The sequence below is a fragment of the Cricetulus griseus genome, chromosome 7 (assembly GCF_003668045.3).
Source record: "Cricetulus griseus strain 17A/GY chromosome 7, alternate assembly CriGri-PICRH-1.0, whole genome shotgun sequence".
NCBI classification, from domain to species: domain Eukaryota; kingdom Metazoa; phylum Chordata; class Mammalia; order Rodentia; family Cricetidae; genus Cricetulus; species Cricetulus griseus.
The window spans coordinates 44,896,197-44,964,177 of NC_048600.1; the positions used below are offsets into that span (position 1 = coordinate 44,896,197).

General features: G+C 49.4%; 6 protein-coding genes, 1 non-coding gene and 1 pseudogene across 7 annotated transcripts in view; 7 read left to right on the forward strand and 1 right to left on the reverse strand.

Moving 5' to 3' along the window:
- The first annotated feature begins 3,781 nt into the window (after positions 1 to 3,781).
- Positions 3,782 to 5,389, forward strand: LOC100763957 (mastin). Its single transcript, XM_027424831.2, has 5 exons — positions 3,782 to 3,848; positions 4,007 to 4,187; positions 4,372 to 4,646; positions 4,739 to 4,902; positions 5,016 to 5,389. The coding sequence occupies exons 1-5, from the start codon at positions 3,788 to 3,790 to the stop codon at positions 5,277 to 5,279; spliced, it is 945 nt and encodes a 314-aa protein (XP_027280632.1). The 5' UTR covers positions 3,782 to 3,787; the 3' UTR covers positions 5,280 to 5,389.
- Positions 5,390 to 11,580: 6,191 nt separating this feature from the next.
- On the forward strand, positions 11,581 to 11,712 carry LOC113836663. The gene has a single exon (XR_003487070.1). It is a non-coding gene; the product is annotated as a small nucleolar RNA SNORA70 (small nucleolar RNA).
- Positions 11,713 to 15,902: 4,190 nt separating this feature from the next.
- On the forward strand, positions 15,903 to 18,347 carry LOC100763670 (annotated as a pseudogene).
- A 9,935-nt stretch (positions 18,348 to 28,282) lies between these two features.
- LOC100750768 (serine protease 29) lies at positions 28,283 to 30,065 on the forward strand. Its single transcript, XM_035447229.1, has 5 exons — positions 28,283 to 28,343; positions 28,495 to 28,675; positions 28,840 to 29,105; positions 29,653 to 29,819; positions 29,901 to 30,065. Exons 1-5 carry the CDS (start codon positions 28,283 to 28,285, stop codon positions 30,063 to 30,065), a joined length of 840 nt encoding a protein of 279 aa, XP_035303120.1.
- A 7,701-nt stretch (positions 30,066 to 37,766) lies between these two features.
- On the forward strand, positions 37,767 to 40,040 carry LOC100763389 (serine protease 29). The gene is made up of 5 exons (XM_035448095.1): positions 37,767 to 37,827; positions 37,979 to 38,159; positions 38,691 to 38,956; positions 39,629 to 39,795; positions 39,876 to 40,040. The coding sequence occupies exons 1-5, from the start codon at positions 37,767 to 37,769 to the stop codon at positions 40,038 to 40,040; spliced, it is 840 nt and encodes a 279-aa protein (XP_035303986.1).
- A 16,102-nt stretch (positions 40,041 to 56,142) lies between these two features.
- Positions 56,143 to 57,436, forward strand: LOC118239120 (tryptase beta-2-like). Its single transcript, XM_035447199.1, has 5 exons — positions 56,143 to 56,203; positions 56,330 to 56,495; positions 56,624 to 56,889; positions 57,027 to 57,190; positions 57,275 to 57,436. The coding sequence occupies exons 1-5, from the start codon at positions 56,143 to 56,145 to the stop codon at positions 57,434 to 57,436; spliced, it is 819 nt and encodes a 272-aa protein (XP_035303090.1).
- A 3,747-nt stretch (positions 57,437 to 61,183) lies between these two features.
- LOC113836642 (tryptase gamma-like) lies at positions 61,184 to 64,974 on the forward strand. The gene is made up of 5 exons (XM_027425051.2): positions 61,184 to 61,229; positions 63,192 to 63,363; positions 63,858 to 64,123; positions 64,418 to 64,563; positions 64,657 to 64,974. Exons 1-5 carry the CDS (start codon positions 61,184 to 61,186, stop codon positions 64,972 to 64,974), a joined length of 948 nt encoding a protein of 315 aa, XP_027280852.1.
- An 835-nt stretch (positions 64,975 to 65,809) lies between these two features.
- The window catches only part of Cacna1h (calcium voltage-gated channel subunit alpha1 H), a 57,421-nt gene continuing 55,249 nt past the window's right edge, over positions 65,810 to 67,981 (reverse strand). The window contains exons 32-34 of the mRNA XM_035447668.1: positions 67,889 to 67,981; positions 67,585 to 67,745; positions 65,810 to 66,859 (exon numbers count right to left, since the gene is read on the reverse strand). The exon at positions 67,889 to 67,981 is cut by the window's right edge and continues 76 nt beyond it. Coding sequence (XP_035303559.1) covers positions 65,810 to 66,859; positions 67,585 to 67,745; positions 67,889 to 67,981 — 1,304 coding nt within the window. The remainder of the gene's footprint in view (positions 66,860 to 67,584; positions 67,746 to 67,888) is intronic.

A 67,981-nucleotide genomic window follows, 5' to 3' on the forward strand; every position in this document is an offset into this window, starting at 1 on the left:
GATTTCTAACAAATATAGTAAGGGATTATGATAGAGGTTAGTTTAGTGGGAAAATTAATATAGATAAAGATAGGATATAGTGTTGCCCCCACCCCTGATAAAGCAGGAGCTACAGAGGATAAAAAATAGAAATAGGAACAAGGAAATGTCACACATCGAGGACTTATGAGAGTTTCTCTTGAGTAGTCATATAGACTATGGTTTAGGTTAATGATTAAAGAAAACAATCGAGTCCCAGGAGTTAAGCTAATTGAGTTCTCTTAATCTTGATGTTAGGAAATGTGTTCTTGGGTTTTGGTGTGCATCATAGCTAAAACAAAGATTTTTAATGACTTTATGCAACTAAAAAAAAAACAAAGAATTGGTTGGTTAGTTAAGATAATTAGGCAGAACTCTAAAATATAAAAAGTGAAACTAGAAACCTGTTTTCCTGGTATTTATTATAAACTACTGCCTATGGAAACAGTTATGGCTGAAAAGCCCCTGGTCTATGGGAAGTCCAAAAGTTAAATGTTTAACTGTGTGTGGCTTCTTGGGGGTAATTTGTTTTTCACCTGCAATATGTAAAATATTTACTCATGTAGGGAAATGGGAAACATGTTTTTTACTTGTATTCATTGTAATCATTCACTTAAGAAATAGAATGTAACCTTATTATAACTTTTATATTGCTTGGAAGATTCTGCTGGGATATATAAGCTAGAAGGGAAAAAATAAAGACACACAGAAAGAAAAAATCAGGGTAGAAGAACAGAACAGAAAAGGAATAGAGTAGAACAAGCAACAAAAAGAATAATAAAGCGAAGAACTAAGCTTCGGCCTTCAGAAAAGTCCTCATGCGTCTGTCTGTCCAGTAGTTCACCTGCTCTGCATCTCCTCTTCAGTTTCTCTGACCTGCTGAAGATTTGCCATCCATCAGCACTTTAGGTGAGATCCTGACATGTTGGAGCTGTGTGTGTGTGTGTGTGTGTGTGTGTGTGTGCATGCGCGTGCGCGCGTTTCCTTTTTTCGTCAGCCCCAGAGAATTAAGTTTTACTCTCTCAGATAGAATGGCAATTGAATGATTAGTTGCTTGAGTCCACGGCTCCCCTTTAATTCCTGAGCTGCTGAAGGCTGATCCTTCCAGCAGTACTACCTCCTATTTCTTTTTCCTTTCCTTTCCCATCTCTTTTCTTTCTTTCTGACAGGGTCATATGACACAACTCTGGCAGGCCTGGAGGTCACAGCCTGGGCTACAAAAAAAAAAAAAAAAAAAAAAAAAAGGAAAAAAGGAAAGATAAAGAAAGAAAGAAAGAAAAAAGAAAGGATGGAAGGAAGAAAGAAATCAAGCCCTCTCAGCCTCCCAAGTGCCAGCTTAGATAAATTCCTGTTCTAAACCTTATGAAAGAAGTACAAACACCAGCACTAGCACAAACCAGCAAGACACTGTGTCATGGATAGATTATGGAATCTTATTTTATTTTTTTAGATAAAATCTTATCATATAACCTTGGTTGGCCTGGAGCTCCTTGTATAGATCAGGTTGGCCTCTAATTCACAGAGACCTGCAGGACTCTGCTTCCTGAATGCTGAGATAAAAGATACCCACCACCATACCTGGCTGAACAGTGGAGTCCTACAACCATGAGATGATGGCTTAGTTTCCTTGACTTACAGGTTCTGTGGCAGGCACAGATACACACGGCAGTGTTGAGGAATATCCTCCCTGAGGGCTATGGTCAGTCCTTTACTGTCCAAGCTCTATTGAAAATATTGGCTGCCTCGGGTGGGTGATGTCTCTGGGTTCATCAGGGGTGACGTGGTGCCTCTGGGGAGCATGGTGTCCGGCATCATTATCTATTGTCACAGTGATTTATATGACAGGACAAGACCTACCTTAGCTGCAGCATTGAGGGGTGTCCCTGGAGGAGAGCTGGTGACTTTGTATGGCTTCAGTGGTCAGAAACAGGGACTAGGGTCACCTGTCAGCACATGGGAAGGTGTTCTAGGGGGTCTGGCTAACAAATGGCATCTATGGCCGGGCGTTGGTGGTGCACGCCTTTAATCCCAGCACTCGGGAGGCAGAGGCAGGTGGATCTCTGTGAGTTCGAGGCCAGCCTGGTCTCCAGAGCGAGTGCCAGGATAGGCTCCAAAGCTACAGAGAAACCCTGTCTCGAAAAACCAAAAAAAAAAAAAAATCTTAAAAAACAAACAAACATATGGCATCTATGTTCTTTTCAGCCCATCTCTCAGTATTATTCCCCAGCTATCTAAATAGCATTTGGCTGTCCAGCAGGGTAAGTGGTATTCTTTGGTTTAGCAGGGATGCAAACTGGACCTGTGGTCCAAGACAGAGGTTGGTAACTGCTCACTGTTGCTCTTGTCTAACTTCCTGTTGCAACACTGAGTATGGAGCAGAGGTAAATTTTGGTTAGGTCCTGGGGTCTTCAAGAGGGAATCCAGATGGGTGTGGAGGCACATGCCTATAATTCCAGCACCCAGGAAGCAAATAGGAGACCCTCTTGTCCAAATTTGGCCACCTTATGAAGTCCTGGGTGAATTTGGGGGCATAGTTTAAGCCACAGCAAGGTTCCCCTTCTCAATGAACACACAGAGCCCCTCAATGCCTATAGCATCAGAACACCTGCTGCTCTTTGCTCCTGCATCAGGATGCTATCTCTCATGTCACCTGCCCTGCCTCAGCACACACACACTCAGAAAAATATTCTGTCCTCTAAGCCTCAGATGTTTCTAACGCATCTTCAACCAGCATAGAAAAGGTTGCAGGACCAAGGTGAAACAAGGACAATTCACTCCAGGGACCCATCTGCTGCTTGTGGCTCCATAGATGCATCTGGGTTCAAAGGATCTTTGGAGTCCAAGGGCCTTAACAGAGGAGGCAGGCAGGCTCAGGGGATGTCTATCATGATTTGAGGGCACAGGCCTGAGCCCCTTCTGGCTTTGGGGGGTTCCTCTAAGGTCTTCCTAAGGCAGGGCTTCTCTGTTTCTTCTCCAAGCCTGAATGTGCTCATGAATTGCTTCAGCCACTGGCAAGGAACCAGCTGTTCTGGGAGCCAGAGACACTAGAAGTCTGCAGTGTTTAGGATCTTACAGCAGTAGGCAACTAGGATATGGACCTCCATGCCCAGCTAATCGGCTTCCAGAAAGTAACAGCAACAACTTGGCCTCTTTCTTCCACACTTCCATATGCATGTCACCACAGGGAGTGGCCATGTCCCCTGGGACCCAACTACTTGCTCTGACCCAACAATTGTGCAGGTGCTTGGAGCCTCCCCCCGCCCCCTGTGTCTGTCAGAATGACTCTGTAAGACCTCTGAGAGTGTAGCTCACATACTGGGGTATCAACAGCTCCAGGTGCCAGGTTTCAGTGGGTGGAGGGGTGGTTACTCTAGCCAAGGACAGAAGGAGATCATGCTAGAGTCTCTCCAGCAGACTAGTTTCTCCATCTTGTTTTTCTCTTTTCAAATATCCAGTTTGCAGCCTTACCTACTACAGGGCATCCTGTCAAGTTTGGCATACCCCCACAGCCCACCCTGCCTGTCTTGCACTGACTGGTCAATTCATATCAGCCCCAATGACATGCGTGTGTGGCCACAACATGCACCCCCTGGAGTACAGATGTTGCATTCTATGCCCACATCCTGTGGGAGAAAGATAAATGGGACCCTGGGAAGCCTCAAGGGAAGACAAAAGTGGAGCACACTGTTCCTATCTATCAGGACCTCTGCCCTCAGGTCTCCTGGTTCAGAAGCCGTTGTTTGGAACCAGCGATCTCTGTGATTCTGGGATGCTGTGGCTGCTGTTCCTCACCCTCCCCTGTCTGGGGAGCACAATGCCTGTGACTCCTGGTGAGTCCTAACCCCCAGCCCTTATGCTGTCCCAGGCTCAGATTCCTGCTCCAGATCCCCTGGGGTTATGTCAGACTGTCAATTTGCCAGGAATCTCAATGACTTCTGAGCCTTGGAAACCTCTGCCTGATATCTGATGCCCCTACTTGCTTTCCCAGACCTTGGCTCAGGAAAGGAGTTGGTAGGCATCGTCGGGGGCTGTCCTGTCCCAGTCAGCCGGTTCCCATGGCAGGTCAGCCTGAGGTTCTATGACATGAAGGGCAGAAAATGGGAACACATCTGTGGGGGCTCTCTCATCCACCCTCAGTGGGTGCTGACTGCTGCCCACTGCGTGCGGCCGTGAGTAGGGTTACCCATTCCCTTGTCTGGGAGCAGATGGACGTTGGGAGGTGGGTGGTACTTTGTTGGCAGGGTTCCCATTTGGAGGCAGGATTTCTGAGAACTTCCTGATCCCTATGTATGTTCTGAGATTAATTTCCTTACCCTTCAGCCTTTCTGAGGGGTTCATTGTCCTGTCTCCCAGGAAAGAACTGGAGGCTTGTGGCTTTCGGGTCCAAGTTGGACAGCTGAGGCTCTATGAAAACGACCAGCTGATAAAAGTGTCCAGGATCATCCGCCACCCCAAGTTCTATGAGAAGCTGTCTGCTCTGGGGGGTGCAGACATTGCTCTGCTGAAACTGGACACCCCAGTTGTGCTGTCAGAGCATGTCCACCCTGTCACCCTCCCTGCTGCTTCCCAGAAGGTCTCCCCAAGGAAGACCTGCTGGGTGGCTGGCTGGGGTGTCATCGAGGACAACAGTGGGTATCGGGAAGACCTAATGTCCATTGTCAACACTGTTGGGAAGAGGTGGAAGCCCTCAGCTTTGGTTCTCACTGGTTTTTCTCCTCAGTGCCACTGCCACCACCCTACCATCTACGGGAAGTAGCAGTCCCCATTGTGGGAAACAATGATTGTGAGCAGAAGTACCAGACCAATTCTTCCTTGAACAGCAAGACCAGGATCATCAAAGAGGACATGCTTTGTGCTGGGATGGAGGGCCGGGACTCCTGCCAGGTGACAGCCTGACTATCCTCTCTCCTCTGTCCCTTCCTGGCCCAGGACACTGGGACCCACCCACCCTGGCATCATGGAATGCCTGGAGTGCTGATTCCTGCCTTTTTCCACAGCGTGACTCTGGGGGCCCTTTGGTATGCAGGTGGAACTGCTCCTGGATCCAGGTGGGTGTGGTCAGCTGGGGCAGAGGCTGTGGACTTCCTGACTTCCCTGGTGTATACACTCGAGTGATGAACTACATATCCTGGATCAACCGCTATGTCCCTAAGTTCCCAGAACCCTCGATGGGGCCAGATGGGATTCATACAACGAAAGAGACCCTAACAACTCTTGTTGACCCCCTCACTCCTTCTTCTGGTCAAGCCTCACCCTATTAACCCTCCCTATCCCATGATAATGAAAATCCTTCTGCTCCTGGTCTAAAGTCTCTAGTGTACCTTACCTCTGGGAGGGTGGGGCTAAAGTCACATCTCTCAGAAGTAGCTGGGCAGCCCATATCTCCTCATTACCCTGTTTCCCATTAAATGGTGGATTGGCTAATTGATGTCTGTTTGAATTTTGGACCCAGAGCTTGGCCCTAAGAGTTGGGGTTGAGCAGGTAGAGTGGGACATTCCTCCATTAGTGGCTTCAAGCTCTTAGTGCTGTGAAGAGGAGATTCTCACAGTCACTAAGTTAGTCCACACTATTCTGTGGAGTCCAGACCTCCCAATGTGGATGGGCCTGGGCTGTTCCTACTTGCCTATTCAGACTCCAGGAATCCTAGGCAGAGCTCAGATCTGGGGGACTCTCCACCACTTCAGCCCTCATTTAGTGGTATCTAAATGCCCCTTTTTGAGCCCATGTGGCCATTCAGATTCTAAAGAATTGAGCCCCTTTCTTTCTTTCTTTCTTTCTTTCTTTCTTTCTTTCTTTTTTCTTTTTTCTCTCTCTTTCTCTCTTTCCTTCTTTCTTCCTCTCTTGCATTTTTGCTGTGCTTGTATGAACATATGTGCATGTTTATGTGTGTGTGTGCACACTCGTGTGCAAGCCAGAGGTTGACATTAGGTACTTTCCTCCATCACTTTCTACTTAATTTCCTAATGCTGGGTCTCTGACTGAGCCCAGATCTTGCCCATTCTGCTGGTTTAGCTAGCTCACTTGCCCCAAGAATCTCATCTCTTATCTCTTGAGTGGGTGGATTTTAATTGGACTGCCACATTCACCTGGTTTTTCTTATGGGTTCTGGGGATCTGAGCTCTAGTCCCAAAGCTTGCACAGGTGGTTTATGCACTGAACCATATCCCTAGCCCATTTTGTTTTTGAGAGAGGGTTACACGTATCCCAGACTAGCTTGGAACTTATAAAATAGCTGAAGATGACCTTGAACTTCTGATCCTGCTGCTTCCACCTCCCAAGTGCTGGAATTTACAGGTATACACTACCAGATGCCATTATGTGGCCCTGCGGCTCAAACCCAGGGCTTAGTGAATGCTAGGCAAGCACTCTACCAAAGGAGCTCCAGCTGTATCTCTCAAGTGTTTATTTCTACCCATGATGCTTTGAAATCTTCTGCAGGCACCTTGAAGCCATTATGCCTTCACCTTATCCCAGATGGATGCCACGAGAGGAGGCAGGTTCTTCAGGGGCCTACAAATGTGTCTCTCAACTTAGTGCCTAGGAAAGACTTCCCCTTCCTTAGCACTGTTGGTAGCCAAGCTCTGCTTCTTGAGGTTCTAGCCTCTACCTCGAAAACATTAGGAAATGATTATAACAGGGACCCCAGAGAACTTACTTGTCCATCTGACATGTGAGGGTACAGGGGAAGGTGTAGCCTGTGATCCAGTAGGTGGGCGCTCTCCAAAGTCTACCTGTGGACACCTAGCTCCAGACCAACAGATTGAAAGCCCTGGTGTGAGTAAGTCACCATATCCACAGTTCTGGGTGGAGCAGCCTCAGGGGACAGACCCACTAGGCAGTTAGGTAGTCTCTAAGCTACAAATTGAATCAGGGAGTCATCTGGCTACCTGGGGTAGGTAGGCACCAAGTGGGAAGGAGTTCTCTATTAGGTGACTAAGAAGCTGGTCACAAAGGACCACATGGTCTGATCTCCACAGAGAGTGGGCTGGTGGCCACTAGGGGTGAGGGAGGGGAACCAGGACAGGAGGTGAGAGCTAAAAGGCGCAAATGTCCTTCAGAGTGAGGAAAATGACGTAACACGGAGTGTTACCCCCAGGATGGCTTGCACCCCCAGGCATGAGTTGAAACCCACACAACTACACTCTTTGTGATTTGTTTTTGAGACAGTGTCTCACTTCATAGCCCATGCTAGCCTTGAACTTTAAGCAATCCTCCTGCCTTAGCCTGCCAAGTGTTAGGATTTCAGGCATGCACTATTATGATGAGGAGGACTAGACTCACTAAGTGGGCAAATTGTATGGTGTGTAAACCACATCTGAGCAAAGCTGCCAAAAATAATAAAGTGAAAAAATTGCATTTATCTATCTATCTATCTATCTATCTATCTATCTATCTATCTATCTATTTTTGAGACAGTCTCACTATGTAGTGGCCTGGAACTCACTATGTAGACCAGGCTGTTCTCAGACTTACAGAGACTTGCATGCCTTTGCCTCCCAAGTGCTGGGATTAAAGAAATGTACCACCCTCATATCAAGGCGGGCACGTTCGGTTGTTATCACTGGGAGCCCTGCTCTTTTCTGAAGGGAAATGGAGGAGCAGTGGATCTGGGGGTGGGGTGGGGCCAGGAGGAAGGGAAAGAGGGGAGGCTGTGGTTGGGATATATTATATTATACGAGAGAAGAACAAGACCTGATGCAGGGAGAGGAGCTTGGTCCTTCCTCCACTTGATATGCCATGCTTTGTTGACTTCCATTGGAGGCCTAACCCTTTCTTAAGTGAGGAGGAGTGGATGGGGGTGGGTAGATGGGAGATGGGGGGAGGGAACAGGAAGAGAGGAGGGAGGGGAAACTGTGGTTGGTATGTAAAAATAATGAAAACATTTTAATAATAAAAAAAGAAGTGCGCCACCATGCCCAGCCATTATGTTTTTATTATTTAGAGAAGAGTGTGTGTGTTCATGTATGTACGCACATGGGTCAGAAGATAGCTTACGGGAATTTGTTCTCTCCTCCCATTTTGAGGGTTCTAGGAATTGAACTCAGGTCTTCAGGATTGGTAGCAAGTGCCTTCACCCATCTAGCCTTCTTGCTGACCCTAAATAAACTTTTTTTTTTTAAGTCTGGAGTTTGAATTTCTCTGTAAACTGTAAAACCAGATGCAAGTCCCTAGAATGGCTACTGGGATACCTGTGTCCACAAAACCCACGGTGGATGGGGACTTCCTGGGCACCCCGTGGCACAGTGGACACTGGGGAGGTTGGGGCTTCCAGCAGGCTACACTGAATTTGAAGAATGGCCTCTTGGGAGTCCTGACAGGTTCAGCCTCTCAGGTTTGGCTAGGGTCACATGACCTGACTCAACAAATAGAAAGGCTTGGTGTTTAAAGGCTCTGGTCATGCCTTGAGGTAGCTATGGGACTCATGCTTGAAACTATCAGAGACACTCATAGGGAGAGGCAGGGACACTGTAGGGAGACCCTGGAACCGACCAGCATCCTTGTCCCTTACCTTCCCTATCAGCTCAGCAGGGGCCTAGTCCCAGAACTCTGGAACTCCCTGGGCCTATGACCTTGCTTCCTTTGTTGGGGGAAGCCTCACTCCTTAAACTATTAAAAAATCCCTTAGATTGCATGAGTTGGTGGTGCTTGGGCCCTGGGCTGATTGTCCAGGAGTCTAGGAAGCCCTCTCCTCCCAGATAGAGCTGGGTATGATGGTGTCATACAGAGAATGCAGCGGTTCCTCTTTAGTGCTGAGCACCAGGCCTTCCCTGCACTTGTGATCTGACTGTCCCCTGCTGAGGGTACCTGTGCCCATGCCCTACCCTGACTACTGACCCCACCTGATGTTCCCATGAACATGGAACCCAGTCCTCGACACCAGGCTTGACTTTGGGTAGGATAGCAGGGTGACCACCATACAGGCTGACTCATCTCACTCTGGGAAGAGCTTCCTAGGCCCTAGACTTTTCCTTGGTCTGCTTCTCACACCCCAGGCCAAGGGGCTGATAATGTGGACACCAGGGAGGTGTCCATGGCAGGTTGGCCAAAGGAGGCCCAACAAAGAACACGATCAGCAGGAATACACATTTAGGTGCCCCCATGGCCACCCACATCTGTTCTGGCTACTGCTTATACAGAGCTCTGAGATTTTACCCAACCACCCTCTTAGTGAGGAACAAGCAGAGGAGGCCAGCACCCAGTGGTTGGGCTGAAGACTAAGATCTGCTACCAAAATCAGGGTATTGGTACTCCTGTTCCTTCCCAGCTGGAGGCATCATGTGGTCATGCTACCTTCAGCTGAGCAGCTATAAACATCCCCTATAGCTTATACTTCTGGCCCTGGGTGGCCTGTTCCACTCACTACCTGCTATTAACTCTCATGGCTTCCAGATCTCCTCCTCAGTACTTCAGATGCATTAGGCGACTCCTCAGGCACCAGAGATAAAGAGCTGTGTGCCTGCAGCAGGTTGTCAGAGCAGACCCAGAGCAGAGAGGAGTCATCGCTCAACCAAGTCAGGGATGATGGTAGGCGATGGTAGCCTGGCCATATGCACACACACACACACACACACACACACACACACACACACACACACACACACACACTGAGCTGACAGTGTGACTGCCTGTGTCACCTGGAGGGAGCTTTGTGGTCAGCTCTGCTGGACTGTTGTGGAGATGGGATGGAGTGCCGGGTAGCCTTACTGGAGGCCCTGGGTGTTCCTTCTTTTTCTTCCTCTTGTAAACACAGCTGGGCCTTGGCCAACTGTGAGGTCCAGGGGCAGTTGTGTCCCTCTTGCTAAGGACAGTGGCATTGGTTAGGCACTTTCTTCTTAAATGGTCTCATTATGTAGATCTGACTGGTCAAATTCATAGTAAAGAGCAGAAAAAAGGAGGGTTATTAAATTGTGGCCATATTGGAAAGAAAGATAAAGTAACCAACCAGCCAATTCCTCAAGGCTACCATCTGGGTCTTGAAGAGAAGCTGAGGCTTAAGTAGTGGGCCAGAGTTACACATATCTAAATACTCCTAAGCAAGACGAGGTCCTGCCTGCTGTTGATCCAGCATTTGTTCAGTCTGTGAGGCAGGGTGGGGACAGCATAGCCCAGTTACAGAATGGGTTGCAACACTGCAGCTAGGGCTGGACCCAGGGGTTCTATGGGGAGCACTTCAGTGACAAGCAGTGAGAGAGTATCCTCAGAGTTCACACAGGTCACAACACAGGGCTCCAGCAGACCTGGAGTCCTGGGCCAGGGTCTGGGTGGAATCTGGAAGCCTACTCTACCTCAGTGGCTATGAACTTGTCATCTGAGGCCCAACACAGGGCCTCATGACGGTGACATCCACGGCTGACCACTTTGCTCCCACAGACCACTTTGCTCTGTATCGGGTACAGGCCCAGCAAGGAGCTCGTCACCCTCCTCTGTCCTCTAAGCATTTTGACACAGCCAAGCCCAACAACCTTTAGCCAGACAGACCATCACGTCTTGCTTCCTGCTCTGCTGGGTGCTCTCCATTTCCACCTCAGGTGCTCATGAGACTGAGGCACTCTCACTTGGTGCTGGGAACATGGCTGGAGGGATCACCATTCCCCATGCAGAGGCACCCCTGGATATGGTGTTTTAATTATGATGGGATCACACGAAGCCCTCACTGGCCTCCACCCAACTGCCTAGCTGATGATGACTTTGAATTTCTGGCCTTCCTGCCTTTGCCTCTATAGTGCTTGGGATCACAGATTTACACCATGCCCACATCATACAGGGCTAGGGGCAGGACCTAGGGCTTCATGCTTGCTAGACAGGTACTACTAATTGAGCTTCACCCCTGGCCATGTTTTCTTTGTAAGCATCTTATTTTTAAGATGAAGGAAACTGGGTTGCTTAAGAGACAAAAAGATGTCTCTGTCATAGCCAAAGAACAAAAATATTTTCAAAGTTTCGGTGTACACAGTTGCTTTGGAAAAAACCGAAAAATAGCCAGAAAAAAAACCAAAAACCAAACCAACCAAACAAACCCAAGCATCCATGACGATACATTCTCATTGCCAAGGTTACATTCCCTGACCTCAGGGCGGGGTGATTCTACTAAACATGCCATCAACAACTGTGTGTGTTCCAATATTTGTAAAGGGAAATTGCTTTCTTTCATTACAACTCATAAACATTAGCCATCAGCAGTCTGTCAACCGATTTATGCAAACCACCCTTCTGCCCCCATGGGGCCTGCAATGATCCGTCTCTGTAGGCATTGTCTTGTAAACTAGGAAACCTCAATCATTGGTTTAGTCTTGCTTTGTGCCTGTGTGGGAGACAAACAAATGGAGCATTTTGGCCATAGAGTCTCAGAAGGAAGAGCCAAGGCTTTCTGGAAGAAGGGGGTGCATCAGAAACTTTGATGAATTAAGTAATCTGTTCAGGACTTGAAAAATACCCCAATGAAGCCATGTATGGTGGCTCATGACTATAATCCTAGCATTCAAGAAATTCAGACAGGAAGGTTGTGGTGAGCTCAAGGCTAGCCTGGGCTACGGAATCCCTGCCCCAAAACACTAATGATCCTGAAGCCAATTAAACCAATTGTGTTCCTCTCCTCATGGGAAAGTAGAGTGAAATAATTGCAAACAGCAGCCTCTTTGGGAATGTGTGTAGGTTGCCTTTATGGTTTGCTCTAAGGGACCTTGGAGACAATTTTCTGGTGGTTATTAACATCTCTGCTCTCAATGTTGTAAGCTGGGCTCCAGGCAGGTGCCTTTGGGAAGCCCCAGGGCACGGTAGTCAGGGTTTGCATTGTCTAGCTCATCATGTCCACATGAACAAAACTGCAGCATAAGGAACAAGTGAGTGAGACCCTGATTGATCTGGGGTCAGGGTCCCTGGCCACTGGGAGGTACACCTCAAAGAAGTGGGGTTTTCACCAAGTTTAATGCAAACGAATTTGATGACAGCTCATTTCTGATGGCTGTGGGGTGAAATATATTCCCAATTGTGGTCTCCTGTACAAATGGCAGCCCATGCTCTCCTGAGGACTTCCACTGTACTGTCCTGCATCCCACCAAGTCATGTTCTGTGATAAATCTCATGTCCTGTGTGAGAAAACAAACAAACAAAAAACGATGACAACAACAAGACAAGCCCTATTGTAACAAGAGAGGCCTGGAGGCAAAACCCTGCCTGTGGCAGGTCCTCAAAGTGACATTAAAAACTGGAGAGAGCTGGAAAGATTTGTAGCCACTTGGGCAAAGCAAAATAAGCTCACAAACCTCTCACAACTCTAACACAAATTTAAGAAGCATTAAAAGGCTCTTCCTTGCTGGGTGATGGTGGTACACGTCTTTAATCCCAGCACTCCAGAGGCAGAGGCAGGTGGATCTCTGTGAGTTTGAGGCCAGCCTTGTCTACAGAGTGAGTTCCAGGACAGGCTACAGAGACACCCTGTCTCAAAAAACAAAACAAAGCAAAATTGCTCTTCTTTTTCTTTTTCAAACCCGGTCTGGGGTAGAACTTGCTCCCTGAAGTGCCATGACCCTGGGACACATCCGTTAACATAGGAGCACTGGAGAGCATCAGTGGATGACCAGGCCTAAGAATTCAGTTCCTAGCCCTCTGAGACTTCCTGCAGACTAGACTCCTGAAGTTCACATCCCCTCATGTAAGCTGAGTTTTAGGTAGGATTAAGACAACTCCAGGGCTGTGGAGAGAGCTCAGCTGTAGAGCGTTTGTTAAGGGTACTCAAGGCACTCAGGCAAACATAGCCCCCAAACCAGACAAATGATAGAAAACCCAAGGCTGGGCCCAGCTTTGTTCAAGTGGCCTCAGCAGCATCATTGGCCTTGACCCTGGGGCCTGGGTGGAGGCCACCTGTTAAGAGTGTCCCTTCCCCAGAGAGACTTAAACAATGTCTATCCCCTCAAAAGTATGATTCCACTAAAGTTTACCCTGGGGGAACCAGTTAGTTTATTGGGCTTACTTAGAAAGAGCACAAGTGAGGTGTTATTGAAGCATGGGTTACTCCAAATCAACTTCCCTGGAAAGTCTTCCCTCAGCACGGGATGTTGGTTCCACACAGATGGTGCCCTTATCTAGTTAACCTCCCTGAGTATATAGAGACTATATTCTATACCTCTCAGATCCAGAGGACATTTGCAATTAGAGCACAGTCAAGTTAAAATGGTTGTTTTACTTTCATTTCTGGTGCTATGATAAAATATCCTGGCAAGGCAACTTTGGGCAGACAGGGTTTGTGTGGCTCACAACTCCAGGTTACAATCTGTTATTGCAGGGAAGTGAAAGCAGGAAGGAGAATAAAAATATGGATAATTGTTCCATCCCTTGTTCTCAGCTAGCTTGCTCCTCTCTTATACAGTTCAGAACTCTCTTTCCGCCTAGGGAATAGTGTCACTCACAGTGGACTGGGTCTTCCTACATCAGTTAACAACCAAGACAGTACCATGCAGACATGCCCACTGGCCAATCTGAGATAGATTTTTTTTGTGTGTGTGATTCTATTCCCAGGTGACTCTGGGCTGTGTCACTGTAATAGTTTAAATAAGAATGGCCCCCATAGGCTCACAGATTTGAGGACTTGGTCACCAGGAAGTGGCACTGTTTGAAAAGATTAGGAGGTATTATTGGGGATGGACTTTGAGGTTTCAAAAAGCCTACTCCAAGCCCAAAGTCTCTTTCTTCCTGCTGCTTGTGGATCTGGATCTGGATATAAACCTCTCAACTACTTCTCCATCACCATGTCTGCCTGTGCCTTACCAGGCTCTCCACCATGGTGACAATAAACTAAACCTCTCAAACTATAAGCTAGCCCCAATTAAATGCTTTCCTTTATAAGAGTTGCCTCAGTCATGGTGTCTCTCTTCACAGTAATAGAACACTGACTAAGACAATTACATTGACAAAGCTACCAGCACAATTCACTCCTTGTCAGTTTGATACACAAATATGTCATTTAAGCCATAAGTTTCCACTCCTTGTCTCAAAAGTCTCATCTGTTGATATGCCATAAAGTAAGCCCAACTCCAAAAATCCCCCAAAGACTCTCAACTTTGAGATCCTATCAATTTTTTTAAAGCTATAGATTTAACTTTTCTTATCCCTAAAGAGAAGAACTAGCGCATAAAGGAAGTCACACCAAAGCAAAACTAAAATCCAGCAGCATAAATTCAAATCCCGTACTTCAGTGTCTGACATAGGGGACTCACGAACAATCTTCTAGGCTCCAAAGGGCTCATGAAGTCCCATTTCTCCTGCTCTGCCATCTTAAACACGGAGCTTCTCTCCTTGGCCAGCTCCACCCACACCTGTAGTGCCCCTTGACAAACAGCTCAGAGTCCTGGTATCTTCAGTGCGTGGGGTCTCTGCTAGAGCTGAGGCGGTACCATTACCGATGTCTTTTCTGCAGGGATTTGCCCCTGCCACAAATCGTCAAGCCTCAGCTGCTTTCCACGACCTCTTCAACTTTGTGTTTTTCAGCCTTCAACACCATTACCACCAGAACGATGCTTACCACATTGCCAAGTTTGACCAGCTCAATATGTAGCCTGGTTCCCTTGAATCAGCTTCTGTGTGCTGATCCTGAGGAAATAGGTTCCTATTGTCCCAATGAAATAAGGGAAATTTTACTTCAGTGGTGCTGCACTCTGTGACAATCAGCTGCTTCTTCAGCTCCAGAATGATCAGCACTATCAGGCAGGGATCCAAAGAACCTATCTGCTCCCTCTTTGAAGGAATGTCAACAGGCAACAATTGATAATAGTGACAGCCTCTTGCAATCAGTAGAGATAATCTGATGAAGGTGATTTGTTCAGAGGATCATGTTCCACCTCTAAAAAGGAGGCCTAGCTTTGCTTGACCATGTCCATGTTGGCTTTCACTTCCATCTTGTCAGGAGACACTGGCACCGGTGCCAACCCTGAAGCATAAACAAAGTCATTAAGATAGTCATCTAAGCATTTCCTGCTCCGTTCTGATTCTCAAGTTGTCTTTTTACTGACGTTGGACTTATTAATAGTGTTTGAGGAAGCCAGGATTTACTCCAGGTAGCTGTGGGTCACCTTTGTCCAGTTTAGCATATAAACCCATCTTCTTACCTAGAAGTGTGGGAATTGTCTGTCTTGTTTCCACCTGACATTTACTTCTGTCACTGAGTCTCCAAAAAGACTGTACCATAGACAATCTGAGCCCACCCACCTGTTTTTTGGAGGGGTCTCACAAAGACTTTGTAAGTGGTTCTCATATGAGAAGACCTGGTGTTTCCGGGGCCAAGGTGAGTCGCCAACCACCCTGGCTCTGAACTACTTCTGACGGTCCCTATGGAGGGAACAGTGGGTGTCCTGATTATCCTTTGTGGACAGTAGGGACACTGAAGGGAGACAGTTACTGACAAATTCTCAGCTGAGGTCTAGAAGCTTCTTTGGCATCCTTGTTTTGGCTAAAAGATGGGTGGGATGGGATGTGTCTATGACAGAACCAGGATCATTTTAATGGGACACTGTAGATATGTGATGAAGAGCTCCAGAGTTTGGCAGCACCCCTGGCTTCTACCTAGTGTGTGCCAGTGGCATCTTCACAGGCTCCAAACCAGAAATGCCCTCAGATGCTGGCAGATGTGTCCTTGGGGCCCACTCCCGTGGCTGTGAAGTGCTGGGCTGGGCATGGGATCCTGCCAGGAGCACTGTGGGCCCAGAGCAGGGAGGTACAGAGGCCCATATTCTGAGTGCCATCTCAGTTGCAGGAAGGCTCCACCAAGCCCAATGGATTCTTTCATGAGGACAGAGGGGTTCTGAGGGGGGCATCCAGGGAGGTGAGCTGTAGTACCTGGTTCCTGTGGTGGCTGAGGCCTTGCACTCTCAGCACTCCATTCCCCCTGCATATGTTCTTACTATTGCTCCTGGCTCTCTCCTGCCTGGGAAGCCCTGTGCTCACGGCCTCTGGTAAGTCCCGACACACCTCAAAAACTGCTTTGTATCAGTGACACTATCCTGGACCCAACTGTTCACTCCTATGGTTTACCTGAACATCAGGTGACAACATTTGGTCCAGGATGGGGTGGCAGGAGGCTTGTCCTTGTTCTCTGACTTGTTCACATTGTTTTTAGTATCTGTCTCCAAAAGCAAGCCAGTGGGCATTGTGGGAGGCCACCATAGCCAACGGGAGAAGTGGCCATGGCAGGTCAGCCTGAGAACTTACAGTTACAAGACAGGCTGCTGGGAACACATCTGTGGGGGCTCCATCATCCATCGACAGTGGATACTAACTGCTGCTCACTGCATCCAAAGGTGAGACACTGCTGGGTGTAGGATGTAGATGGTGGGCTACCCCAGACCAGCTGCCTCTGAGCCACCCAAGGTCTGTTCTCCCCCAGCCAGGATGCTGACCCAGCCTTATACGGGATCCAGGTGGGGGAAATATACCTCTACAAGGAACAGGAGCTTCTGAACACTACTGAGATATTCATTCACCCCAACTACAACAATTTAAATAAGAGGTTTGACTTGGCCTTGCTGAAGCTGACTACTGTCCTGAATTATGTCTGGCCAGTCTCTCTGCCAGAATACAACTTGACCTTCAACTCAAATGACTGGTGCTGGTTGGCTGGCTGGGGTTCTTGATAAAGGTAAGCATAGCTGGGGTTGAAAGGTGGAGAGACAGAGGGGGCATTGCACAATCTCGTTCCCCGTTCCTTCCCAGAGGGCTAGCTGGCAGTGTGGAAATGAATGGTAGAAGCAAGACTCTTCTATGGCTCAGCTGCTGCATTGGGTAGGCTTCTTGGCCTCCAATGAAATGCCCACAGGGGCATTTTCAGATCTCCTGGTCAGCAAGTAGCCAAGGCAGAATCAGCTGGGTTGCCCTGGCTTGAAGCTGCTGCTGCTTTTCAGGCTCTATCCATGCAGAAGGGAGTCTGATTAGATCCCCACTTAGAGGAACATCACTTCTTCGGGTGATCTGGGTATGTTTTGGGAACCAGAGGCTCTAGGTGCACACATACCTTTCTCTTGTATATGTTGTAGCCATGCACCATAGACCCAGGGTGCAAGCCATGGTAATGAGCTTTCATCTTGGAGTAACTGAGGCCAAGTTTTCACCACTGGTTTCAGGGCACAGTCCTTGTCCCTTCCAGTTTCTCCAGGTCCACATGCTGTCATTTGTGGCTTTATCACTAAACACTGCAGTGTTTCCACGTGGCTGTCCCCTCTGTGTTCTCTTCTGTCTCCTAGAAGAACTCTTACAATGGAAGTTAGGGCCCACCCAAAATCCAGGATAAGCTCACTCACTAGGAAGCCTAGGCTGCCTCAAATTTATGATCCTTCTGCCTCAGGCTCAAGAGCTAGTATTATAATAAACCTGTGCCACCATGCCTGCCTCAGAATGGCCTCATTTTTTAAAACTTAATAACATATGTAAATAATTTATCTCTAAGTAAAGTCATATTCTGAAGTTCTAGGTGGACATGAATTCAGAGGGTCACTAACCCTATTTATTTATTTATCTATTTATTTATGTATTTATTTTGTTTTTGTTTGAGACAGGGTTTCTCTGTGCAGAACTGGCTGTCCTGGAACTCACTCTGTAGAACAGGCTGGCCTTGAAGTCATAGAGATTTTTCTGCCTCTACCTCCTAAGTGCTGGGAATAAAGGTGAGGACTACCACCTCCCAGTTCTAACCTCTTTTATAGACTGTAAACCCATTTAAAATAGAAAGATATGTCTGTAAATATAGCTTGAGATCATGGTTCCACCCAGGACACATGGGCGAAAGGAGGCTCTGACTCAATCCAGGCCAAGCAGTGAGGGCCAGCGTGACTGACATGAAGTGCATCTGTTAGGACAGGGGGCGGGGCATGGCCCCTCACTCCTGCTTCCTGCCTCCCACCCCTCCTCCAGTGCCTCTGCAGCCTCCCTATCAGCTGTATGAGGTGGAGATCCCGATTCAGGATGACAAGACCTGTGAGTAGGCTTCCAGGAAGGAAATGCGTGGCAGCGACAAAACTAAGGTCATCTTTGAGGACATGCTGTGTGCTGGCACCCTAGGGCCCTGTTTTGTAAGTCATCCAGGCTCAGCTGTGACCCTCCTACTCTTGATCCAGATGCTTTACCCTTCAAGGGGGGATGGATTCAGGCACTTCCTTGTGCTTTGCCTCTGATGGTACTGCCTCTCTTCCCACAGGGTGACTCTGGGGGGCCCTTGTTCTGCTGGAAGAGCAAAAAGTGGATGCAGGTGGGAGTGGTCAGCTGGGGAGGGGTTGCAGCACCAAGCTGCCAGCAGTCTTCTCCAGATTAGAGTTCCTTATTCTGGATACAAAGGCACATCCAGTAGATGCGTTCACCGGCTGCTGCCAAGCAACAGAGACAGCTTGCTGATGCCTCTGTTCTGGCTTTCCTAGGCCCTGCTTTGCCCTGCAGCCCATCCCTTTCTCCCTGGCCCGTCCTTCCCTGCTGACAGGAATGCCCAGGTTCCTGTGGGGTGGGCTGCTGCGTGGCTGTATTTGTCTCATTAAACTGACTGAATAAGTGAAGGTGGTCAGAGTGGTCTTTGAGGTGAGGGCATGGCTGTGGAGGGGGTGCACTCAGAGAGTCCAGGGTCAGTTATGATTCCCCACTTTCTTTTGGAGCACCCCAATCTTGAGGTGGAATATGTCGATGAAACAAATATAATAAACAAAATGCAAGTAGGACCAAGATTAGGATGCATTTATTTAGTGTGTGGTAGCACATATAAGAGCTATTTTTTTTTCATAACCTCTTGACTTTTAGTTCTTTTGGAAGGGCTGGCCCAAGCAGCTAACTCCATCTCATTAGTTTGAGACAGGATCTCATCATGAAGCCTAGGCTGGCCTCAAACTTACAACCGACTGTTTCAGCTTCCCAAGTGCTGAGATTACAGGAGAGTACTGCCAGGTCCAGTGTGACTTAATTTCAGTTCTAACAACTTCTCCCTTGTGTCTGAACAGCAATGTCTTTAAAGACATTCTCCATCTGGTAGTTTGTTTGTCATTGTCCTATGATTGCTAATAGATTCTTGTCCTGGTTTGATCTGAGTCACACGTTGGTGGCGGTGGGGTAAGTGACAAGTGTCAAGGAGCCAGGGCCAATAAACTCTTTAGGACCAATTTAAGCAACAGAGGTATAGAAGGAATGACTCTTAGGTCAGCCATACCCGATATACCACAGTTTACAAATAACCCAAACCTGTCAATCTTTAGAAGGCTTACATAGTATGAGAGGTATCTATCCACAGAGCCAACAATTAGCATTGAGACACAGAAGAACTATATAGAAGCTACTTCTAAAGCAAAAACTAGAATTTTTTGGCTTGGTAGAATAAGCCATAAAGGCAACTACATTTATTATTTATTTTATTTTATACATGTAACCTGCATGTATATTGATACACTTACATTCAGGCCTGATTGCCAAGGAGGTTAGAAGAAGGCATCAGATCCTCTGGAATTGGAGTTACTGCTGGTTGTAAGCCCCATGTGGGTTCTGGGAATCAAACCTACATTCTCTCAAAAGGTAGCCAGTGTTTTGTTTTGTTTTGTTTTGTTTTTTTGTTTTCTTGTTTTTCGAGACAGGGTTTCTCTGTGTAGCTTTGGAGCCTATCCTGACACTCACTCTGGAGACCAGGTTGGCCTCGAACGCATAGAGATCCACCCGCCTCTGCCTCCCGAGTGCTGGGATTAAAGGCGTGCGCCACCAATGCCTGGAGGCATCCAGTGTTTTTAAGCACTGTGCCATCCAGATCCTAGAATGACAATTTAAAAATGTCTTTTATTCCAAGTCTAAGACACAAAGTGGTCAGCATTATATTATACACACTATGAAACCTTTTTAAAGATGGTGGGAGGGTCCCTGATTCCTATCATTATTCATTTTAAGCAAGAGCCCGTTGGTTTCAGGAGCCAGTAGCTGGAAGATGGTCCAATGCAGCATGAAAAGATACTATTTTTATCAGTTGTTCCTTTAAAAGTGAGGCCAGCTTGGTGGACCAGAAGACTTTCCTTGTTGGTGCTCTGTAATCCATAGTCTCCTTGAGTTGCCTTTCTCATCTAGGTACAATCATGTGGTTTTCTTTCTTTTTTATCCTTAGCAGTCTTAGTTTATACTAGTGAGCTTGACACACGATCAAATATGTAGGAAACATTAAATGTTCATCTTTTTAAATCAAATACCACAAAACTTGTGCTTATGATAAGGAACTAAAATCTCATTATTTCTCCCCCTTATAAAATCCTTATGTAAATGTTTTGATTCCCCATCTTTTTTTTTTCAAAGATTTATTTATTTATTTATTTATCTTGTTTATAGTGCATGCCAGAAGAGGGCACCAGATCATATTACAGATGGTTGTGAGCCACCATGTGGTTGCTGGGAATTGAACTCAGAACCTCTGGAAGAACAGTCAGTGCTCTTAATCCCTGAGCCATCTCTTCAGCCCCTGACTCCCCATCTTAGTAAAACCTTTGTTTACATTAAAGCTCTAAAGGGGCCAATCTCTTCCCCCTTTCCTTTATTTCCTTTGTGTTTGAAAGACCCCCGAAGAGGTACTTTTGTAGAAGGAGACCCGCACCCAGGAATCAGAGAGACCACGAGCTTGGATGCAAAACCACAAGAGGCTTTATTGGAGATACGGGTACCCGGGCGACTTAGCTTCTGTGAGGCCAAGCGCCCCGAGCCAAGGGAAAGGGGTCCTTATATAGGGAAAAAGGCGCAAGCTAGAAGCAGGGATTCTATTGGATAATTCTAATGAGGCATTGTACAGAGCTATTCCCATTGGTCAATGTAAATGAGGCGCTATACAGGGTTATTCAAATGAGGCAAAGTACAGAGTTATTCAAATGAGGTGAAACACAGAGTCTTTCAAATGAGGCGAAATACAGAATCATTTCTATTGGATGGTTCAAATGAGACACAGAGCCATTCCAGATCAGCATATTCTCAAGGTCTGGTGTCTGGTACAACAGACTCAATTCCCCCTCCCTCCGCGTCCAGATGGCTGACCTTGGGGGCGGAGACCTTGGGACGGAGTGTTTCTCATCGGGCGGGGGCTCAGGGGCAGGGCTCCAGGCCGGCTCACTTGGTGTTCGTTCTCGTGCCGGCCCACCTGGTGCTCGCCCTCGTGCCGGCCCACCTGGTGCTCGTTCTCGGGCCGGGCGTGCGGCGGGTGGCGGGGGAAGTGGAAGCCGCCGGGGGTGGGGATCGGGGAAGCCGCCGACAGGAGGAAGAGGAGACAAACTTGAGAAAGAAAGGGCTAAGGGGCAGGGGTCTTTCATGTTGATTCTTTTAAAACTAGCCAATCATGGAAGACTGTGAGTTAGGACCTCAGCCAATGGGAAAAAGACACAGTCACCATGTGGACTAGACTAAAAACTAAGTGTACTTCTTGTCCTATGTGCTCATACCATTTGGCACAATGGTTTCTGTGTCCTGAATTTCTTTCTAACAGAGGGAAGCAGGGCATGTTCTGGCCTACTGTGCCCACTGCTCAGGCTGGCTCTGAGCTGTTGCAGCCTCTTCCCTGAACAACAGCATAAAATTTACAACTCTGTAAATTTTGCATAACATATAAAGTTTAGGAATAACCAAACTGTTTCCAGTCAGATACATAAGCTATTATTAAATGTACTAAAACCACTTGAAAATAGTTGTTAATGCCAGGTGTTGGTGGCACACGCCTTTAATTCCAGTGCTCAGGAGGCAGAGGCAGGTGGATTTCTGTGAGTTCAAGACCAGCCTGGTCTACAAGAGTTAGTTCCAGGACAGCCTCCAAAGCCACAGAGAAACCCTGTCTCGAAAAACCAAAAAAAAAAAAAAAAAAAAAAAAAAGTTGTTAACAAAGCATTTAAAGATGTCACCACAGACCTATCCTTAAACAAACCTTGACTTTAAGAAGACATTTCCTCGGTCTGGAGAGATGGCTCAGAGGTTAAGAGCACTGACTGTTCTTCCAGAGGTCCTGAGTAGTTCAATTTCCAGCCACCACATGGTGGCTTACAACCACCTTGAATCTGGTGCCCTCTGCCTGCATGCAGGCAGAAGACTGCATACATAATAAATAAATAAAATCTTTAAAAAAAAAAAAGACATTTCCTCAGTAGCCAAAAGTCTGAAACACAGACATCAGAAAACAACACAACTTTTTCGGATGAAACATACAATCTTGTCTTAAGTTGACAATATAGCACACTAAATGATTTCTTTAGGAGCATCTAGTAGGAGCTGTGGAGATAGCTCAGTGATTGGGAGCACTGACTGCTCTTCTAGAGATGCTTGCTTGGTTCCTAGCACTCAACATGGAAGCTCGCCACTGTAACCAAGGGTGCAAAGAAACTGCTGAACCAGACCACTCCCTGGGTAGAAAGTTAAGTTTATTTGGGAAATCAAATGGCTGGCCGGGTTGCCTCTCAGGGGGCAGAGGGCAGCAGCCTTGTCAATTTGAAGAGGATGGGTAGTGTTGAGAGGAGAGGCACAGGCCAGAGCGGCCTGGGAGGCAGCATGGGGGTTTTGATCTGTGGCAGGTGTTTCTGTTAATCAGGAACGAGGCACCCTTGCCCTCATGGATGAGGGAGGAGTGACTTTCCTGGTAGCAGGAACCCTCCTTATGAGGGATGCTGTTTACCTGAGCAATGTCCTTCTGTTCAGGACATTGTCACCAGCACTGCCACTTTGGAGGCCTGTCTTGGACCTAAAAAAACATTGACAGACCCAGTTCCAGGGGATCTGACATCCTTTTCTGGTCTCTAGGGGTACTGCAAAAACATGGTACACTTACATACAAGTGTAGCACTCATATGCATAAAAGTAAATAAAATATTAAAAGTAAATAAAATGTTAAAAACAAAACCAAGCCAAAAACTATCTTGTAGCTTGCGTGGTACACACACTTAATTCCAGAACGTGGGAGGCAGAGGCAAGTGGATCTCCATGAGTTTGGGATGGGCCTGGTCTGCATAGTGACTTCAAGGCCAGCCAAGGCTACATAGTGAGATCTCCCTCCTCCAACAAAACAATACAACACCCCTGCTCCCCCCAAAAAACCCAAAACCAAAAAACCAGTCTATCTTGTTGCTTTAGACATAGGGATTAGGTTACCCTGTATCACCTAATGCATATTTACATTGTAGATGAGAACATGACATATAAGCATAGTTACATTTTAAAACCATAACAAGTACTTTACTAGTGATGGTGGCAAACACCTTTAATAATTCCAGCACTGGGGAGACAGAGATGGGCGAATCTCTGTGAGTTCAAGGCCAGCCTAGACTACAGAGTGAGTTCCAGGACAGGCTCCAAAGCTACACAGAGAAACTCTGTCTTGAAAAACAAAAACAAGACAAATAAACAAAAAGCAAAAAAAAAAAAAACAAAGAACCTCAATGCTAGCTAGTCTCCGGGAAGAGCAGCCATTAAAACTACAAAGAACAAACCAGAGAGAAACTGGATTAGCATCTTATATTAAATTTGAATTAGGATATCCAGGCCATGCTTTCTTGGAAGATTCTCTCTCTTTCTATAATAAATGTCAAAGAAGACAAAGGCACTCAACTGAGATTCTGCCTGTGAGTGTTAGACTTTTATTTTCCAAGTGCAGTATTCTGAAACCATAAGCAAGCAATTCCATGTGATGGTCTTGTATTAGCCTGTCACTGTTTCTCTTTTAATAAACTCACATGCACTCATTTGACTGACATCTTAACAAACACAGAGACACAGCAGAAGAAGACATGCATTAGATTTAGTTATTTATTGTTTTCCAAAATAGGATTTCTCTGTTTAGCCCTAGTTGTCCTGGAACTCACTCTGTAGACCAGGCTGGCCTCAAACTCAGAGATCCACTTGCCTCTGCCTCCCAAGTTTTGGGATAAAAGATGTATGCCACAGTGCCTGGCTTTTACACTTTTTGTTTTAACTGACCTACTCTCAGCTATGATCATGTCAGTTATGAGAGCAGCTTCTATTCTTGCTATTTAGTTTCAGGGTTAGGGTTAGGGTGCAGTCCCAAAAGGCTGGATTAAAGACTTTCAGTTGTCTATAAACTGTCTGAGTGATCATCTCTGGTGGACTCCCCATAACAATCCTCTCAGAGGTAAAGTCTAGAAAAAATTGCTTTTTTCTTAAATTTATTTATTTTTTAATCTTTGGACATTAGGTTTAAAAAATAGACAAACAGAGCTGGAGAGATGGCTCAGAGGTTAAGAGCACTGACTACTCTTCCAGAGGTCCTGAGTTCCCAGCAACCACATGGTGGCTCACAACCATCCGTTATGAGATCTGATGCCCTCTTCTGGTGTTCAGATATACATGGAAGCAGAATATTGTATACATAATAAATAAATAAATAAATAAAATCTTTTAAAAAATTAGACAAACAATGGAAAATGACCCTAAACACATTCACACACATTCAAACATTTAAAACAGGCATTCCAATTGTGATTATCATCTTAAAATAAATTTAAAAAAATAAACAAAGGGCTGGAGAGTTGACTCAGCAATTAAGAGCATTAGCTGCTCTTCCAGAGGACCAGAATTTGATTCTCATATGACAGCTCATAACTATCTATAACTCCAGTTCTAGAGGATCTCATGCCCTCTTCTGGTTCCAAGGGCATCCGGCATGCAAGTGGTGCACAGATAATGACGAATGGAAAAAAGAAATAACAAGGAAATAAAAGGAAATAAAAAGGAAAGGAAAGGACATGACTGCTCCTACGTATGGAGGAGGAGAAAGTTTATTGTAGATGTGTGGGAGAGCATAGGCAGAGGCAGGGACATCTGGGAGAGTCCAGAGTGGACATGACCTTGAGCCAGTGAGGAGAGGGGGAGGGAAAAGGAGAGGGAAGATAGGGGACCAGGTGCAGCAGCTAAGAGGGCAAAGACAGGTTGGATTATACAGGGAAGAGCAGCTGGGGGAAGGGTAGCCCTTCAGGCTTCAGAGTAGGTCCACTTTGATATGTTAAATAGGCACTTCAGTCACTCCTCCCAGGTTTGAAACCTAACACATACATGCAGGCAAAACATTCATAAACAATCAATCAATCACTAAATAACTTTTAAAATTCAAGAGTCAGGCATGGTTCCTGTTAGAAATAAGTTTCAGGGGCTGGAGAGATGGCTCAGTAGCTAAGAGCACTGCCTGCTCTTCCAGAGGACCTGGTACAATTTCCAGCACCCACATGGTAGCTCAGAACCATCCGTATGAGATCGTGTGCCCTTTTCTGGCCAGCAGGCCCACATAATAAATAAGCAAATCTTTCAAAAACAAAACAAAATTCTGCTTTAAAGAAGGAAAAAGAAAAGAAATAAGTTCCAGGTCGCAAAGAAAGAGACCACCACTCCAACTGAAGTGTCTGGACAAGGCAAACTTCACTCTTGATTGACGGGGTGTGTCCAGAAGAGCAAACACGTGGAGATAGGAAGTAAGTACATTTGTGGTCTTTAAGCTAATAGATTCCAAAGATTGTTATCTATTAAGTCACAGGATGCTAACTCTGACATAGAGGTGGGCAAGGAGGATGCTCTGGGAGCTAGAGCCAACCCAAGATAAAACAATTAGCTTCTTGGACCTGCAACATTCTCAACCCTCCGTGTCTTAGTTGTCGTCAGTTGGTCAGACTTTGCAGAACCATCTTCCTTCCAGGTTCTCATTAACAATGTCTTGATCAGACAGACAGACCTTCAACTTGTCAGGACAGGAGCCCTCCTGGCAGAAGAAAAAGGCCCTGTCAGGCCTTTGTTTTAAGCTGCCAGGCTTTTGTCTCAGGGCAGGGGCAGGGTGCCGGGGGTGGCGGGGGAGGGTGCTGGTCTTTGCCATCTTAGAAGTTTGCTTTTTTTTTAAGATTTATTTTTATTTTTATTATTTTAGGTTTTGTGTGTGTATGGGTTGTGTATAGATTTATACATGTGCAGGGACTGAAAGGGTTGGAAACCCTGGGAGCTGGAGTTACAGGTGATTCTGAGCTGTGCACATGGATGCTGGAACTGAACTCAGGTCCTCTGTGAGAGCAGCCAGTACTCTTAACAACTGAGCCATCTCTGCAGTCCCCTTGCTATCTTATTCCCAGGGGTGCTCCCCTCCCTATCTGTCATCCTGTCAGGGATCTATCTAACTGCTAATCCCTCAGTTTGACATTTCCCATCTTTCAGAAGCACTTCGCCCAGTGCTAAGGTTATCACTAATACATTCTCCTCGTCCCTAGGGCTGGGATGCAGTGCAGCACTCAGTTTTGCCTTCCATTACTCCTGGGTAGACCCTGTGCTCTGAGACTCTGGTGCCCCAGTGCTGCTGCCCAACATCCCTTCTTGCAACAGAGCCCCGGGTAGCCACATCCTTCTAACGGCATCCCTGACACCAGAACCTGGCCATTGGCCAGTCTGTGGCCCCTTGTTAACTGCTGTACCCCATGACCATATGGCTCCTGGTTCTTTCTGATCCTATCACTGGGTGTGACAATGGCGGCCCGACTGTTGTTATGATAGTCACCCAAGCATTTCCCATCAGGCTCTGATGCCCATATTGACTTTTTACTGACATTGGACATGTTAATAGTGTTTGAGGAAGCCAGGGTTCAGGGCTTAGGTTTGAGGTACCTGTGGGTCTCCTTTGTCCAGTTTAGCATATAAACCCTTCTTCCTGCCCGAGGGTGTGGGAATTGTCTGCCTTGCTTCCACCTGAGAAATACTTCTGCAACTGAGTTCCCAAGAACCTGTGTCTCTTTTGGGGGCCTCACACCTGTGGCTAATTCTTTCACAGGGGGACCTGATATTTCTGGAACCAAGGTGAGTCCCCATCCTGGCTCTGAGCTGCCTCTGAAAGCCCCTATGGAGGGAACAGTGGGTGTCCTGATTATCCTTTGTGGACAGTAGGGACACTGAAGGGAGACAGTTACTGACAAATTCTCAGCTGAGGTCTAAAAGCTTCTTTGGCATCCTTGTTTTGGCTACAAGATGGGTGGGATGGGATGTGTCTATGACAGAACCAGGATCATTTTAATGGGACACTGTAGATATGTGATGTAGAGCTCCAGAGTTTGGCAGCATCCCTGGCTTCTACCTAGTGTGTGCCAGTGGCATCTTCTCAGGCTCCAAACCAGAAATGCCCTCAGATGCTGGCAGATGTGTCCTTGGGGCCCACTCCCGTGGCTGTGAAGTGCTGGGCTGGGGATGGGATCCAGGTGATCTGTGGGTTCCTGCCAGGAGCACAGAGCTTCCAAAGCCAGGCTAGCTAGGTGTCCCTTTGACTCAAGAAGGGCAAATTCCATTGTAGAGCTAGGAATGAGGCAGGCATATGGCCTGTCCTTAGTGTAGAAGCCCCTTGGGACTCCTGCAAACACTCCAGTGGCAAGAAAAAGACTTCAGGCAAGAATTGTCCACAAACGGGAGAACTTGGCTTGGCCCACTGTAGGCTCCAGGCAGCATCTGTTCAAAGATTTAACAGTCAAGTTAGTCACAGCAGAGCAGCCACAGACCTGGGTTGTGGGTGTCCCTGATCAGCACTGGGCTCTTAAGCCTCAGCTGCCCACTGAAGCAGCAAGGACACCCTTGCAGAGTGCCCTGGTGCAGTTTCTGCAGGATGCACTGTGTGGTGTTGGACACTGCAGGTCCAGCAGAGGAGCCCCAACCTGAAGCTCCCCGTGACAATGTATTATGTATGGCTGCGTGTTCCCAGCATGGGGAAGTTGCTCCACTGGAGTCTCAGAGTTAACGAGACAGATGGGGGACTGTCTCACCCATAAAACCCAGGCTGCTTCAGGGATACCTGGCACTTCTGAGCCACCAGCCTGAGATACAACTCTTATCTTTCTAACATTCCTGGTGATGCTACTGCAAGCAGGTAGTGACACCCATGTAATGTTAGTGGCAAAGGACTTCAGGTCCTTGAGCATGGGTCATCAGCCCCCTCCCATCCTTCCTGAGGTCAAATGCTATTTCCTCCCAGCTCTTCCTCCAAGCAGAGGCCTGGCCAAGCCACCTGCCCACTTCCTGGAGCTTGAGGATAAAGGGGCTGAGAGGTTCAAGCAGGAGGAAGCTGTGGAGACCTGGCACGGTAAGGGCACCACCCCCTCCTTTCCCAGGTGTCTCCACTGACTTTGGATTTCAATGTTCTCCATCCCAAACCAGGCAAGCCCAGTCCCCTCCACGCCTCTCCATGCTCCTATCCTTGCCCAGAATCGTGCTCCAGTCCTCTCCATCCTGAGCCCGGATACTCCCAGGCCCCTCCAACTCCCTGCCCTGTGCTTCTCTCCACAGATGCTGAGCCTGTTGTGTCTGACCCTCTTCTTTGTTGGGTGCTCCACGGCTGGAACCCCAGGTGAGTCTTCAGCCCATGCCATCCTTCCCTTCTACACTGGTTCCATGAAGCCCTGTCCCCAGGACTCTGGGGACACATGTATGACCTGTTCTACCTTAGTGTGGGTGGCAGGCTGAGCACTGGCCTCCTGACCTTCTACTTTTTCTTGCAGCACCCGTGTCTGAGGATGTGCTGGTGGGCATTGTGGGGGGCCACAATGCTCGGCAGGGGAAGTGGCCATGGCAGGTCAGCCTGAGGATCTACAGCTACTACATGACCTCGTGGGTGCACATCTGTGGGGGCTCCATCATTCACCCCCAGTGGGTGCTGACTGCTGCCCACTGCATTCGCAAGTGAGTTCCTTTGTCATCCAGTGCTGGGTAGGTTGAGGGGTAAATCAGAAAGGCCAGGCCAAAACCTGGGTCTGGAGGCTGGATTCTAGTTGATTCTGTCCAGGATTGTGGAGAACTTTCCCAAAGGACTAGAATATGTCATCACAACTTCTTTCTGACCTCAGGAGAAACGCTGACCCATCATCCTTCCGGATCCATGCTGGGGATGTGTACCTCTATGGGGGCAAGGGGCTGCTGAAAGTGAGCCGGATCATCATCCACCCAGACTATGTGCATCCTGGCCTGGGTTCTGATGTGGCCCTGCTCAGGCTGGCAAAACCTGTGCAATCTTATGCTAATGTCCGGGCTGTCAAGCTGTCCTCTGGGTCTCTTAATGTCACCCCAAAGGACGTGTGCTGGGTGACTGGCTGGGGAGCAGTGAGCATGTGGGGTAAGTATTGGGGAAGGATTTGAGATGTGAGAACAAACTTACCATCTGAGGATTCCTGGTGGGTGGTACCCAGGTCCTGGGAGCAGGATTCAAAGAGGAAAGATGGAGTGGCTGACAAACATGAACTAATGTAGATGCATCTCCAAGCTACTCTAGACACCCATCAGAATCTCTGTACCTGAGGCCAATGACACTGTTGAGCCCAGAATCCAAGACTCTAAGGTGGAATGGTTGCTTATTTTCCAACCAATAATAAAATATCTTGGAGAAAATGCCAGAAAACAAACCCATTTGTTTGGCCCTTAACAGACAAGCAGACAGAATCCATGTGTAGAAGTCCTAGAAGTTAGAGGTTAACATGGACCCTTCAGGCTGACATCCTCACATTCTTTTCCAGAAGGGGATACTGAAGCTCAGAGGGGGGCTGGACTTGGACTGGGATGGAGCTATGCTGGAGACAGACCTCTCTACCCCCAAGTAGAGCAGTAAGATCGTGGGATGGGCAGGGGATCTATGTGCCAACCAGTCCCATCTCTCTTCTCCATAGGATCACTGCCTCCCCCCTACCGCCTGCAGCAGGTGCAAGTGCAGATAGTGGACAATGACCTTTGTGAGGAGATGTACCATAATGCCTCCAGGCACTACTATCGTGGTCAGAGACTGATCCTACAGGACATGTTATGTGCAGGCAGTGAAGGCCGAGACTCCTGCTATGTGAGTCTCACCCACCTCCCCCTCTCTGTTCCCCATTCCCATGCCAGGGCCAGTAACCAGCAATGCTGCTTTTTCTCCCAGGGTGACTCAGGCGGCCCTCTGGTCTGCAATGTGGCAGGCTCCTGGAACTTGGTGGGAGTGGTGAGCTGGGGCTATGGCTGTGCCCTGAGGAAAATCCCTGGGGTCTACGCACGCGTGCAGTCCTTCCTGCCCTGGATCGCTCGGCAGATAAAGCTGTTCTCCTGAGCCTCGCTGCTGGTCAGGCGAGGATGGATCTGCTTTGATCACAATTCCAGAATGCATGGGCAGGGTTTAGGCTCTGGAGTGTTGGTGCCCAGTTCGCTGAGCACTAGCTACTAAACATGGCTCTGTTTCCCAGCTTCCTAAATAAAGATGTGTTGCTCACTCATGTTCAAGTTTTTGTGTGAATACAAATCTATTGTTTTTTTCTTGTGGAAACACCTATGGACACTGTTTTAATAGTTTTCTAGACAAGGAAACCAAGGCCTGAACTCAGCAAAGGTGGAGCTTAGGCAGGTCTGCATGTGTTCCCCAGGCACCCTTAACACTTATCAGGCTGATTCTTGTCTCTCCAGCACCTAGTATCCCTATATTATCCTGGAACCTGGATATGGTGACATTATGCAATGATAGGAAAGGCGACAATCTCAGGTACCCAGCCTTGGGACAATGAAACTCTGACCTTCATCAGTCTCACCATGGGGTCAGGAAGCTGCTGCAATGTTGATGTCCTTCCTGTACCTCATTTTTTTTAAACCCTAGGATCCTGAAGACTCAGTTACCCAGTGTGGCTAAGGTTATCTTCATGGCTTAGGCTATTGTCCTGAACTACACACAATGACAGGCGTTTATGCCCAGGGTGAGGATGAGGGCCAACAGCTACCCAGCTTCCCTCACAGAGCAGTTCTGACCCTGGGTGCATGGTGGAGAGGGGCTGTTTAACTCTTTTCACTGGGAGCAGCCGGAGAAGGAGGGTGGATTGGGCCGGAAACATCTACTCCAGACTCAGACATGACTGTTCTTTCATCCAGAGGCTCCACCTAGAAGCTGGTAGTCTGCAGAGGTCATCAGGTGCATAGGACAGACAGTTGCACTGGCCTTTGTGGCTTCTCGGAGATGGGAGGGGACTGGTGAGTGCTAAACTCAGATGAGATTTATCTCAAGGGGTCAGGAGTCAAGAAGGGACAGCAGAGGCTCTTCTGAGTCTGGAGGGGGAGTCAGGATTGCAGAGGAGATCTTAGGTCCTGTGGGGGTCCCTCTGATCTTCTGAAAGGAAGCAGGTGCCTTTAAGTTGGTTTCTTTCCCTTTCTTGCCTATAACTGGGCAGAGCAATGAGAGAGAGGTGGTCACTCCAAGGAAACTGTTAGTCACCTGATTCCCATGTCTCCCACAGACATCTGGACAGTGCCACTGTCCTCAAAGGTACCATCTGCTTTCTAAACCTCTAAACACGCGCACACACACACACACACACACACACACACACACACACACCCCATTCCCTATCCCAGAAGGTATCTTCAATTGATAGCCTCTAACAAATAAAAAAAAAAAAACAGTTTTCCCCAAGGAAGAGTCACTGGGTAAACAAACCACACTGAAAGATAGGCCTCATACCCATCAAGAGCAAGACCTGCCCCGTGCTCCCACATCTCCCTAGGGCAGGAAGGGTGGAAGAAAAAGGCTTTCTGTAGCACACAACTCTGGTGTCATTGCTTCAGGGTCAGTTGGAAGGGGTGGGAGATCCAGGAGTATCTGGACTATGGCTATCCAGTGGCTCCCAGAGTGATGGAGCTGTGTTGACTCAGCCCTTTCTCTTATAATTCCCCCTTCCTGGGGGTAAGGAGAAGGTCCTCAGGCCCTGGGAGGATAGGGTGGCCGGGGTGCTGGAGCAATGGGCACTGCTCCTCTAGCTGGTGCAGTCTGGTTCCCACAGCCTGTGCTTGAGACCCTTCCTGTGCTGCCCCAATGACCTTTTCTTTTCTGCCCGTGACACACTGGAAGCCAGGGCTAGGGAAGTGTGGTCAGTGGACTCTTTGAGCCCAAGGTCTGTGCCCAACTATGCTCCATGTGGCACTGGATGCCCCATGCCTGCTGTGAAGTATTTCTGTGTGGCTCACAAAGACACCAAGGTCTGGAACAAGGAGTCAATACTTGTCAACACTTCTGGGTGCCAGAAACTATACTAAATGTGTCTTTCTGCCCTTCAGAAGAACATATGTGCCCCTAGTCTACCTATCAGGGTACAGAAATATTTTCTCAGTTTCTGCTAGTGGTCACAGTGTGTGTGTGTGTGTGTGTGTGTGTGTGTGTGTGTGTGTGTGTGTGTGGTGTAGCAGGGAGAAGGGTGCATATGTGGAGGTCAGAGGACAACTTGCAGGTGTCAGATTCCTCCTTCTACCATGTGAGTCTCAAGGATGGAGCTCAGGTTGACAGGCTTAGCAACCAGCTCTTGTACCTGCTGAGTGCCATCACATCTGGCTCCCACTCCCCCCAGACAAGACCTTTTTGTTTCTCTATTTGTTTTTGTTTTGTTTTTCAAGACAGGGTTTCTCTGTGTTACCCTGGCTGTCCTGAAACTCACTTTGTAGACCAGGCTGGCTTAAAACTCAGAGATTTGCCTGCCTCTGCCACCCGAGTGCTGGGATTAAAGGTGTGCGCCTCCATGCTTGGCTCTGAGACAGGGTCTTGCTATGTTTGTAGCCTTGGCTGGTCTGAAACTCACTGTGTAGGCCAGCCTTTCAGTAGCTACCATGGTACCTGGTACAGAGTATACATTTCACTAAGTTTCACTGAGTAGCATTTGCCTGGAGGCCTAGAAAGTTAATCATACTTGATAGACTCTGGAGGTAGAGGGGGAGGTGGAGAGGGAAATCCATCCCTGCCTTCTTAATAGGATGACAATGGCTTCCAGAGATGGTACCCTGGTGATATTCCTGATGTAACCACACTCTTACCCCTAGGAAGTCACTTTGTCTCCACAGCCCTTACTGATGACAATATAGTAGCTTCCCCTTGCAAGACCTGGCAGTCATCCTCAGAAAATGGGGGTAGCAGGTATTTGGAGGGACCCTCACCAGCCTTGGTAGGTGCCATGCCTTCTTCTACATGCCCAACTGAGTTATTTTTCTTATAACCCAGGAAGGCCCAGGAGTAGTGTCCTCTGTAGGGCATCTGGGAGTGAAGGGAATTGGTGCCTGTAGGGCAGTGCCTTAGAAGGTAGCTCTGACAGCTGGAGTTGTTCCACACCCGCCCACCATTCTCATGAATGGTTCAGGCCCTGTCCTTGTCTACAAGAAAGTGGATGAGTTTTCTTTAGTGGACCCCATTGCTTGGGTGTTTGTTTGTTTTATTTTTCTGTTACAGTGCTGGCGGTTAAAACCAGAGTCTTGTGCACAGTGGACAAGTACTCTGCCATTGAGTGATGTCCACAGTCTTGACAACACTGCTTTTTTAAATAGCAAACTGCCCTGTAAAAGATGAGACAATGAAATGTAAAAGACAAGAAAATTAAATGGAGAAAATCCTAATTGAATGCTGCTGCAGTCTGCACAGAGATGTTTCAGCCAAGTCTGGTCATCCTCAGGGCTGAGCCACCATGTCCTGATGCCCTTGACAGGTGCTATTATGAATACACAACTGGCTGGTCCCTAATGAAATCTTGGGTAAATAAACCTTTTAGGATTCTATTAGTGTCAGAGCCTTTTCTGGAATGCTCTTGGTAAACTCATCTTCAGAAAATAAAGACCAATAATAACTCCTGGATGTTTCCTAGGGACACTCGCTGTTTCACACTCATGGGGAACAGCTCTTTTCTCCCAATGCAGGTGAGACTGAACTGCATTCAGGATTTGGAATGGAAAAGATAGTGGTTTCCGCCAGGCATTGGTGGCGCATGCCTTTAATCCCAGCACTCGGGAGGTAGAGGCAGGCGGATCTCTGTGAGTTCGAGGCCAGCCTGGTCTCCAGAGTGAGTGCCAGGATAGGCTCCAAAGCTACACAGAGAAACCCTGTCTCGAAAAACCAAAAATAAATAAATAAATAAATAAATAAATAAATAAATAAATAAATATAGTGGTTCCTTAAGGCCACAGGTTGGGGACCAAGCACTGAACATGTCAACCCTGACCTTTTCCCCTGCTCGCCTCTGAGCCTGATGCCATGAGAAGAGAACAGGACAAGTGTGGCCCTGAACAAGTCAATACAGTGAGACTGGCTTTTTGAGGCAGGCTGTCAAGACAGAATGGCCTAAGCATCTAGCATCTTTCCTAGGCCCAGTTCATCTCAATCCCAGGGACATCCTGCTCTGTCCCTGACTCCTAGGCTAACTTCCCATCTGCTCAAGGCTCAGCCTGAATACCCATCAAGGCATCCTTCAATGCTAGTCATGGGTATCCCATGTTGCTTGTATACTGCAGTTCCATCACCAGGGACCAAAATTGATCCTACTCCTTCAACGTTGACCTGAGAATGCTGGGAGCCAGCCAACATCATATGTGACTAAGCAAATCTGATCATGTGGAGAATGGGTCCCCCTGGACACCCAGAACTCAAGAGGAGGATTTTTCAGATCGTGCAAATGTAATGTGCTTAACCCAGGAGCTGGCTCGTCAATTATCCATTTTTCCTTCGAGCACAGGCTGGGATAGACTGACGACTCTGGTCATTTTAGTCTAAGACAATGGTGCCCCAGTGCTAGTCCCTTGTCCTAACTCTCCTCTTGCAACACCAGCCCTGAGCAACCACATCCTTCACCTAACTCTAACGGCATCCCTGAACCCAGAACTTGGACTGGACCTCTCACTGGCTAGGTTGTAGCTCCTGGGCTAATGTGTAACTGACCCAACTCCTGTGGTCCCTAGTTCTCTCTGATCCTATCACTGGATGTGCTCATTCATGGTGGTCTTGCTTCTATCAGGGTGGCCAGGTATCCTGTCTCTAGGTCTTGTGGCCTAACAGCAACAGCAGGACCACCAATGGGGGCCTCAGGTGATCTCACACAGATAAGGCACTCTGGGCCTGCAATGGCCACAGGAAGCAGGAAATGATTTCCCTTGAGTGAACCCTTGGGTTTTGATAGGTTCCCTGGAAGATGTAAAGGGCTCAACCTGAACTCACCTTCTGTCTGAACTCTTGTGTAAACTGCCCAGATGGGCATCCCTTGTCTAAGAGGACCTATTTCTCTTTCTTTTGCCATGCCAGTCTTATTTTGTTTTGTTACTTGAGACAGGATCTCACTAGCCTAGAGTTCACTATTTAGACTAGACTGGCCTTAAACTCAGAGAGCCACATGACCCTGCTTTCTGCTGGGATTAAAGCTGTGTGCCACCACACCTGGCCTGCTGTTCCCAGTCTTGATGGTCTATGCAGGTCTTTCTTTCTTTCTTTCTTTCTTTCTTTCTTTCTTTCTTTCTTTCTTTCTTTCTTTTTTTCCCAAGTTTTCGTGACAGGGTTTCTTTGTGGCTTTGGAGGCTGTCCTGGAACTAGCTCTTGTAGACCAGGCTGGTCTCGAACTCACAGAACTCCCCCTGCCTCTGCCTCCCGAGTGCTGGGATTAAAGGCGCACACCACCAACGCCCGGCAAAGATTTTTTTTTTGCCATTTTTTTTAATTTTAGATTTTATTTATTTATTATGTATACAGTCTTCTGCCTGCATGCCAGCAGAGGGCACCAGATCTGATTCAAGGTGGTTGTGAGCCACCATGTGGTTGCCTGGAATTGAGCTCAGGACCTCTGGAAGAACAGTCAGTGCTCTTAAGTGCTGAGCCATCTCTCCAGCCCCCACCCCCATGCAGGTTTTGAAGCTACTCCACAGCTAGGCTTCCATTCAGGCTGAGATTCCCACATCACAGTACCCCCTTGCTTCTTTGCCACAACCCAAGGGGTCCATAGCCAAGAATCCCATGCCCTGATGCTAGGCTTACATTATTCTCCCAAAGTACCCCATCCTGGGGCTGCTGGACTCACACTGCCCCCATGCACAGAAGCCCTGTACACTTAGCTCAAGCACTCAGGACTTGTCTCACTGTGTGAGGACCTGGTCCAGATATGCATCTCCCTTACTTCATCCAGATTCCCCAGACACAGTCAGCCCTGAGGGACTGGGTGTGCTGTTCCACCAGCACTGCCCGAAGCCCTAAAGCCTACTCTGGCCTTAGAGCTTGGAGACATCAAGTCCTGAGTGGGAATGGTCATTTCTTTCTGGGTCACCTTGGGGAAAGAGCAGGAACAAACGTGTTTCCAATGACTGATAGGACCCTTTCCGAAAGATGGTATCATGGCAGCTGAAAAAGAGGAGGTTGGCCTGGTTCCCATGGGGCTGGTGCACCCAAAAAGGAGCCTCATTCTTTTGTCTAGTGCAGGTGAAGGGGCTGATGAATGGAAAACCTAGGAATCTGACCCTCAGTATGGGGATAGACCCCTTAGGTCTTGAACTTTCCAATGTTCCAAAGCTAACACTATACTGTAGGTAAAAGAAAGGTCCAGAGGGGCTAGGTGGTGGTGGCACATGCCTTTAATCTCAGCACTGGGGAGGCAGAGGCAGGTAGATCTCTGTGAGTTCCAGGACAGCCTGGTCTACAGAGTGAGTTCCAGGACAGCCAGGGCTGTTACACAGAGAAAATCTGTTTCAAAAAACAAACCAAAAAAAAAAAGAAAGAAAGAAAGAAAGAAAGAAAAAGGCTGGTCAGAGGGTCAGGAGTCAGGAGGTAGTGGTGTACACCTTTAGTCCCAGCACTCAGGAAGCAGAGGCAGGCAGATCTCTGAGTTTGAGGCCAGCCTGATCTACAGAATAAGTTCCAGCACAGCCAGGAATACACAGAGAAACCCTGTCTCACCTGCTCCCTTTCAAAAGAAAAGAACTGCCAGAGGCTGGGAGTGGGTAGATTACTTGGCAAAAATGCTCAGGGCCCCAGCAATGAATAAAAACCAGTCCTGGTGGTGCACACCTTGGGAGATAGAGAGGTAGAGGTAAGAGAATCAGAAGTTCGAGGTTATTCTAGGCTACATACTGAACTCAAGGCCATCTGATCCCTCCAAACCACATACCCCGCTCCCCTCCACAATTACTGGCCACAAATGGGGGGAGAGTTCCACCAGAGCCCATGGACACATCTGATACTAAGATTTGTGGAGGAGAAACACAAGACTGAGTTACTGTGGGCAGGGATGTGTAGCATGGGAATTGTTGGCAAGCTTTGGGACCGTGGGGCTTGATACTCCCACAGATGCTGCAAAGAATGGGTCCTGGCTTCAGTGCCATAAGCTCTGCCTCAGTAGCAAGGTTCTTAGCCATTCAGGGCAGTTTTTGAGAAGTGTATTTGGGGCCTGTGTTCGAGACACTGTAGGCCCCAGTGGAGCCCTGTGCAGAAGATTCCCTATGATGTCAATAGCATGGCTATGTGTACCTGGCTTCAGGGAGCTGGGTAACCTGGGTTTGTGTGTCACCTACATAGCTGGAGAAGGTATCTTCCCTGACCCTCATGGTGCTAGGCTGCAGCCCTCCTCCTCCAAACTTCCCCATGATGCTACTTTGAGAAGACAGTGACACTCCTATGACAGTTACTCGGGGTACCTGGACCCAAGGAAGGACATAGTTCCCCACAGTCCCTGCCTGAGGTTAAATGCCACTTCCTTCCAGCCCTTCCTTGAAATAGAGGTCTGGCCAGTCCTCCTGCCCACTTCCTGGGGCTCAAGGATAAAGGGGCTGAGAGACTCTGGCAGGAGGGAGCTACAGAGACCTGGCACGGTAAAGGTATCATCCTCTTCCCTGCCAGATGCCCTCAATGAGCTCTGGTTCCAGTCTTCTCCCTCCCAGGCAAGCCTGGCTTCCTCCATGCCCTTCCATGCTTGGCTCCAGTCCTCTCCATCCTGATAGACACCAGTCCATCCCCCTTCCTTTACACACTCTCTGTGTCTCTCCACAGATGCTGAGCCTGCTGTGTCTGACCCTCTTCTTTGTTGGGTGCTCCACGGCTGGAACCCCAGGTGAGTCTTCAGCCCATGCCATCCTTCCCTTCTACACTGGTTCCATGAAGACCTGTCCCCAGGACTCTGGGGACACATGTATGACCTGTTCTACCTTAGTGTGGGTGGCAGGCTGAGCACTGGCCTCCTGACCTTCTACTTTTTCTTGCAGCACCCGTGTCTGAGGATGTGCTGGTGGGCATTGTGGGGGGCCACAATGCTCGGCAGGGGAAGTGGCCATGGCAGGTCAGCCTGAGGATCTACAGCTACTACATGACCTCGTGGGTGCACATCTGTGGGGGCTCCATCATTCACCCCCAGTGGGTGCTGACTGCTGCCCACTGCATTCACAAGTGAGTTTCTTTTTTTGTTTGTTTTTGTTTTTTGAGAGCCACCATATGGTAGTTTTGGTTTTTTGTTTTTTTTCTAGATTTATTTGTTTATTATGTATACAGTGTTCTGCCTGCATGTGTCCCTGCAGGCCAGAAGAGGGCACCAGACTACATTGCAGATGGTTGGGAGCCACCATATGGTTGCTGGGAATTGAACTCAGGACCTCTGGTAGAACAGGCAGTGCTCTTAACACCTGAGGCATCTCTCCAGCCCTGCTTTTGTTTTTTTGAGACAGGGTTTCTCTGTGTAGCTTTGTAGACTAGGCTGGCCTCAAACTCATAGAGATCCACCTGCTTCTGCCTCCCAAGTGCTGGGATTAAAGGTGTGCACCACCACTGCCTGGCAACAAGTGAGTTCCTTTGTCATCTCGTGCTGGATAGGATGAGGGGTAAATCAGAAAGGTGGGGCCAGGATGGGGGTTCAGTTGACTCTGTCCAGGACAACCTCCCCACAGTACTAGAATATGTCATCACAACTTCTTTCTACCTCAGGAGAAACGCTGACCCATCATCCTTCCGGATCCATGCTGGGGATGTGTACCTCTATGGGGGCAAGGAACTGCTGAAAGTGAGCCAGATCATCATCCACCCGGACTATGTGAATGGTGTCCTGGGTTCTGATGTGGCCCTGCTCAGGCTGGAGAAATCCCTGGGCTGCTCTGCAAACATCAATCCTGTCAAGTTGACCTCTGGGTCTCTTGAGGTTACCTCAAGGTACCCATGCTGGGTGACTGGCTGGGGCATGACCCACGTGTATGGTATGTATCAAGGAAAGGTTTGGGCTGTGGGAACAAACTTGTCATCTGAGGCTCCCTGGTGGGTGGCACTGAGGTCGCAGGGAACAGGATCCAGGAGGGAAGAGAGGAGGACTGACAATACAGAGTGCCTCAGCTGTTTCCCCCAGATACTTCAGACATTCGTTAGAGTTCTGTACCTGAGAACAATGGCATGGCTGGGCCCAGAACACAAGACACAAGGGAAAGGCCATCCTCCCTCCTCTTCCCCATTCTTCTTCCTCTCCCTCCTCCTCTTCTGGGAACATGGGGCTCAACTCTTTGGTTCTTGAACTACAGGCAGATAGATTTTTTCTTACATTATGTATTTCTTTGGGGGGCATTGTGTCATGGCATCCATGTGGGGGTCAGGACACAACTTGCAGGAATGTTCTCTCTTTTTCTGAGTTCCTGGGGTTGAACTCAGGTCTTCAGGACTGGAAGCAAGTACTTCTACCTGCTGATCCATCTCTCCAGCCCCTATAAATAGACAGAATCCATCAGTGTTAGACATGGATCCTGCAGATTGGTGTCTCCCACACACACTGTTCCAGGGATGGATTTGGATAGGGATGGAGCTGCTTTCAGCTCCCAGGATGAGGGGGGTAGTAGACAGGTAGGGCTCTTCACCACCAGCCCTGCTTCCTCTCTCGCCAGAATCGCTGCCACCTCCCTACCGCCTGCAGCAGGTTCGGGTGAAGATAGTGGACAATGCCATCTGTGAGCAGATATACCACAATGCCACCAGGCACTACTACCAGGGCCGCAAACTCATCCAGGATGACATGCTGTGTGCTGGAAGTGAAGGCCGTGGAGCCTGCTATGTGAGTTCCGTTGACCTTCTCCTCCCTGTCCCCATCCCCACATCAAGGCTAATACCTACCGATGCTTCTTCCTCTTCTAGGGTGACTCAGGCGGCCCCCTGGTCTGCAGGGTGGCAGGCTCCTGGAACTTGGTGGGAGTGGTGAGCTGGGGCTATCGCTGTAGCATGAGGAACACCCCTGGGGTCTACGCACGCGTGCAGTCCTTCCTGCCCTGGATCACTCAGCAGATGAAGCTGTTCCCCTGAGCCCTGCTGCTGACCTCGTGCTGGTCAGCAGATGAGTTGGCTAACCTCTTCCAGCACCCACTGCTTCAGCCTTTTCATGGTCTCCTGAACCATGAAGTCCTCTGGCCTTCTGGGAGTCTGGACATTCCTGACCCAGAGAAGAAAGCAGGGAGGATGGCCAGCAGGGGTGGGTGCTCTCAGCTCAAAGGGGTTGGCGGGGGGTGGGGGTGGGGGAGTAGGGATTTGCATGCAGCTGTTGAAGTTTTGGCTGGTCTTAATAAAGGTCTTGTGCACATTCAAGTTCAGAGTTTTGTGTGAGTTTACATCTCCTTTTCTTTGGAAAGGATGCCTGCAGGTGTTGTCAACCATATGTTGGCAGAAAGATCTGCCCATGCTGCTAAACCTGTTAGTTCTCTGTGTCCTTGTCCTGGATGGTTATCTAGATAGTCACTTTTGGGCTTCAATATTTTGGCATCCAAAGTGTACTTGGAGTCTACATGTGGCTACACTGTGCACAAAGAATTTGGGGTCATAGCAGACCTTCAGCAGGACAAAAGACTTTAGCCATCGCCAGTGGCACAATGTGCTTGGGATCAGGTGACTCACTCCTCATCCTTCACCCCCAAGTTCATTCTATGCTGGGACTCTGGAGACCCGGGTACTCAGATAAGGATAAGGTCACCCAAAGAAGAAGGGACTGGAAAACAAGTACCTGCCTCAACACCCCTCTGCCAGAGCCCTAGCCCCAGCAAGTACATGTCTAACTGGCCTGATAAGAGGTCAGAAGCCCAGGATGGGGCTGGCAGCACTTGTCTTATCTAGACAAGATTCTGGTTTACAGAGTGAGTTACAAGACAGGCTCCAAAGCTACAGGGAAACCCTGTCTCAAACCCTTTCCCCCCAAAAAAGGTGACTGGTAATCGGTCAGTTCTATGGCCAGCTGCAGGCCCCTAATATCACCAAACAACCACCTGCCTGTTCTGTAACAGAAGCCCTCCCCAGGATCATGGTACCTTCTATGCCCCACACTTTAGGACCTCCACGACTGGGACAGAGGGAGGTCAATGGGGAGAGTGAACTCTGCCACCCCTGCACATCTGTCTCTGCCATGTGTGGTCTGGAGATGGATTTAAGAGGAAGAACAGTAAAAAGAAAGGAGTCGGGCATTTGCTGAAAGTAAAGAGCTGGACAGAGGGCAGCAAAGAGGAAAATGCTCTTTGCTGTTCACTAGAGAGCCTCCAGGTGGTGCTGCAGGATGTGAGGAGGACACCATGGTTCCGGTGCCTGCCCATTAGGTGTGCAAGGCAGAAGCTCAGCACCCCCTGGCAATGCCTGTTTGTGCTCAGCAGGTAGGGAGCAGCCTTTCCCAGGCCTTTCAGGGTCGTTTGGTTTTTAAATTTATTTCTCTTGGAGAAGGAAGATCTATGTGGCCCAGGCTGGCCTCAACTGCCCATGCCAAAGCTCTTGCAGGACGGTGTCCACTCTTTTCATTGGCTTTATTTGCTATTCGATGTGTGGCTGGCAGAATGAAGGTGGATGGCTCGGCATGTACTCCGATTGCACCAGGTCTGGGATGGGAAAAGGAGGGCAGTGGTGGGAAGCAGGGTTTGGGGACCTGGGACCTTTCTACATGACAACAGGGTATGGCACCCACCATGTCCACACAGACTCCCAGCACACCTCCTACCTCCCATGGGACCACATAGGCTAGGAGTTTAGTAATGTATGTGCACCCATAAAGCCCCAGGATCCCACTGGAAGTGGATCCTACCAATTTCAGGTTGCTCTCAGCCTGACATACACTCTGTGGCTCCTAATTGGCAGGAGAGGCAAGATTGCTTACTAGGGAGTGACCATCTTTCTCAGCCTGTGGATGCCCTAGGCCTGCCCAGCATGATACAATCCACTGTCTATCCTAGGGTCTCATTTGTATTGCACAAACACTCTACCACTAGGCTACATTCCCAGTGTTTTTTGATATTTTGAGGCAGTCTTGTTAAGTTGGCCAGGCTGCCTTTGAACTCACACAAGCAATCCTCCTGCCTCAGCCTCCAGAGTGCTAGGCTTACAAACGTTAAGTCACCTTGGCTAGCTCTGTGTTCTCTCTTTTTTGGGCACAGAGCCTCATGAAACCCAGGTTGGCCTTTAACCCCTGACCCTCCTGCCTTCATCTTCTGGGAGCTAGGATTACAGATTGGTACCATCAAGCAGGGGTCTTAGTTTCATTTTTACTGTCTTTGATACAAAAAAACAAAACAACCCCCCCCTCCAAAACCCACCTTAACAAGACCAACTTAGGGGTGGAAGTGTTTGTTCTGGTTCCCAGATATACTCCATCACTGTGGAGAAGGCATGGAGGCAGGGGCATGAGGCAAAGTAATCATGTGATGGTCACAGTGCAGGAGCAGAGCAACAAACGCATGCTGATCAGCTCTCTCCATTCATATAGTCAGGAGCCCAGCCAGGGAACAGTGCTGCCTCCATTCACCAGGTCATCCCACCTAAGCCACTGTAACAGGATCATTCCCTACTGGAGGTCCTTCTCTCCGGTGATTCAGTCAAACTGAAAATCAACATTTTCACAATCAGTTTATCCTGGACTGGGGAATCCAATCCAATCCTTCCAGCATGTTAGACAAGCGCTCTCCCAACTGTGCCCCCTCCCAGCTCGGTTCTCCCGGCTTCTAATTAGCATTTTTGTCAGGGCTAGCAGTGTACATTTCACCACATGTCCATATTTTCTATTTGCATATCCGTTTTGGTGAATGTGCAAATGTTTTTTTTTATTTTGTTGTTTTAATTACTTCCTAAGTTCTACATAATATATGTCTCGAATCAAAGGCTTTTAAGCATTTAAATATTCTACGGAGAACTGATTCCGCTGCACAGAATGGGAGGATGGAGGTAAACAGAACAAGTGGAAGGAGTAGAAGGGAGCTGAAAGTTCTGAAGGATCTAGGCACAAAGTCGTGGAGCCAGCCCCGGGCCCTGTATCTGATGTAAGTTGGAGGAAGGAGGCGGTGAGGTCCACTGGTGGCTTTCCCCAGTCCTGCTGCATAAGGCAGCGAAGACCTGCTATCCCTGCACTGCGGGGTGTGGTGCACACCTGCTATCCCTGCACTGTGGGGTGTGGGGCACTCCTGCTATCCCTGCACTGCTGGGTGTGGGGCACTCCTGCTATCCCTGCACTGTGGGGTGTGGGGCACTCCTGCTATCCCTGCACTGCTGGGTGTGGGGCACACCTGCTATCCCTGCACTGCTGGGTGTGGGGCACACCTGCTATCCCTGCACTGCTGGGTGTGGTGCACACCTGCCATCCCTGCACTGCTGGGTGTGGGGCACACTTGCCATTCCTGAACTCAGGAAGCTGAAGCAGAATGATTCTGGGTTGGTTGTCAGCTTGGGCTACATAGTAAGATTGGATCTTAAAAACAAATCTAGAAGAACTGTTGGGAGACAAGGGACAACTGTACATGTGTGATAGGAGATGAGACAAGCATGAGGACATGGTCCTGTGGGTATCAAGTTCAGGCAGCAGAGTGGCACTCTTCTAGTCAGGGCACATGTGTTATTTGTGACATTTACTCAGTGTCATTGAAAGTCTCTATAGGACCACAGCCAGGCCTGGGGAGACGGCTCAGTTGGCAAAGTGTGTGCCTTGTAAGTATGAGGGCTTGAATTTGGCTCTCAAGAATCCACATAAAAAACCTAGGCATGGTGGCACACTTGTGATCCTGTAGCTGGGAAGTGGAGACAGAAGATCTTCGGGCATACAAATGAGCCAGCTTAGGCTAATTGAGCAAATCCCAGGCAAGAGACCCTGTTTTTTTTTTTTTTTTTTTTTTTGGACACAAGTCAGGCAGTGGTGACATACACCTTAAATCCCAGCACTCAGGAGTCAGAGACACTCAAATTTCTATGAATTGGAGGCCAGCCTGGTCTACAGAGAGAGTTCCAGGACAGCCAAGGATACATAGAAAAACCCTGTCTCAGGAAGAAAAGGAAGAAAGAAAGAAAGAAAGAAAGAAAGAAAGGAAGGAAGGAAGGAAGAAAGAAAGGAAGGAAGAAAGAAAGACAGAAAGGAAGAAAGGAAGAAAGAAATTAGTACCTCAGGTCAACCTCTGGTTTACACACACACACACACACACACACACACACACACACACACAGAAATGACGAGGGACAGCCAATATCAGCAACAGCAAGGGCTTGTCACTTTTCTAACTATTGAAGAGAGCTGAAGACACATTTCCCCAAGGGAGCAGTTTTCTGTTGTCTAGACAAATGGAGATCTGGTACCCGAAGATCCCAGCCGTGCCCCTTGCCAGCAGGTTTCATATACAGGACACCTATGTGCACAGTAACAGCAATGAACTGAGAACCCGAATGGGAACACAGCAAAACCCATCCTCGGCTCTTCTATGCACTTTATATGCACCATAGAAGGTGGCTGACTGAACACTGTAGGTACCTGGGTAGCAGGGACAGGAGTGGTCAGGGGCTTGAGTAGAACAGAGTTGATGGGGAACAAAGGGACAGGAAGGCAGGGATGCCACCTGGGCAGGAAATAGTGTGTTGGGAACAGCACACTGGTCTGGTTCTCTCCTGACTCTGAAAGTGATTCAGGAGTCCTCAGAGGACATAGTGGAGGATCCAGTCCAAGTAATGTGTGACCTGAGTGCAGATGCCAGGCCTGCTGGGTTGTGCACAGCCATCACGTGAGCTGATCACATCTGTCTGCAGCCAGGTATTTTTTGCCTTGTAGGCCAAAGGTCCTCTGGAGTCACCCTAGAGAGAACAGGGGTCGGTACTCTTGTCAAGGCTGAGTGGAGGTGGCAAGATGATGAGGTGTCCGGACATGGGATCACCTGGCAGGAGTTGCGGTTTTCATTCCCAGCACACAGCACGTTGTCACTGACAATATGAATATTGTCCCCTGTGTTGAGACCTTTGTGGCACTTCGTGTCACAAAGGTGGTTTTCCACAATGGGAACTTGCACCCCCTCAGGGAAATAGCAGTGGCAGTCTTATTGTGGGTGAAAGAAAGATCGTCACGGCAGGCAGGTTTCCAGGTGGCTGGGATGGGCTCAGCTAGCCCTGTTCTCTGGGGACAGTTGTGTTGCCGAGTGTCTCCATGAGCCAGGCTTGCTGGACCAAGCTCGGCCAACTTGATTTCTTCCACCAACTGGACCTCAATTTCTGACCTTATTCAGAGAAGGACAGTCCTGAGTGTCATCAGAGAGCCATCTGGTTGGTTGAGGGCAGGGTTAAAGGCCATCATCTGCCCTCAGCTGGCTGGCTCTGGTCTAGGCTGGGTAGAGGATTCCAATGGAGTCCTGGTCCTGGACACTGTTCCCTCTGACCTCTGTGTATGGGGAGATTGGATCCTGTTCCAAGGATCACAGGATCCTGAGGTTCACAGCCAGGACCTGCTCACAGCCCTATCCCTAAAGCTCTGCTCTAACTTGAAGAAGGAGGAAGAGGAGGAGGAGGAGGAGGAAGAGGAGGAGGAGGAGGAGCAGCTGTAGCAGCATCTCTGGTGACATTTAATTGCCATGTCTCCTTGGGTTACTCTTGGTTGTAACAGTTTATCAGAATATTCTCTTTTTTTGAGACAGGGTCTCTTGTGATCCAAGCTAGCTTTAAAATTACTATGTAACTGAGGCTGGCTTTGCTCCTCCTGTCTCTGCCTCCTGAGTGCTAGAATTACAGGTGTGTGCCATGTCTGGCTTCCTGTTCCTTTTGATTACTATGGTTGCTTTGTAAATCACTGGTTAGGATGTTGCAGTATGCCCCTCTCTTGAGGTTTGCTAGATGTTTCCATAGGGTTCTGGAGAGGAAAAGGATAGAGGTGAGGTGCCTTTTCCTCATGTTATAGCAAGGTCCCAGCCAACACTCTGAAAAATCTGTGCTGTTTGTTTTAAGAGGCCTCAAACACACTGTGTAGCCAAAGATGTCTTGGAACTTCTGACCCTGCTGTCTCTACCTCCTGGGTGTTGGGATTATAACTATGTGCTACCATATCTGTTTGTTGTTTGTTTGTTGGTTTTGTACCTAAGGATTGAACTCAGGGCTTTCTGCATGCCAGGTGACTACCACCTAAGCTATATTCCCAGCTCTTCTTTCCCTGTACCAAACACTAATACCACAAGCCAATACGCTCCTTGCCCTGGACCTCAGTATCCTGAGGACTGAGATTATAGGGATGTACTCCAAAGGCACTGGACAAATGGGGACATGCTGCAGGCTAGGGCCAACCCTCAGTTTGTCTTAGCACTTTCCCTTCTTGCTTCCCATGCGGAACTTGACAGAGATATGGGGCTGCTCTGTCCTCTCTCCTTGGCCTCTTGCTGACTGGGTCTTCCCTACACAGTGACTGGTATGATCTATGGAGCCTCCTGTTTCTAATACAAACATTTTAGTTCATGATAATAGTGTGTGTGTGTGTGTGTGTGTGTGTGTGTGTGTGTGTGTGTGTGTGTGTATGTGTTTTGTATTCCTGTCCACACTTGACTCAAACAAATTCTAGATACAAGTTTTACATATACTAGAGATCCTCCCTCCCTCCCTCCTCCCTCCCTCCTCCCATCCTCCCTCCTTCCCTCCCTCCCTTTTTCTCAGTTTTTTTTTCAGACAATAGCGGGTCTGCCCCTGCCACTTGTGTAGTCACTATCAAAATTCCACTAGCCTTTTTCTTTTTTCAGGGATGCAAAAAGGACAGTCCTCAAATCCATAGGGCAGTGGAAAAGCCCAACCAGTTAAAGATTAAAAACAGGAAAAAGGTGAAAGACTCACACTCCCAATTTTGTAATTTTCTGTAAAGCATTAGGAGCCCACACTGTGACATTGGCATGTAAACAGACACACAGATCAATGGAACAGAACTGAGATCCAGGAGCAAGCCCACAGAGAGATGCCAATCAGTCATTTGAAGGGTGACAAGGGCATTTGTCACCCTTTTTGAGGGAGAGGAAGAGTCTTTTCATCAAGTGGTGCTGGGACAATAGGGCTCCTTGTGCACAGAGATGAAGTTTTATACCCACCTCACAGAATATAGAAATTTACAGGAGCCAGACAGCCTAGCACTTGAAAAGCTGAGGTGGAACATAGTGATTTTGAGGCCAGCTTGGGCTACAAGAACCTACCTAAACAAAACAAAAATAACAAAACAACAATAAAAACACCCAAATAGCCGGGCGTTGGTGGCACACGCCTTTAATCCCAGCACTCTGGAGGCAGAGGTAGGCGGATCTCTGTGAGTTCGAGGTCAGCCTGGTCTCCAGAGGAGTGCCAGGATAGGCTCCAAAGCTACACAGAGAAACCCTGTCTCCAAAACCCAAAAAAAGAAAAAACAAACAAAAAAACCCACCCAAATAAACAACCCAGAAACTCCCTCAGTTTGGGCAATGGATTCTTAGGGTATATTCTCCCCAAGCATGAGAAACGAAAGAAAAAAAAAAAAACAGATGAATTGGGATTTGTCAAATATTTGTGTGGCTCAGTGGTTAAGAGTATAAAAGGGTCTGGAGAGATGGTTCCATGGTTAAAAGCACGTACTGCTTCTAGGGGACTGAGCTCAGTTCCCAGCATCCACATGGGTCATTCACAACTACCTGTAATTCTAGCTCTAAAGGATCTGATGTCTCTGACCTCCAAGAGGACCTGCATATACAAACACACTCAAGTACACATAGTTGTTTTTAAAAATAAAAGAGAACTCATAACAACAACAATAATAATAGAAGGGGTGGGGGCTGTATAGGGTAAATGGCCAGTCAAAGAAAGACCCTGACCCTGAAACCAGAGCCAGTGAAAGAAACACACTTTGGCCTCAAGACCAGAGCCAAATCTGCCACTGACAAACTGAGCACAAAACCAACAATCCCTGAGCACAAAATCTAGCCAATCCGAGCTTGTCCAAGCTCAAAGGGATTGAAATCTGACCAATTCCCACTCTGAAAATCTTCTGGAAAAATGCTATCTCTAAGAAGCCCTATATAAGCCCCTGTGCCTGTTCAGTTGGCAGCTGCCCTGTTCCACCCTGGCAGAGGCAGCCACTCTCCTAGATTCTTTCCTCCCAAATAAATCTTTTCAAAAAGTTTTGGATGAGACCTTCTTTAGATGGAGCAGAGCAGAATCTCTGCTAGGAAACTCTCTTTGCAGAGTGGAGCAGAGAAGCAAAGGACGCCTATGCTGGAAACTCCCATAGGGGAGCAGAGCAGAAGTAACAGCTTGTCCCCAGAGCCAGAGCAGATTGCTACATTTCTGCAGGGGTTTCCCCCTTAGCACAGTGAAGCAGCGAAGTAACAACTTGGGCCAGAGCTGAGAAGAAACTGCCCTCTCTTCTGGGAAAGTCCCTAGTGGAGTGAAGCAGACAAGCAATGGCTGCCTCTGCTCAAAAACTCCCATAGGGGAGAGGAGCAGAGCTCAGCTGTAGTGACTGTCCCTTGGAGAGGAGCAGGATTGTCACATCCTGTGGGGAGACCATCCCCCACCAGAACCCAGCTTCAGGTATAGCCTGACTTTCGGACAAGTCAAGATACCGTTCTCCTCACAGCTGTGGGTGTCCATGATACCTCCCTTCACAGCTGTACACATCTAAGCTACCTCCCTTCACAGTTGTAGGTATAGCTGACTTCCTGACAAGTCAGGATACCTTTCCCTCCAGAGCTGTAACACTTGTACACATAGTTGTTTTTCAAAATTAAAAAGAGAACTCATAATAATAATAATAACAATAATAATAATAATAGTAAGGGTTGAGGGGCTAGAGAAGTGGCTTGGTAGCTAAGAGACTGACAGCTCTTGTAGAGGACCTGGGTTCAGTTCCCAGCACACCCATGTTGGAGAGTGTTAGATTTTTGTTTAAATTAAAGATAAAGAAAAAGAGGAAGCACAAGATGAGACATATTAACCAGTTTATTATAAGCCCGGCAGAGTAGGGAGACTAAGAGAGAAGAGAAACAGAGTTAATGGCTGACCACCATGGCCAGTCGCCATAGAGAGAGAGAGAGAGAGAGAGAGAGAGAGAGAGAGAGAGAGAGAGAAGAGAAGCAGAAGCAAACAGAGAGCGAAGAAGAAGCAGAGAGAGGGAGAAGCAGGGAAGTTGGAACTTTTAAAGGGAAGACTATGCATGTGCACTGAGGTTCCACACATGCCCAGAGTCCTCGTGCAGGCTGTAAATGCGTGGTGGGTGATGTGGTGATGGCACGTCCCTGTGAGTGCCCTGACTGTTGTCAGGGGGCAGGGTCTGTCTCTTAAAGAGGTAATGCCGATCAGCATTAAGCCTGAACTGTTCAGACAGTACAAAACTGCCTGTAACTCCAACTCCAGGGGATCTGATGCCCTCTTCTAGCCTTCATGGGCACCTTCAGTTATGTACACACAGACACACAGACACAGACACAGACACACACACACAGAGACATACACACACAAACACACAGACACATACACACACACAGACACACAGACACACACACACACACATATGATTCAGCCAGGTCATGGTGAAGGGACCAGCTCCCCTATCGGCAGCCATAACAGCCGAACACGTGCTTGTCTGACCTTGTCCTAGACACTAGAAAGTCAGATGCCTGCCTTGTGACAAGGAACCAATCAGAAGTTAGCTGGTGGTGCTATGCTTTACGACCCTGGGTGTACTTTACGGACAAGCGCACGGCAATGATGCACAGAGCATAGCAACCACCCTGGGAGGGCCTGTGGGCCATAACAACCAGTTGGCCAATCAACACAGGGCAAGCCCTCCAAGCCTGGAGGCACACCAATCCTGAGCCTGTGCATACCCCTAGACATTCCCCTTACGCTGCCTTACAAGCTCTCTGGGGAGCCCCTAGGAGCTGTCTTTTTCGAGCCATCCGCCATGGCGGGTGGGTGAAAGACCCGAGCTAACATGGGGTTAGCTCATTAAATTACAATAAAGCCTCATGTAGTTTGCAGCAAGCTCTCGAATCTGCCTGGTGATTGGGGTGACCGTGGTCATGGCCTGGGACCCCAGATACCTGAGTTTTCAGGGGGGTCTAACAATGGGAAGACACTTGGCAGTATTAATCACTTAGGAAACACAGATACAAGCCACTGTTCATGCTTCACCTGAACAAGAATGACTATTTTAAAAAGGAATTTGGATGTTAAGATGGCTCAGTGTGTAAAGGCACTGCCACCAAGCCTGACAACCTGAGTTGAAGCCCTGGGACCCACATGGTAGAAGGAAAGAACTAACTCTTGCAAATTGTCCTGTGACCTGCACACATGTCCTGTGGAGTGTGTGCACACACAGAGATTTTAAAAATGTAATTAAAAGTTAAAATGAGCCAGGTGGGGTGGTGCACACCTTAATTTCCAGTACTCTAGAGGAAGAGGCAGGCAGATCTCTGTGAGTTCAAGGCCAGTCTGGTCTACAGAGTTTCAGGACAGCCCAGTTTGTTACACAGAATTCTGTCTCAAAAAACAACAACAACAACAAAAAAAATGTTATACTGACATAAAATAATTTTGAGGGCCCAAATGTAATATCTCAGAAATACGCTCAGCTCAGCCACGAATTCTAGGAGCTCAGAACTTCTATTGTCTTTTAGACAGGTTACCTCCTGATTGCCTGGCCATGGTGGGGAATGACTCCTAGTTTGTGTAACAAAATACCTAGGCCAGGGCGAGCCTACACCCCAACCCTGAAGGCTAGTGAGTACAGGAGGCTTAGAAGTGTCTCCAGGATTAAAGGAAATATTTGATATCAACTCCATATACATGATTATAGATGTCTTCTGCCAGTACACCCCACCCCACCCCTGGTGCTTTTGGAGAGTTATTTAAGATGATGCTGGAATAAACCGTGGTTGCCAGTATTGACTGGAAGCCCTCCTGTTATGATCAGATGTTTCTGTCCTTAACATCATTGGGTAGCTAGGCCTTCCCTCATCCACACTCCCCAACTCCATACTCCCCAACTCAGGGTCAGACCTGGGGCTGCTTGGCTGGTTCTGATCGAAGTTCCAAAGACATCAGTCCAGAAATAGATGGCCCTTGCAGTGCAGGACTGATGCATGCTGTGAAAGACCCCCGGAGGCTCAGGCCCCCAGGATCTCGGCCTAGGACTGCAGAGACCCCAATCACCAGGCAGAGTCGGAAGCTTGATGCAAACAGCAAGAGGCTTTATTGCAGTTGTTTAACGTGCTAACCCCATGTTAGCTCGGGCCTTTCGTCCATCCACCATGGCGGATGGCTAGGAAAGACGGCGAGAAGCCACTGCATAGAGAACTTATAGGGCAGTATAAGGGGAGTGTCAAGGGGTACGCAAAGGCTCAGGATTGGTGTGCCTCCAGGCTTGGAGGGCTTGCCCTGTGTTGATTAGTCAACTGGTGGTTATGGCCCATAGGCCCTCCCAGGGTGGTTGCTATGCTCTGAGCGTCATTGCTGTGTTCTTGTCCGTAAAACACACCCAGAGCCGTAAAGCATAGCGCCACCAGCTAACTTCTGATTGGTTCCTTGCCACCAGGCAGGCATCTGACCTCCTAGTGACCAAGGCAAGGTCAGACAATCACGTGCTAGGCTGTTAAGGCTGCCGAAATGGGGATTTGGTCCCTTCAGCTGGACCCCAGCAATAATTAAAAAGGAATTTAGCACAGGCTGATAGAGATGTGGGGAGGTGAGCACTTCAAACGTTGTGTAGGAATGTGAAGTGGTGCAGCTGGCGGGAAGAACAGCCTGTGAAGAGTAAGTTAAAGATTAACCACAATATGCTCAGCATCTCCCTTTATGCATCTACGATAGGAAACACTGCTGTCCCAGAGACTGGGTCCCCTGAGGCTAAAGGCAGACCCTGTACTAATTGCTTTCTCATTGCTGTGATAAAATACCCTACAGAAACAACTTAAGGGAAGATCGATTTTGTCTCATGGTTTGAGATGGACATAGTCCCTGATGGTGGAAAAGCATGGTGGCAGGAGGGAGGTAGTTACTCACACAGCCTATGCAATCAGGAAGCAGAGTGAGACTGTGACGACCAATGCTTAGCTGTCTCTCACCTTCCCCCATTTTTATTCAGTCCAGGCTCCCAGCCCTGGGATGGTGTGGACATTCAGGGGTGGGTCTTTCTTTCCTCTTCAGTTAAACTGATCTGGCTACACATGCCTTGAGGAGACTCCAAGTCATGCTAACACTGGTGATTACCCATCACAGACCTGTACCGCACACCGCAATGAAGCTGGCCTAGTGGTCTAGTGGAGAACAACCATTTAAACACAGCAACATAATGTTCACAGCTGAACTATTCATAATCGTCAAAGGCAGAGACTCCTAACTGGCCACCACAGGAGGAGTTAATGAACAAAGTGAGGGGCACTCACACATTAAAAGACTGTTGGTTGCAGAAGAAAGGAAGCACTAGTTCATGAATTTGACTGTACTGTGTTAAGCCGAACACACAGCGTCATGCAGGAGTTTGCCGTATCGCGCCACTCATGAGGAATCAGGAAGTCCATAGATTTAGGAAGTAGCAGAGGCTGAGAGGCAGATAGAATGAGTGACTTTAAAGGTGCTCGATGGAGCTCTTGGAGTATCTGCACTTTTGTCCCTTCTTGGGGGACAAAACCAGGGAATACACATGTGTGTGCATACACAATGCAATGACACAGACACAGATATGTGCTGATGCAATCCACACGGGCACACATTGTTAAGTGGACTCTTTCTGGGGAGATTTAGATAAACACCAACCCCTCCTTATAAGATCACTAATGACAAACCGAAGTATAATTCCAAAGTCAGACTTGGGGACCCAATGAGTTTCTTGGACTTGCTTACAGAATGAAGATAAGGGATTACTTAGGGGAGGGTGGGTGACCCCAAAACAGTTGCGCTATCTAACATTCTCACCTCAACATGGACAAAGATTCCCCCTCCCCCAGTAAACCTGCCATAGTCTATACACAGTAGTACCTCCCCAGCCCGTGAGGCTATGTGCATTTCGGGTACAACTGAATACAAATAAATGGCCAGAGAGTCCAAGCCCCGCCCCCCATCCCTTTCTTCTACAAAGGATTCAGCAGTCAGGCCTGATCTTGAGAGACTCTTGTAAGCAGTTAAAGCTGTTCTGATGAAGATGATGGCTGTCATGCTGCCAGGATAACACTCTGCAACACATACCATGTGTACAATATCCATGCTCACACACTCACACCTTATATCTATGTTTCTACAGCTACAATGGAAACTGCAAGCTCTTGGTTACAATTCTCCCCCTAAGGGGTCAGCCATCTTGGACTGATGGTCTACTTTACCCCTCTGACCCTCCTCCAAGCAAAGAGGAGAACAAAGGTCATACACTGAGTAAGTTTAGGGCTCTAGAAGCCCTAGTTCTGCCTCCAGCTCAGTCTCTGGGTAGTCCTGCCCTTTCTTTTCATGGGGGAGACTGAGGCTTGGAGTGGAATTACCTGCCAAGGTCTCATGTAGAGGGTCTGCCCATCCTGGTTCACTCAGTTTATGCTTGCTCACCCTGGGGGGGGGCGTTCTCTTACAATTATGTGAGGTCGTTGCATAGCCTGGGCTCAATGTCACTACATAAGAGTCAGGTAATTTAGGGGAGTCCCAGTTAGCATTGTACCTGGGCATTAGGCCCAGCAGGTGCTCCACAGCCTCCTCCCTGGTCTGGCATGCCCTCTTCTGGAGACACCAAGAACTGTGGCATTAGGAGCAAACTAGACATTGCAGGTAACTCCAGATGGTTGTAGCATAGGAAAACCTCAGAGTTCTGCAAATACAGCAATGCCCAAATTTTAGCAAGGCAGGTGGGTGGTGGTGGTGCACTCCTTTAATCCCAGCACTTGGGAGACAGAGGCAGGAGGATCTCTGTGAGTTCGAGGCCAGCCTGGTCTACAAAGTGAGTTTCAGGACAGCCAGAGCTGTATCACAGAGAAACCCTGTCTTGAAAAACAAAACAAAAAATTTAGCAAGGCTACAATGCACAAAATCATCTTACAATCATACTTTACCAGCAATTGGAAAATAAACTCGGAAGTCAATACCATTTGCTAGGACTAGCTGTGACACTACATTGTCTTGTTTTGCGGTTATTTTAAACCATCAATTATTTTCAGTTACTTTTGGAAAGTTCACATTTAAAGATCTTCTCATCTCTAGGATGTCCTTGATGCAGATCTAGACTGGGCCGTCTCTTATCATCCTCTTTCAGAGGCAGGACTTTCTCTTCAGATTCCAGGATAACAGAGATCCTGGCAACACATTCTCTCAGAACCTTCAGGGCTCAGAAAGCCCTTCTCTCTCTTTTTGTTTTGTTTTGTTTTTCAAGATAGGGTTTCTCTGTGTAACAGCCCTGGCTGTCTTGGAACTCACTCTGTAGACCAGGCTAGCCTTGAACTCACAGAGATCCTCCTGCCTCTGCCTTCTGAGTGCTGGGATTAAAGGCTTGTACAACCACTTCCCGGCTAAGCCTTGCTCTTTTTAAATTTTGTTTTGAGCCAGGATCTTGCTATGTAGTCTAGATCTCAACCATCCTCCTGGGGTTACACCTGTGGGCTACCACAGCCATCCCCTTACTAATTGGTTAATCTCTTAGAATTTCTTGTAGTGGCGGGCTCCATAGCCACTCAACGGTGGCTGCAGGTCCTAACCCCTCTTGGCTCTCCAGGCTTGGAGCCTCCTGTGTGTTTCTATGACATCCTCTCCCATTACACCTCTGGATTCCTGTGTTCTTTCTTGTCAGCATCCTGTTTGAGAGTGCTGTGGGCGTCTTGTTAGAAAGGGAGCCTTCCCTGTAGTGCCCAAGGAGTCCAGATGAATATGCTTCAGGGGTATGCAGAGAAGGGGGCAGGGCTGTCCTCAGAGAAACCCAGGAGGTGTCAGTAGGACCAACCTGGTGATGGATTGGAGCTCAAGGTGAGGAGAGGGCTGTAAATCCCTGACCTGCCGGTCAGAGGAGCCAGGCGGCGGGGTGGATGGGCAGGCAGGACAGTGGTCATCCCTGGCCCTGGAGAGATACAGGGGTGGCTTGGGTGGAGTGTCTTCTGGGGTGGGGAGGCTGGTAGCCTCTTAGATTTCCCTCCTTTGCATGTGTTGCCCCCCTCAGGTGGTGAAATGCCAGCTTATCAGATATCGATAAGCAGCCTAGCACATCAGGAAAGCTGGGCAGATAAAGCCCACATCACATTGCAGGATTTATCTGTAGAGCTGGGTCTGATGGGGGAGTGGAGCCTCTTGAGCTGGGCCACTTGGTCCTGTTTCCTGTCAAGGCTGACTCTTATTCTGACAAGGGGCCTCATGTGACCCTCTCCCTAAAACTGTCCAGGAAACTGAGCTTGACCCTGAGGACTCGGAAGCCTTAAGATGAACGACACTGTTACCCTTGTTCCTTTTGGGGGTGACTCACAGGCATTATCTCCTGTCCTGTATCCCTCTTAGGGAACATGTCATTATAGGGTGACACTGAGCTAGGACCTCTTTTGAGACCTCCCCTGAATCTCTGGGCAGGGGCCAGGGTCCTCATCTCAACAGTGGGAAAGGGCGTCACTCAGCAGAGAGGGACCCTCAGTGTGCAGTACTCTGCCCATAGTGGAATCCCCTGGGACCTGGTGGACCCTGAGCAGAGACCAGCTGGATCTCAGAACTCTGCCTTCCACAGCCTGACACACAAAGACTCCATGCAGGGCATGTCACTGCTTTTCTGGTTGTGCACTCAGTCGTGTGGACAGACATCAGAAGGGCATTTGGGTGGTGGGAGCATATGTTGCATGGGTGCCTTTGATCTAATCATTCCCTTCATGTCTGGATTGGAGGGTTCTGTGCCCCTCCTCTCATGCACTCTGGTCTAGAAGAATAAAAGGCAGAAGACAGCAGGCAGGGAAGAGAGGGGCAGAGACAGCAAGGTAAAGTCCTTTCCCAGAGTCCCGGATATCTGCCTATCACCCTGAAGCAGAGTAACCAGGCTTGTGTGTGACCTTTGTGACCTGGAGCACCAGACCCCAGACTCCCTGGCTGAATTTACCCTCCACTGCATGGCCCTGGCTCCATTCCAGACTTGATACTCTGTCAACCCCAGTCGAGCCCTGTCTCCCAGCTGGACTCACGCTGAATTCCCCACTGCTTCCAGATGCTGAAGCCTCTGCTGCTGGCGCTGCCCGTCCTGGCTACCCTGTTGCAAGCCGCCCCTCGTGAGTTCTATCTTGAGCCATCCCTGTCTTTCTCCCTGACCTTCACAGACAGATCCCAAGGATAGCTGCCTCAGTACAGGGAGGGGAAAGCCAGGGTACTGAGGTTGCCCCCTTGTCCTTTTCCAGGCCCATCTGAGCAGCGAGTGGGCATCGTGGGAGGACAAGAGGCTTCTGAGAGTAAGTGGCCCTGGCAGGTGAGCCTGAGACTTAAGTTCAGCTACTGGATACATTTCTGCGGAGGCTCCCTCATCCACCCACAGTGGGTGCTCACTGCAGCACACTGTGTGGGACCGTGAGTATCCCTGGGCCTGGTATGGTGGGAGACAGGGATCAAGATTTCTCCCATAGTCCCCAGTGTTCCTGAGGCTTCAATGTTCAGGTCTAGGCTGGAGCCTTCCAAACAGGACTATATTCTTCCAGGCACATCCAAAGCCCAGAGCTCTTTCGGGTGCAGCTTCGTGAGCAGCATCTATACTATCAGGACCAACTGTTGCCTGTGAACCGGATCATCGTGCACCCCAACTATTACTCAGTCGAGGGTGGGGCAGACATTGCCCTGCTGGAGCTCGAGGACCCTGTGAATGTCTCCAGCCATGTCCAGCCCATATCCCTGCCCCCTGCCATGGAGACCTTCCCCTCAGGGACATCATGCTGGGTGACAGGCTGGGGCGACATTGATAATGGTGGTATGTGGCAGGGAAGGCTGCCAGTTAGTTGGGCAGGGACTAGGTCTCACCCAGCCCTAACAATGGAGGGTGGGCAGGGGTTCCCAGGGCTGGTCAGGGTTGAGCTTTCCCCAAAGGCTGCACTTATCTCACCCCAGAGTCTCTCCCGCCACCGTATCCCCTGAAGCAAGTGAAGGTGCCCATCGTGGAAAATAGCCTCTGTGATCGGAAGTACCACACTGGCCTCTCCACAGGGGACAATGTTTTTATTGTCCATGATGACATGTTGTGTGCTGGAAATACTGGAAGAGACTCCTGCCAGGTAGGTCTTGTGTCCCTGTACCACCCACCCCGCACCCCACCCCATCCAGTCTCCATATGGAGTACTAATTTGAATCTTCTCCAGGGTGACTCAGGGGGGCCGCTGGTCTGCAAAGTCAAGGGTGCCTGGCTACAAGCAGGTGTGGTCAGCTGGGGTGAAGGCTGCGCAGAGGCCAACCATCCTGGCATCTACACCCGGGTGACATACTACTTGGAATGGATCTACCACTATGTCCCTGAGAACTGAGCTGCTTCCAGGGTCAAAGAACCAGGCTCTGCTGTCTTTAACTCACTGCTTCTGGCCCAGGTGGAGCCCCTGCCTTCTTGTCCTTCTGCATCCCCGTCCCTCTGAGCCCCTGGCCATTCCTATCCCCTCTGCTTCCCACCCCAGGTGGCTGCACTGGGTCCTCACCCTCCTCTATGGCTCATTAAAGAACATGACAAAAAAAAAAAAACCAAACCCAAAACTATGGGGTTGCTGTTCTCATTGTGGGTGTCATTGGGGGAAAATGGAGTACCTTGCATGACAAGGCTGTGATGCCCTTGCTGGGGGGGTCTTGGTCGCAGGATTGGCATACTGTAAGGTTGGGCCTCCTTACCTGTCCCCAAGACTAACCTCTTTCCACACAACCTCACTTAAAAAAGTTATTTTAAACACATGCCAAACATACACTTGTTTGCAGGGCGGTGGTGGCACACACCTTTAATCCCAGAACTCAGGAGGCAGAGACAGGTGGATCTCTGTTTGAGGTCAGCCTGGTCTATGGAGTGAGTTTCAGGATAGCCAGGGCTGTTACACAGAGAAACCCTGTCTTGAAAAGCCACAAAACAAACAAACAAACAAACAAACAAACCATGTGCTTGCTAATACATGTGCATGCCACAGTGCATGTGTGGAGGCCAGAGGATACCTTTGTAGAGTCATTTTTCTCCTTCCACCTCTATTCGGGCTCTGGGCATCAAACTCAGGTTATCAGGCTTTGATGGCCAGCACCTTTGCCCACTGAGCCATCTCGGCTGCCCATAGCTCATTCATTTTATGTGAAAAACATCATGTCCTTAAGACATGGAGAACAACATGGACCAATGTAGAGGGAAGCCAGACTCACTGCAACTGGGCCAAGAAACAAAGCACTCCCACCCCGACCCCTACTCAGGTATGGCTCTTCCATCTTTACCCTGCAGTGGCAAGAGATGTCTTCGTCTCATTGATGGCTCCATGACTGTCTTGACAGGAACAGCCCTGCAGTCTTGCGTTCTTATCACACTTCTGCACAGAGTCCATGTCATTACTGCCTCTGCTGCCCAGAATCCCATGTGCTGGGGCCTGGGGATGTAGCTCAGTTGGTAATATTTGCCTAGCATGCAGGAAACCTTGGCTTCAAGCCCCACCACAAGCCAGATGTGGTCCTATACCCCTGCAATCCCAGCACTGGGGAGGTGGAGGCAAACCAAGAGAAAGGTCTTTCTTGTCTGCAAATTGAGTGTGAGGCCAGTCTGGGATATGTGAGACCCCACTCCAAAAGAATCAAGCTCAAAAATAATTTTGTATAGCACACATTTGGCTGCTATGGTGGACTTTGCTTTGAGGCTTTCTCATTTGAGGCTCCAGGGACTTGGATGTTCATGGCTGTTGCTACTCACACAAATGCCTATGTCTTGAACATTCAGCTGAAGGGAGCTGTTGGCCTGGGGGGGGCATTCTGCTTGTTGGAATGTCACTTATTTTTCATATTCATATGCCAGCAACGCTGCCTCTTTGTCCCCCTTGTCTTGATTCAGCATTCCGCATTAGAGGTAACATCTGATGGGGGTGGTGATATCCACGTTTTTGTGATTATTGCTGAGGGCTGACCATTCCCTTTCTTGGGTAGAGCCCTCATCCTTGATGAGGAAATGAAGTCAGTTGTCTCATCCAGTGCTTAGTGTCGTCTCTTGGGGGTGGTGTGTGTGTGTCACACTCTTAACTGCTGAGCCATCTCTCTGGCTCCTTAGTTTTAATTTTTAATGTAAAAAAATAACACATACACATCACAAAGTAAATCTGGAACTTGGTCCCTTGTCCCTTGATCCCAGCCATCTCACTATCTCAGGGTCATTGTGGATGCTGGTAGGTAATGACACTCTGATGGGTGCATTTAGCTATCCCTTAGTGGAGACCATGCAGGGTGGTAGACGGACCAGGATCCCAGTGAGAAGCATCTAGGGACAGGCAAGGGGCAAGAAGGAAAGGGGCATGGGCAGGTGGCAGGGGAGAGCAGCCTGACCTCCTGCTGGGCTTTCTTTTTTCTTTTATTTATATAGCTTCACATGTCAATCCCTTCTCCCTCCCCTCCCCCCAACCCTCCACCAGTCTCCCCACCCCTACCCCCTCCACTTCCCAGGGAGGGTAGGGCCCTCCTTGGGGCTCCCCAAAGTCCACCACATCATCCTGGGCTGGGTCTAGGCCCTCCCCCATGTGTCTAGGCCGAGAGAGCATCCCTTCATGTGGCCTGCTGGGCTTTCTGCTTATCAGACCCTGGCAGAGCAGCTCAGCACAGCTCAAAGTCAGTTGACAGATAAAAGTGATCACTGGCTTCATCTCCCACCATGGGCTACAGGGACCAGGCTTGGGGGCTTTCAGGGCAGGATCCAAACCCTCTGTTTCAGCCAGAGGCCAGAAACCAGGTGAGCAGGCTACTTTAGACTCCCTCCCTACAGCAGACCTCTGGCTCTACTTGGGGTCTGAGTTACAGGAGATGATTCTGGTATCTCTCTCTCTCTCTCTCTCTCTCTCTCTCTCTCTCTCTCTCTCTCTCTCTCTCTCTCTCTCTCTCTCGTGTGTGTGTCCAGGGCCAGGCTGCCTGTGCCTGTCTCCTTGCTTTTCTGTGAGGTGGAAACAGAGGAAACAGACCTGGAATGAGAGAGAGTGAAGAGGGCTCTGCAGGCAGCCAGGTGACAGGGTATAGGTAGGTGGGGGAGATACCAAAAGCAAAAGGAGGTGGGACAAGGAAGGGTCCTGAAGTCCTCTCCTGTGGGGACCTGGGGATAGTTCAGAGGGCCAAGACTCAGAGGATCTGGTCCTGTGAAAATCTGAGTGACACCAGACTCTTGTGTTGGCTGGGATGGCTTATTAGAACACATGGCTTCACTGCCTGCCATATGCTGGGATGAAAGGGCAGGCAGGTCTAGTGTTCCCAACAGTCCCCTCTTAGGTATGCAGCTACCAGAGGGAGGCCAGCTACACAGGGCGGGCTGATAGTGTACTTGTTTGACACTAGGTCAAACATTTAGCATGCACTCTTGAGCTGTGGGAGAGGTGGGCATGAAGCACAATTTGCCTTGTGATGTCACATCCTGAAGAAGGAATGAGCCACTCTCTACTGCCAGTTTCCCCACATTTAATAGGGGATTCCTAACCTAAAAAGTATCAGTGAGACCCTTCAACCCTGGCCTGTGATTTGGAGCTGGGAGTAGTTTCTGACTCTGGCCACACCTCTGGTCAGCTGACCATCAGGCTCCAGACAGACCAGAAGCCCTGAACAGGGTCTGACTATCTGAGGTGGAGTTAGGGGACTCAGGGCTGGACATGAGAACAGGGACATGGAGGAGGATGTGTCATCATAGAGGGCTGGGCATCTCTGAAGAGCCTTGGAGGCCGAGCATCTGGAGAGTGGGAGGAGCATGCCCTGCAGGAACCAAGGCTGCATTGCCTCCTCTCCACAGTGGGGCAAGAGAAGCTCAGGTTGTGGTGGGGGCAGCTGGGTCCCACTCTGTTCCTATTATTGTTTGTGTCCTTGAACTTATCCCTTGCTGCCAAGGCTGGGTGTAGCCTTCATGTGAGACAAATGAAGTTGACAGCCCCTCCCTGTGCTATACAACAGGATCAGGTGGGGAGCCTGTATCCTTCTCCCTCCCTATAGCAGGTGTGAAGTCATTCCTACCCCACCCCATCCTGGCAGGTCCTGGGCTGGGCAAGGGGAGGGGGTGGTCCTGTCTGCGGTGGGTAGACACCATGCCTCTGGGTCCTCGTGGCTTCCTACTGCTTCTGGCTGTTCCTGGTGAGTGAGCTGGCTTGGGGTCGGGGTGGCATTATATTTGTATCCTGCTCTGGGTGGAGGGGAAGGAGAGGATGGGCCTGCTTCCTCTCTGAAGGTCCGCCTGGATCCACCTTATTTTCCACCAGCCCCTGGCTGGAGCTCTGAGAGAGTTGCGGTTCTATAGAGGGATCTGGGCTTAAGTGGGCAAAAGCCAAGTTCTTCATGGTGGGACTGTTCTGCCTGGGCTTCTCAGCTGGGTGGGTAGCTTAGCCATCATTGCTGGGGACAGAGGCTTGGGGTGTGGGTGTGGGGCCACCTATAGGCCCAGACCCTGGTAAGACCCTCCTCAGGAAGACCTAGAGGTTGTGAGGAGCTAAGGCTGGGTCAGTACTCAGTGCCTCCCAGCTGTTGTTTATGGCCCATGGCTGACCTCACTCTACTCGGGATTGGGATGGCAGCTGGTCAGGCCACATCTACCTGGCTGGGACCCACCTATCTGGCTAGATACCAGCTTTAGCTGCTCAGGGAGGGAACATCCACTTTGGGTCACCTTGGACATTGTGGGGGACAATGCTTAGGCCCAGGGGACCAGAGTCACTCTCATGAGCAGCTCCCCTAATGCTTCTGTCTCCATCCTTCAGGTATCTCTCATGAGGCTCTACAGTCAGGTATGTCCCCAGTAGATGTTTCAGGGTTAGAGACCAGTCCTGGCAAGCAGGCCACAGAGGGACAGTCTATGGTGGGGAGAGGGAAGTCTGGCCTAGGGAGGCCATGTACTTGCCACAGAAATCCCTGGTACCCTGGCTGATAGAGCACAGGCCGGCTTCACCTGGGAAGCTGCACCTCTGTTTTGGCTATTTTGTATCTTCAAGAGCTACTTTGAATCTCCTGTGCAAGCTGCTGGCCCTCACAGTCCACCCCTTTCTTCTGCTGAGGTTGCTCTTGAGAGAGACTTTCCCGAGACATCTTTAGCCTTCTTTAGGACTTACCTGGTGTCCGAGGATAAGGGATGTCATTTGCTTCCATTCCTTCTAGCAGCGTAGACCCCCCAATTTCTGATTTCATTCTGTCCTACAGATTAAGAGTGAAGCCCTCCCCTATGGTTGGTTTTTTGAGACAAGGGTTCTCTATGTAGCTTTGTAGACCAGGCTGGCCTCAAACTCACAGAGATCCACCTGCCTCTGCCTCCCGAGTATTGGGAGTAAAGGCGTGTGCCACCACTGCTCGGCTACTCTACTTTTCATTTAAAAAAATTAAGATGAAATTTCCATCAAATTTAGCCACGATACAGTGTAGCTGTACATTTCCAGTGTTTTGTGATATTACATCTATCTAGTTCCAAACATCACTCTAAAAGGAAACCCCATTCTCACCAAGGAGGTACTTCCTCCCCAACCCCCAGCCTCCTGGGCCTTCAGAGCTCCCAGCACTCTCAGCCCTTTCTCACCCCCTTAACTCCAGGCAGTAAGCTGCTTGCCCTAGCCCCACCCAACCATCTTTCTAAGGAGGCCTGCTATGTCCTATGGGGCTGTGTTCAGACACCTAGAATCCATAAACTTATTGCTTCCAGGGCAGCAGTTTGCAGCCTGTGAGATGTGACCCCTTTGGGTCAAACAACCCTTTCACAGAGGTCGCCTAAGACCATCTGCTTATCAGATATTTACATTATGATTCTTAACAGTAGCAAAATTACAGCTATGAAGTAGCAATGAAAATAATTTTACGCTTGGGGGTCACCATAACATGAGGAATTGCATTAAAGGGTCACGGCATTACGAAGATTGAGAACCACTGGTCTAGGGCATTGTTATTTCCTGCACCCATAATACTTCTGGGGGGAGGGACCAGCAGGTAGGGAGCAGAGACATTAGGGTTCCCCAAGATGCTAAGGAGTGGGAATCATTGAGGGCTCCTAGAGGAAAGGCATTGGGCAGAATGCCAGTCTCTGGGAGTCCCTAGCTAACAATGCCTCCTCTGGCTCAGGGTGTGGCCAGCCCCAAGTTTCGCGTGCAGGAAGTCGAATCGTGGGAGGCCAAGCTGCCCCAGCTGGCACATGGCCATGGCAGGCTAGCCTCCGACTGCAGAAGGTGCACGTGTGTGGAGGGTCCCTGCTCAGCCCAGAATGGGTACTCACAGCAGCCCACTGCTTCTCTGGGTGAGTGGCCCGACAAGGCCTGACTGCCTGGGCTTATGGGACAGTGACAGCAAACAGGTCCTTGCTTATTAGCCTGTGATTCACACCCTTGAGTGTGTGGATCTTTCTTCAATAAAGAAAACCACATTAAGGTCCACCCACCTGAAGCAGCAGTGTGCAGCCCCCGTGGGGTGGGGTGGGGTCCCCTCTCCCACATCTGCCAGTCTGTGGCAAGGGACATTTGCTGGAGTGATTCTGACCACTTAACCAGCTTGTATTCAGGAAGTATCCTAAACCTAGTCAGCCAGAAGCTCTTCTACTTACCTGGCATACTTCCAGAACTGCCTTTCCCTGTTTTAGGGCAGTCGCTGGCACTGTCAGGCTCAGGCCCCATGTACACAGTAGCTGTTTCTATGCCTAGAGCTGAGGACGAGTGGGGCATTGGGCCCTGGGTGGGTGGTAGGTAGGTTAGTCATTGTTTGAGAGGGACGCTTCCATCTCTCCCTGCCTCCCAGGTCTGTGAACTCATCTGATTACCAGGTGCACCTGGGAGAGCTGACCATCACCCTGTCTCCCCATTTTTCCACTGTGAAGAAGATTATCCTGTACTCTAGCCCCCCAGGGCCACCAGGGTCCAGTGGAGACATTGCCCTGGTACAGCTGGGCACCCCGGTGGCCCTCTCCAACTGGGTCCAGCCTGTGTGCCTTCCGGAGGCCTCAGCTGACTTCTACCCCGGGATGGATTGCTGGGTGACAGGCTGGGGCCATACACATGAGGGAGGTAAGGAGCCCTTCCTGAAACCTCCCCCATGGGGATAAGGGAAGGCAAGAGCCACCTGGGTGGCAGAGGAGCCACTGGTGCTACCGCTTGCTCCTAGTGGCCACACCTGTTCCTCCTAAAAGCTGATCACATACTGCTCTCTGCCAAGATCCATGTCTGACCCATAGAATGGGGGTGACAAGGTCAGCGTGGTGGGAGGTTGGTAACTGCATGAGTGATGCGCCTGCCTCTTGCCCACTCCCCAAAGTGCGGGGCTGGTTATTCAACCTCCTCCTGAACCTTCATTTCTCTCAGAGCCTCTGAAGCCCCCGTACAACCTGCAGGAGGCAGAAGTCTCTGTGGTGGATGTAGAGTCCTGCAGCCAGGCTTACAGCAGCCCCAATGGCACCATCATCCAGCCAGACATGCTATGTGCCCAGGGCCCCGGGGATGCCTGCCAGGTGAGTTGGCTAGGAGCACAGAGGGCTGGCTCAGCCTGAAGCATGATAAGGGTCCCCAAGTCCTTGGTATCCTCATTCTGACCTGTCCTGCAGGATGACTCTGGAGGGCCACTAGTCTGCCAGGTGGCTGGGATCTGGCAGCAGGCTGGTGTGGTCAGTTGGGGTGAGGGCTGTGGCCGCCCCGACCGGCCTGGTGTCTACACTCGAGTTACTGCCTATGTAAACTGGATCCATCACCATATTCCAGAATCAGGGGGCTCAGGAATCCAAGGGTTTTCCTGGATTCCCCTCCTGGCTGGCCTTTTCTTGCCCAGTCTCCTGCTGCTGCTGGTCTCTGGAGTCCTGATGGCCAAGTGCTGGCTGGGGCAATGCTGGCTAGGCTCCCCCTCCCACCCAACTTCAGACCTCTGACTCAGGTGTCACAACCCAAGTGTATTCCTTAAATAATTTAAGTGTTTATTCAGCTTTGCTTTGCCCCTTCCCTCCCAGTATCTTTGACTTAGGAAGCCAAGTTTTCTGCATCAGATTATTGCAATGTTTAACCTGAATTTGTAAAATGGATGACATAAAGCAAATAGATGGCAAATGAACATCAGGGCCAAAGGCCTGGGATAGAATGGGAAGCCCCATCCAGTTGGGGCTATGAGGTCTTATTGCACAGGCCAGCACTCCTTGGTGATGTGGCCCTTCCCAGGGTCACTGAAAAGTTTCTAGACCATCTAAGAGGATGGAATAGGGCGAGGGGCCGTGTGAGAAAAAGAATGCTGAGTGATGGACAAGAACAAGACCGTGAATGAAGGTGGTATTGGCTGTGGTGGCTGCAGGACCACATGTCTGCCCACCAGGGCACAAGGGGCTCAAGCGTGTGCTCCCTATGGAAATCTGTGTGTCACATGGATGGATCTGCGGTGCCCTTCTGCCCATGAGGAGTTTCTGGTCCTTCTCAGGACATAGTCTCTCCTCCTGAGACTGATGACCTGGTCCTGGTACGACTTCAGATGGCGGTGGTTAAAACTCAGGAAAACCCAAACCTGAATCACCACGAGGGAGGCTCGTGGGGCCCGAGGCTGCTCCTGTGTCATGGTGCAGAGACTGAATGTCTGCTGCCTCTCCCGGGATGACATCTCCGGGTCTCTCTGCCTCAGTGGGGCCTGAGCCAGAGTCCACTCATGGCCCTGACTGGGGCTACCATCCTGCAGGGAGCCACCAACCTGAATGCCAAAGCCCTGTGCACACCCAACCCAATCTACACAGGCTCATCTCCACTGTCATCTAGGGCAGGGGTGGCTGGGGGAGACCCTGGTTTCTTCAAGGGGGTCTGGGGCACAGTGAGGTACAGTCCTTGCCCCTTCTCTGGGGGGTCACCAGAGGGCACAGGAGGTTCAGTTCCATGGTGCACAAGATGCACTATAGCCCCCAAAGAGGAAACTCTGGGTTCTGGGGTCACACTTTGGTCACTGTCCAAAAAAGAGTCTCCACCAGGTCCCCCCATGTCCAGAGGCTCAAAGGCAAAGTTGGGGACAGTCAGGTGCTCTGCCCGGCAGGAGGCCTGGCCCCAGCGCTCACCCTTGGCTACAGCATCCCCTCCATTGCCTGGGCCCTCTGTGGACTCTGGGCAGTCCCTGTGTAGGGCAGCCTCACAGGACGGGGTTCTGCGCCTCAGGGTAGTGTTGCCACCTTCGGCTGCAGGGGGCCGGGAGGAGCCCTCATCCTCAGTGGGAGGTTCAATGGAGATGCAGGGAGGGCTCATCTTTTTCTTCCTTCGTGCTCCAAGAGCTGGCTCCAGCTCTGAGGCCCGACCCCTCCCCTCCCCGGCCTCTAGGTGGCTGTCTCCACTATCCAGTTCCACAGAGGGCCACCGTTGTGAATCTGCTCGACCTGGTTTGTCCAGGAAGCTCTGAGCATCTACACTGCAGAACCTGTGTGGGTCTCGCCCACTGCCCACCACACCTTTGGCAACAGGGGAGGCTGCTGGGGAGGCCTCTGGGCTGTGGGGCTCTGTAGCCGGCCAGGGGTGAGCTGAGCTGGTGATGTGGCTGACCTCCTCATCGGCTGGGTCGGCTGCTTCAGCCTCATCTCCTCCCAGGGTGGGAGGGCGGCTAGAGATGCAGCGCTGCCCGAAAGTGTGCTTGCGCGTACGGACACTGGCAGGTCGTGGGGAGCAGGTAGGGGACCGCAGGGAGCCCAGAGACAATTGCTTCGTGGAGGTATTTTCAGCAGGCTCTGCGTGGTCTGGGATGCCGTCTTCTCCAGGGTCATCAACCTGCCCTTCCAGGGACTCGGTGTGCATGGCCTCCTGAAACAACATGGAGGGCCAAGTTGAGGGCCCTGCTGGCACCCAGCAGTCAGGGACCTTCTTTTCCATCAGGGCCCTGATTGGGAAAGGTTGGCAATAGCCCAGGGTAGCTCTTACCCTCCAGGCTGGTGACTCAGGGACTGGGAACTGATGTGAACATCCCTGACTTTGGCCTCACCCAATGACCTATGAGATGTCAGAGGATGAATCTGCCACACTGGGGCACATGGAGAAGAGGCCTGGGGGGGGGGGTCTAAACTCATAAGACAGTTTTCCAGAGCCCAGAGAACTTTGAAGGGCTCAGGTCACCTCCTCACTCTTCAGCCCCACAGTCCCACAGCTCAACTTGTACCCCAAGAACAGGAAGTTCCCAAGAGCTCCCATGTTCTAAGAGGTTCTTGTGCCAGGCAGTGGGAACTGAGGGGAAGGACAGGCAGACTATGGACCAGGCTGGGTGGTACAGGCACATTAGCCATTGTTGGGGGGGGGCGTCTAAGGCTTCTGCCTGAGAGAGGGACTTGAGCCCCATGAGGGGCTCTGCTACCACAGTTGGCCTGTTGACGGACCTGGTTGAGGACTCGAGACCTACTAAGCAGAGACGGGAGACTCCAAGTCCAAGGGTACAGTAGCACACGTCCTGTTGGGCCTCAGCCTAGATAACCCTCTGAATGGGGAAAAGGAACCCTGGGAGCCCCAAAGCCCTGTGGGATGAAGGTTTCCCTTACCTGTCTGCAGAGTATCCGTGAGAGGCTCAGAGAACGGGGTGTGCCCCGGGGTGACAGGGCATGAAGGGGGTCGCTGACCCTGGCTGGGGAGGATGCAGCCGACGGGACCTGGAAGGAGGCACGGGGCTCCAGGGGCGGCGAGTGAGCAGAGGTGACCAGGCCTGGGGCAGGGATGCATCTGAACTGTGTGGCCTGAAGACTTGGCCCTTCCTCCAGCCCTCCTTGCCATGCTGCCCAGTTCCCCACCTGCCCAACCCAGCTTCCCTGCTGCCCCTGCCAGAGTCCATACCCGAAGGGATGCTACCAGCGTAGGTCTCCATCTCCACTTCCTGCAGTGGGTGAGGGTGTGGGACAATGGCGGGAGCCACAGGCCGGAACATGTAGCTGTCGTTGGGCA

What these genes read in the sequence shown, in the direction of transcription:
- LOC100763957 (XM_027424831.2), top strand. Translation starts at nt 3,788, where the DNA reads ATGCTGTGGCTGCTGTTCCTCACCCTCCCCTGTCTGGGGAGCACAATG. An exon ending in CACAATGCCTGTGACTCCTG is followed by an intron (nt 3,849 to 4,006) that starts GTGAGTCCTAAC and finishes TTGCTTTCCCAG; the next exon opens with ACCTTGGCTCAGGAAAGGAG. An exon ending in AGGGCCGGGACTCCTGCCAG is followed by an intron (nt 4,903 to 5,015) that starts GTGACAGCCTGA and finishes CTTTTTCCACAG; the next exon opens with CGTGACTCTGGGGGCCCTTT.
- LOC100750768 (XM_035447229.1), top strand. Translation starts at nt 28,283, where the DNA reads ATGCTGAGCCTGTTGTGTCTGACCCTCTTCTTTGTTGGGTGCTCCACG. An exon ending in GCTGCCCACTGCATTCGCAA is followed by an intron (nt 28,676 to 28,839) that starts GTGAGTTCCTTT and finishes TTCTGACCTCAG; the next exon opens with GAGAAACGCTGACCCATCAT. An exon ending in GGGAGCAGTGAGCATGTGGG is followed by an intron (nt 29,106 to 29,652) that starts GTAAGTATTGGG and finishes TCTTCTCCATAG; the next exon opens with GATCACTGCCTCCCCCCTAC.
- LOC100763389 (XM_035448095.1), top strand. Translation starts at nt 37,767, where the DNA reads ATGCTGAGCCTGCTGTGTCTGACCCTCTTCTTTGTTGGGTGCTCCACG. An exon ending in GGGCATGACCCACGTGTATG is followed by an intron (nt 38,957 to 39,628) that starts GTATGTATCAAG and finishes CTCTCTCGCCAG; the next exon opens with AATCGCTGCCACCTCCCTAC. An exon ending in AAGGCCGTGGAGCCTGCTAT is followed by an intron (nt 39,796 to 39,875) that starts GTGAGTTCCGTT and finishes TTCCTCTTCTAG; the next exon opens with GGTGACTCAGGCGGCCCCCT.
- LOC118239120 (XM_035447199.1), top strand. Translation starts at nt 56,143, where the DNA reads ATGCTGAAGCCTCTGCTGCTGGCGCTGCCCGTCCTGGCTACCCTGTTG. An exon ending in GGGCGACATTGATAATGGTG is followed by an intron (nt 56,890 to 57,026) that starts GTATGTGGCAGG and finishes ATCTCACCCCAG; the next exon opens with AGTCTCTCCCGCCACCGTAT. An exon ending in CTGGAAGAGACTCCTGCCAG is followed by an intron (nt 57,191 to 57,274) that starts GTAGGTCTTGTG and finishes AATCTTCTCCAG; the next exon opens with GGTGACTCAGGGGGGCCGCT.
- LOC113836642 (XM_027425051.2), top strand. Translation starts at nt 61,184, where the DNA reads ATGCCTCTGGGTCCTCGTGGCTTCCTACTGCTTCTGGCTGTTCCTG. An exon ending in GCAGCCCACTGCTTCTCTGG is followed by an intron (nt 63,364 to 63,857) that starts GTGAGTGGCCCG and finishes CCTGCCTCCCAG; the next exon opens with GTCTGTGAACTCATCTGATT. An exon ending in GGGCCATACACATGAGGGAG is followed by an intron (nt 64,124 to 64,417) that starts GTAAGGAGCCCT and finishes CATTTCTCTCAG; the next exon opens with AGCCTCTGAAGCCCCCGTAC.